The sequence below is a fragment of the Hydractinia symbiolongicarpus genome, chromosome 5 (genome assembly GCF_029227915.1).
Source record: "Hydractinia symbiolongicarpus strain clone_291-10 chromosome 5, HSymV2.1, whole genome shotgun sequence".
Classification (NCBI taxonomy): domain Eukaryota; kingdom Metazoa; phylum Cnidaria; class Hydrozoa; order Anthoathecata; family Hydractiniidae; genus Hydractinia; species Hydractinia symbiolongicarpus.
Genome location: NC_079879.1, coordinates 10,793,377 through 10,865,465, shown reverse-complemented (window position 1 = coordinate 10,865,465; position 72,089 = coordinate 10,793,377). Strand labels below are relative to the sequence as shown.

Genomic DNA, 72,089 nt, shown 5'->3' with positions numbered 1-72,089 from the left:
TCAGTTTTGATTTTCTCCGCAATTTCTTGTATTTATTACTCATGGTCTCAAGATTTGGAAAAAGAAAGTTCGAAAAATTTAAAGAATGCGCGAAAGTGTTAGTGGAGTGGCCTTTTGTGCAGTTGGAAAATACGTTAGCAGATGTCTACTCTAGGAATTTTACGATATATTTTATTGTACGAGATGGTTTTACGAAGTTTTAAAATCTTTTGTTTAAAATTAATTTCTTTTTTCAGTGTCCTTTATTATTCAAGTTATTATGCTGTGTAAAGTTTCTACATTAGACATTGTGATAAAATGAACCGGACATCATCTTTCAAGATTTGCTTTCCCGCGCATTCTCAAACAGAAAGAATAAGGAAATGCTCATAACGTTTTTGAAGTGGAATCAAACCTTCTGACAAAAAATTAATTGTTGTGAGAATTTTTTTAGCCCTGACAAATATCTTTATTTTGGTAAGGGTGTGACATCTTTTTGTTCGATTATGTCCATGCGCATCGTATCTTTAGAGAAAATAATTGTAAATATTGTTTTCTTTTGTTATGTTATTTATAAAAAGAAAGAAAACAGCAGATCATACAAGCTTTTTTACTTACATCAAGCCAACGCAACGGAAGCCAACGTAAAACGGCCACACCTTGGACTTCAGAAAAGCTCTGTTATTTTTCTCTTTCAAAGAGGGAGGGCTGAACCCCCAGCCCCCTAGTGGCGCCGCCCCTGAAACTAGCGAGCTGAGCGCAAGCAATACCCATTTGACATTTAAGTATGCGTAAAAAATAGCCAACCCCATGTTCCATCTTTGGTCGAAGATTTTAAAGTAAAAAAGATCTGTCAGTTTAATATTGTTCATTTTAGTCATCACCTCTAAAATGCATTTTAAACATCTTTGATTTCCTCAAGCAATTTCTAGAGAAGCGCGGGCAAGTTGATTGCGCGCTAAAAGCAAAAAGTGTTAATGAAAGAAAAGATATACCATAAAGGACACGGTTTTCTTTTTTCCTTAGTTTTTCCTGTTTCTTTTTTGCTGTGAGTAAAAAAGTTGGTAACTGGAAGACAAAAAAGTTTAGAAAAAATGTTTGTACCAAAAGTAATTAAGCTAACTTTCGAAATGTTTTTAGGGAAGCATTGAAATTGTATTGATGTAACTTGCCGGCTAAATTGAGTTAAAAGTTATCTTATGCATCAGTATATTCCATCAAAATTAGCCACACGTTTTCACAATTCGTTGTAAATAATGCTTAAAAGATTTTATCACTATGAAATATAGTCTCAGGGTAAACAAATAATAACTTGCTTTGAAATACAACTTTCAAGTCAAGTTTGCAAAAACATTAACAACAGATATCGCCCTCGCCTGTGTAACGAGGACTTGATCAAGTTCCTTTATTAGCTGCATTATGCTCTTGTTTAGCCGTCAAGTAAGCGCTAGCCGCTTTGCCACAGGCAACAAACTCTGCCGACGAAGACAATGTACTGCTATAAATAACAGTTCACAACGTTCTTCATAATTTAAAGTGGAAAAAGAAAAAGAAAAACATTAAAAATATGGTTTGTTTTGTTTTAATATTACCTTTAAATTTAACGCAGGCAGACAGGGTGGTTTGGGGTTGTTTAAAATAATAACTCGGCAAACGATGTTTATCCGTTAAGTTACGATCGTTCAAAACTTTTTCTATTCATTAAATTTAGAAGTCGGTACGTTCCGAATTAAAATCAAGAATGACATACCTTATCAGAGAAATTACCAAAGGAACAAAATTAACGACTACGAAATTAACACGAAAGAAATTAAAACAAGGAAAACATATATTATTTCTTTTGAAATATTTTTTATAGTGTTTACATATTTTAAACATTAGTTCAAACCATTATTATTCCAAAGTTAAGTTTGGTTCTCACAATAGGGATAACTCAGTTCCGTTTTCTTTTTACAAAATATGATAAAAACACTAAGAATTTTAGGGGCGCTGGCACTTTTTAAAAGATTTCCATCATATTTGGACTTTTTAAAATGTGCTGCCAGCCCCCTTAAAACATTCAGCGATTTTTATAATAATGATGATTCGTATGATGCCGTTCCAACCTTTGAGATGATTGGTCTGAGAGGTAAATCGGCAACGTCGTCTGTTTTAAGCTTGTGTACTTTGACAGTACCATACAGTTTGCCAGGGGCTGAGTCAGTGGGATATAGGCTCGTGGTGGAGAGCGGTCATGCACCAGTGAAAAAGGACGATTCTACGATTCCTTTTAAAACCAAACAACTCGGCAATTATTACAAACTAGTCGTTAACCCGTGGAAGAATCCATGGGGTCGCCTGTCCTTTATATATCGCATTTCATGTTTTCGTAACAGGAAGCGTCTTTAATGGCAGACAGACAGACGACGGCTATTATTAACTAGCCGTTAACCCGTGGAAAAATCCACGGGGTCGCCCGTCCCTTATATATCGCATTTCGTGTTTCGTGTTTCTGTAACAGGACGCGGTTTTCGCGGACAGACAGACAAAATACGGCTATTATTAAAGAGAAGAGAAGAAGGACAGCAGAAGCATTCCTTCACTTCTTACAGAATTTAAATGCTTGTAACCGGATTTTTAACATGTCCACAACAGATTGTGCGTTTTTAACAGCTTTTGTAATTAAGATGCATCGAACCCGTTGATGATAATTTCTGCTTCGTTGCTTAAATAGTGGTAAAGTTGAACGATTCAGGAAGCGTGGACTGGTTTTAAATCTAACAACTTTGAGGAAATCTTCACATCCGCAGGATCAATGCCTCGTTTCAACTGAATTGCCACTTGATTTGAAAACTTTTTATTGTACAAACTTTGTTTTAATAAGAAATAACAAAAATCCAAAATAAACAAAATTTTCGTCGAACAAAATTTTTCGCGGACTAAAATGACGAAAACTTCAGGTGTCCGAAAAATTTTGTCGGACAAAACTTTTGTCCGACAAAGTTTTCGTCCAATTAGGTGAAAACACAGAAAACAGCCCGTCCAGCTAAAAAAATCGCTCAGCAATTTTATTTTGCGGAATAAGTCTGGTGTAGCTACCTGCTTTTGGCATAAGAATTACTAATTAAGAATTTTGTTGTAGCTGGCTAAACTGTATCACACATGCTTTTAGGCTTAATACGCTTTTCAAAAAAACTACATTGCATCTTTGGTTTACAGAACACAGAATACACTCTGTAAAAAGGCTAGGTAACTGTTACCCGCCGTTGAACACCCGGATGAGTGATTAATAAGAGCCGTCAACTGCGCCACATATTCAGGTAAAGCGCTTTAGTAAAGTTATGTAGTATGTAGTAAATCAAATGAAGTGCACACAACTTTATGGTGTGTCCAGTGTAATATGTTTTTTATCAAATAACTTTCCACAACTTAAGCTGAAATAAAAACACAGATTACAATTTGTTGTTACCCCGTCATAGCAAAAACTTTCTGGCAAACCTTTTTTATTTTTCGGATAATGTTCCCGGTGAGTGTTAGCTGACCATTTAGTACGGGTAAATAATGTGACACATCCATACAGATGTAATACCAATTTACCATGTCACACATGAGTATAGGCGTAACACTATTTTTCAAAAGAACTTCATCGCAAATTCGGTTAAAAAAAGTCCAGGAAACCGCTGTTGTTATCATGTTCAGTTAAAAAAATACTCAGCAATTTTATGTTGCACCATAAGTTTTCATAACAGTAATAAAAGTGGTATCTGCCTAACTTCATTTAGCATAAGAATTAAGAATTGTGTTGCAGCCAAACTGCATTTGGCTACTTTCACTTTTTGGTCAGAAGTAGCTAAGGAGCTAGCTAGGTAAACACAACTTTAACATAAAAATAAATAATACTGGCTAGGAGATAAAGCTGTTATACTAAACTGAATAGTAATAACTAAGGCTAGCTAGCTAGCTGATTGTAGAATGCTCCTTAAAAATCTTCGTTCCTAGCCAAAAATCAAGAAATTTTTGGGTTTGAGATTTGTACTTAGCTACAAAACGTGAGAATATATTTATCTTAACATGTAAAAATATGTAAAAAAACAAAAATGAAAACCTTTTTGAAGACAAAAACAGATTAACCGTCAATGCCACAGCTTTTAAAATGGCCGTAGCTCAGATTGCTTTATCTTTCCTTCATTGGTAAAAATCTGATTCTGCGGGGTTTTCCCAAAATTTTCTGATAAAAGCCGCGCACAACCATTTTGAATATACAGAATACGGCTATTATTAAAGAGAAGATGGACAACAGAAGTGATAACCATTAAAAGAAATAAACTAACACTAAATACACAAGAGAAATCAGTGTCATTAAGGCTTTTTAACTAACTATACATAGATTTCCATAGATTGTAATGGCAATATAATGTGTGTTACGAGTAAGTTATGTGTGTTTGAGAATGTATTTACAGTCTCTGTGGATAAAGAAGTAAAAAAATTGTTGGAAAAAAACTTCATAAAAGACTGCATGTAATGATTGCATGATCCTTCTCTAAAGTGACCCTGTTCATTTAGGTGCAGTGATGGGTTGTATGAAGAAAAAAGTGCCAGCTTGTATAAGAATCGTGTTTTCAGTGTAAATTTAGCTGATTACTTATACAAGACTAGTTGATAAAGCCCATGTGAAAATCCACTAAGGCAGAAGAACAATGGAAAAATAGGTTGCTTTAGATTTTTTGCCGACGTCAGCAGTGCATATACAAAAAGAAAATTGGTTAAAATTAGTCATTCGTTGTCTGTAAGGTGTGGAGGTTGAAACGTTGACCAAAATAATGCATGGTATCGTATGTTTTTGACAAACGCTTAGGGAGATATAAGGGCTTAAAAATTTTTCTGACGTCAGCAAAGTCCCTACCAAAAGTTCCAAAAAATTTCTTAATTCGTACACCCGATGCATTCATCGTATAGATCTTGAAATGCAGATCAAGAAAATGTATAGGAACATGGACTTTTGACAAACGGTTGCAGAGATATTGGGGTTTGAAGGTTTTGTGATGACGTCCTCAACCTTTCCATTCCGAAACGGATTCGGGGACCCAGGCTTGGGAAACTTACCCAAATTGGTCCCGGGTGGTCCCTAGTTACTTACGTGGTGAAAAATCACTGACGTCACCACCTCGTTTTCAAGTTATTTGGCGGTTGCAGAGATATTGGGGTTTGAAGGTTTTGTGATGACGTCCTCAACCTTCCCATTCCGAAACGGATTCGGGGACCCAGGCTTGGGAAACTTACCCAAATTGGTCCCGGGTGGTCCCTAGTTACTTACGTGGTAAAAAATCACTGACGTCACCACCTCGTTTTCAAGTTATTTGGCCTCAAAGCTTTAAGTGCACTGTAATGGCTTCATTTATTTAATATAGAATATTAACGTTAAAGTAGTCTTATTGACGTCGCGCCGTAACGTCAGAAAATTTAACATATTAGACATGCATTTTTCAGTTACTTCAAAGAAAATTTCGGTAAGATCAAAGGAAAATGAACATATCCACTTTGCCTGTTATATATATATATATATATACATATATATATATATATATATATATAATGTATATAAGATAAATGTTTATCATTCATTTATTTTTTATGTTAAAAAATAATTATTTGAGGAAACTTATTTTTTTTAGGAAAATCTTTGTAAAACATTCACATAACTATTTAAGTAATTTTGTTTAGATAAATGCTGTAATGCCAAAAGGAAAATACTGGGTTAGGCAGCCAATGGTAAGTTTTTATTAAATTTGATTTGAGATTTGAAATTTGATTTGAGGTTTAATTTGAAAAAAAATATAAAAGTAATGTTGTGTAGTGGGTTGCACGTACTATTACTTTCAGTTAAAAAGTCCAAAAATCAACGTGATAGAATATAATTAATTGGATATAACAATTTAATTGCTATGTTGTGCTTTTTTTATGGTTTATAGAGAACAGACAAAAGATATTGCCGACAGAAACGATGGTGAAAGCATTAGAGAACAAAGAATCTTTACAACAAGTGAAGGTTAGTCCGAACATATTAACTGTTTTCATGTTAGAGAAATGCTCGAATGTTCGTTGTTATCAATCTCAAGAAACCCTTTCGTATTAACGAATAAGATTTGTTCCATTTTTATTTATCTTATCTTTAGTGAAGAAACTCAAAGTCGCGATAACCTAGATTCACAGCAAGCATGACGAATTCATGGTGGTTCAGTTAAATTTAAAATATAAAATTATTGATAGATAGACAATTGTCAACCAGGCCTTAACTTTTGCAATCTTAAAGTTAAAGTCCAATAGACAAGTAAAAATTAGGGCCTAAAAATATTTTTCCGTTCGACTTCCTTTTGAATATTTTTCATTTTGTGTCGTAGTGTAAAACGTTTGTAATATTTTTTTGCATATTGGGAAAAGCTGCCAAAAGTGAACAAATCCATAGTTCAGCTTGTTTTGATTAACCACAAAAAAAGCTTAGGGATGAATTTCCCGTATTTAAAAGCAATCCATACACATTGTTTCAGTAAATTCGGTCTTTGAAAAAAACACGTTTGGGGAGATAATTTACCCGCATTAAGAAGCAATCCATACAAGCAATCCATGATATTCAGTTCTTTTAGTAAATTCGGTCTTTAGAAAAAACATTTACGGAGATAATTTACCGGTATTAAGAAGCAATCCATACATATAAAATTCAGTTGTTTTAGTAAATTCGATTTTTGAAATATATATATATATATATATGAACACAAATTGTAGCTATAGGAATAACCAACAAGATAGATGACTACATCAAGAATTAAGTAAAAAGATTTTATTATTTAAAATTTTCGTCAGTTCATCGACTGACTTCTTCAGTATCGCTTACAATACAGTATTAACAATTAAAATATCTTATATAGTGATAAAAATAAATTATATACAATTAAATACACAAGGGTTTAAAACTGGTTTCCATCACCATCATCCTACTATCAACTTAACACACGGTTTCTACAACTTGCATTTTTCTGTTCTTTTAGTTCTATTCCAGTCATGAGAACCATTAAGTCCCTGATGTTGTGTGACGAGTGTCCCTATCCAGAATTTTTCTTTATCTAATAGCAAACTATCAATTTGCCTGTTTGTTAAATTCTCTCCATTGTTCACAACATCAACTATAATAAACCCAATATTTTGCACGGAGGCATTAGCGCATTCATCAATAAAATGTTTCACAACTTTGCAAGATGGTATCTTCTTTTTAATGTGGGATTTGTAATTCGAAAGTCGAGGCTTCCAAGCAATGTAAAAATATATAAAAAAACAAGGACAGACTTAGCAACGTCAACGTTACGCAACTTTCAAAATGGCCGTAATAACACTGCTCTCTGCTTTACACATCCCTTTGTCGTGGCTGCAAAATCTCGGATTGGTTTTTCAAAAAAAATCAGGCGTTGCAATTGAATGCTACACGCGGGAGAATAAAACAAAGTCGGTAAATATATATCGCATTTGGTATTTTGTGCAGATATAAGAATTTCGTGATTAATTAACAGGACGCGCTTTTCGCGGACAAACAGGCAAAATACCGCTATTAATAAAAAGACTAACGATATCATACGTCTATTGGTTTTTCGGTCAGTTGCTCATAAAGTTGATCTTGTTAACTCACCATATGATTTTTTAACAATAGCCAATAATAATTACATTATTTAGAACTATTTTCAGCTTTTGTACTCTGATCCTAACTTCAATGGAATATCAAATCTACGGAGACTCTTTAAATGAGATAAATTTTATACTTATGCTTTTTGGAACATCTTTGTTCCATGTAAATAGAAGTTTTGACTTTTAATTTGGAATTCTTCCATCTTTTTCCTAATGATACGTTATATTACTGACATGCCTTCTACAGAATTTCAGCCTAAGAGCCTTTGCCGATAAAAAGTTATGACCTGTCAAATTTTAACTACAAACAATGGAATAATTTCATCGTAAACGGCTCTAAACTTTAATGTGATATAGCTTCTCTACGGCAGCAGCTTCTTCAGTCGGACAAAAATCATTGGAACATTTAAATTTTTATGCATCTAAGAATTCATTTGGTTTAAGAACTAATCAAGCTATACTATTGAAATACTGCACCGAAAAAAAGAAATAAAAAACACACGTAATGTCTTTGGATTGATTGGCCTGCTTTAGCGCTTTTGATGCGTCATTTTCAGGGAGGACACTTGTTTCTACTGCTGCACGGATAAGTACATAACAGTAAAGCCCGGTAAATTTATAGTATAATGCCTTGCCTCAGATTTGCATTTTTTAGGACTTGTGATATGTAATTTCGCGGGGGTATTAGTCCAAAATATCTTTTCTATTGGCTATCGGTGGGCATAGAACACCACCGCCTGTTCAATATATTGTACAAAAACGCCTCTTTGTTTAGCCTGCAATAGGGCCGTTATTATGTCTTGTTGCAAAAGGATATTTGAGCGAAATATCGTTTCTGTTTGTGTATGGATGTGTATCCAACCTCAAACTTTGTCTACTTTATAAAAACAGCTTTCCGTAAATGGCAGTTATGCGAAATATTCTGGAATATTACGTTGGTTATGGCCATCGACAGAAAAAATATGTAGTTTTTATGAAGCGACAGACATTATTATGAAGGTATTATGCAGTATTATGCGATATTACGTTGGTATGGCCATCGACAGAAAATTTATGTACTTTTTATGAATTATGAAGGTATTATGCAGTATTATGCAGTATTATGCGATATTACGTTGGTATGGCCATCGACAGAAAATTTATGTGTTTTTTATGAATTATGAAGGTATTATGCAGTATTATGCGATATTACGGTGTTATGGCCATCGACAGAAAATTTAAGTACTTTTTTTGAATTATAAAGGTATTATGCAGTATTATGCAGTATTATGCGATATTACGTTGTTATGGCCATCGACAGAAAATTTATGTACTTTTTTTGAATTATAAAGGTATTATGCAGTATTATGCAGTATTATGCGATATTACGTTGGTATGGCCATCGACAGAAAATTTATGTGTTTTTTATGAATTATGAAGGTATTATGCAGTATTATGCGATATTACGTTGTTATGGCCATCGACAGAAAATTTAAGTACTTTTTTTGAATTATGAAGGTATTATGCAGTATTATGCGATATTACGTTGTTATGGCCATCGACAGAAAACTTATGTACTTTTTTTGAATTATAAAGGTATTATGCAGTATTATGCAGTATTATGCGATATTACGTTGGTTATGGATTATTGACAGAAAAAATATGTATTTTTTATGGAACGATAGAGAGTATTATGAAGGCATTATGCAGTATTATGCGATATTACGTTGGTATGGCCATCGACAGAAAATTTTTGTATTTTTTATGTAACGACAGAGAGTATTATGAAGGTATTATGCAGTATTATGCGATATTACGTTGTTATGGCCATCGACAGAAAATTTAAGTACTTTTTTTGAATTATAAAGGTATTATGCAGTATTATGCAGTATTATGCGATATTACGTTGTTATGGCCATCGACAGAAAATTTAAGTACTTTTTTTGAATTATAAAGGTATTATGCAGTATTATGCAGTATTATGCGATATTACGTTGTTATGGCCATCGACAGAAAATTTAAGTACTTTTTTTGAATTATAAAGGTATTATGCAGTATTATGCAGTATTATGCGATATTACGTTGGTATGGCCATCGACAGAAAATTTATGTGTTTTTTATGAATTATGAAGGTATTATGCAGTATTATGCGATATTACGTTGTTATGGCCATCGACAGAAAATTTAAGTACTTTTTTTGAATTATAAAGGTATTATGCAGTATTATGCAGTATTATGCGATATTACGTTGTTATGGCCATCGACAGAAAATTTAAGTACTTTTTTTGAATTATAAAGGTATTATGCAGTATTATGCAGTATTATGCGATATTACGTTGGTATGGCCATCGACAGAAAATTTATGTGTTTTTTATGAATTATGAAGGTATTATGCAGTATTATGCGATATTACGTTGTTATGGCCATCGACAGAAAATTTAAGTACTTTTTTTGAATTATGAAGGTATTATGCAGTATTATGCGATATTACGTTGTTATGGCCATCGACAGAAAACTTATGTACTTTTTTTGAATTATAAAGGTATTATGCAGTATTATGCAGTATTATGCGATATTACGTTGGTTATGGATTATTGACAGAAAAAATATGTATTTTTTATGGAACGATAGAGAGTATTATGAAGGCATTATGCAGTATTATGCGATATTACGTTGGTATGGCCATCGACAGAAAATTTTTGTATTTTTTATGTAACGACAGAGAGTATTATGAAGGTATTATGCAGTATTATGCGATATTACGTTGTTATGGCCATCGACAGAAAATTTAAGTACTTTTTTTGAATTATAAAGGTATTATGCAGTATTATGCAGTATTATGCGATATTACGTTGTTATGGCCATCGACAGAAAATTTAAGTACTTTTTTTGAATTATAAAGGTATTATGCAGTATTATGCAGTATTATGCGATATTACGTTGTTATGGCCATCGACAGAAAATTTAAGTACTTTTTTTGAATTATAAAGGTATTATGCAGTATTATGCAGTATTATGCGATATTACGTTGGTATGGCCATCGACAGAAAATTTATGTGTTTTTTATGAATTATGAAGGTATTATGCAGTATTATGCGATATTACGTTGTTATGGCCATCGACAGAAAATTTAAGTACTTTTTTTGAATTATAAAGGTATTATGCAGTATTATGCAGTATTATGCGATATTACGTTGTTATGGCCATCGACAGAAAATTTAAGTACTTTTTTTGAATTATAAAGGTATTATGCAGTATTATGCAGTATTATGCGATATTACGTTGGTATGGCCATCGACAGAAAATTTATGTGTTTTTTATGAATTATGAAGGTATTATGCAGTATTATGCGATATTACGTTGTTATGGCCATCGACAGAAAATTTATGTATTTTTTTTGAATTATAAAGGTATTATGCAGTATTATGCAGTATTATGCGATATTACGTTGGTATGGCCATCGACAGAAAATTTATGTGTTTTTTATGAATTATGAAGGTATTATGCAGTATTATGCGATATCACGTTGTTATGGCCATCGACAGAAAATTTAAGTCCTTTTTTTGAATTATGAAGGTATTATGCAGTATTATGCGATATTACGTTGTTATGGCCATCGACAGAAAATTTATGTACTTTTTTTGAATTATAAAGGTATTATGCAGTATTATGCAGTATTATGCGATATTACGTTGGTTATGGATTATTGACAGAAAAAATATGTATTTTTTATGTAACGACAGAGAGTATTATGAAGGTATTATGCAGTATTATGCGATATTACGTTGGTATGGCCATCGACAGAAAATTTATGTGTTTTTTATGAATTATGAAGGTATTATGCAGTATTATGCGATATTACGTTGTTATGGCCATCGACAGAAAATTTAAGTACTTTTTTTGAATTATAAAGGTATTATGCAGTATTATGCAGTATTATGCGATATTACGTTGTTATGGCCATCGACAGAAAATTTAAGTACTTTTTTTGAATTATAAAGGTATTATGCAGTATTATGCAGTATTATGCGATATTACGTTGTTATGGCCATCGACAGAAAATTTAAGTACTTTTTTTGAATTATAAAGGTATTATGCAGTATTATGCAGTATTATGCGATATTACGTTGGTATGGCCATCGACAGAAAATTTATGTGTTTTTTATGAATTATGAAGGTATTATGCAGTATTATGCGATATTACGTTGTTATGGCCATCGACAGAAAATTTAAGTACTTTTTATGTATTATGAAGGTATTATGCAGTATTATGCAGTATTATGCGATATTACGTTGGTATGGCCATCGACAGAAAAAATATGTATTTTTTATGTAACGACAGAGAGTATTATGAAGGTATTATGCAGTATTATGCGATATTACGTTGGTATGGCCATCGACAGAAAATTTATGTATTTTTTATGAATTATGAAGGTATTATGCAGTATTATGCAGTATTATGCGATATTACGTTGGTATGGCCATCGACAGAAAAAATATGTATTTTTTATGTAACGACAGAGAGTATTATGAAGGTATTATGCAGTATTATGCGATATTACGTTGGTATGGCCATCGACAGAAAATTTATGTATTTTTTTTGAATTATGAAGGTATTATGCAGTATTATGCAGTATTATGCGATATTACGTTGGTATGGCCATCGACAGAAAATTTATGTATTTTTTATGAATTATAAAGGTATTATGCAGTATTATGCAGTATTATGCGATATTACGTTGGTTATGGATTATTGACAGAAAAAATATGTATTTGTTATATAGAGAGGATGTCGGATAATGCGGTTTCATTTGTCGGGTCCATTTGGTTGGAGAAGTATGACTGAACGTCTGTCGGACTTTTAATATCGATAAAGTATGAAGGGTACTAGTTATGTTGTACGTCGTGTGTCGGGACCACTTAGCCCGGTGCTAAATGAAGTCGTTCCCAGTACAAGTTGTAGGGCGCGAAGAGCACAAAAACTATTTGAAACTCACATCAATGTTGCAGAGAAAATGTACTAAGCAGTCAGCTAGCTTTAGTTTTATTTATCTTATTTATTTGCAAACATTTTTACTAGTAACATAGCTATAAGAAGACCTTTTGGAAAACCTTGAATAGCCTGAAAATAAAGAAGGATGCCTGGGGAACCTGGAAAATCCTGAAATCTCTGACCAAACTTTAGAACACAAGAATCTGGGAAAACAGATTAAATGACAAGTAATGCATATTAGTTTTAGTACTGTGTAGGTGTAGAGTACTAAGCTCTAGCATGGTCATCTCTCGTAAAATCTGTTGACCCTAAATATTCTCCTGGTCAGTTTAGTTGAGGAAAAAGACAATTTTTCAAGGTCAAACTCCCACAGAACAGTCTGATCAATATCCAAAAAATAGATGTGTTAATTATATCCAAATTTGGGTATATGTCTAAATTTTGTAAACAAAGCTTATTTACCTTCTTTTTTCTGACATATTCCTCTAATATAATAAGTTAAACTTGATAAAAATTGTAACAAAGTATATCACCAAAAAGGATATTTCCCATTGCTTCTTTTCCAGTTTTTCGCGTGTTCTGGCTTATTTCAATCAAACAGAAATTAATTTTTAAGTGGGTTAAAACCGAGCTGAATATTTTACTTGTATTTCATACAAATTAGATTGGTTACGTGGTTTTAAAGGTATACTCTCTATACTTTTCTGAAAGCCCAAAGTGTCTTCTTTATCTTAGTGTTAGGATTCGTATTAGGTACGCTTTTTTGCTCCAAGGTACGCTTTCAAACAATCATTGCAGTCGAGTTTGTGTCATAATACTGGTTGAACCAATTACAGGTCAGTATTCAGATTAAGCAGTCATTATGAAATGGTGTACAAATGCCGTAATAATAATGTTTTTGTGGTGAAACCTTCATAAATACTGTACTGAATTTTTCAAGGAATTCTTTTTTTAGTCATATTTTTAATGTGTTTTAGATACTGCTTAATTTTTGCCATTTTGCGACATTTTAACACCATTTTGCTTGAAGATTTCTACTTTGAAGGTTTTACCGTGAAAAGTCCCCTTTGTACCCCATCGAAAAGCAGGAAGAAGAACATTCGGACTGCAAGAATAACAAATTAATATCAAACTGCCCTAAACGCCCACCCATCTTTCCGTATTCTGCCTACAATGGTAATGACGTTAACCATTTATAGACGCTGAGGAAAATACCTTAAAGGGAATTTATTTTCGCGTTAAATTATTTTTCGTGAATTTTGCGGATAAAAAAGTATTTAATTTTCACAGATTCGCTGCCGAAGGAAATTTTGTGGGACTTTATTTTTGCGGAAAAAAATAATTAAAAAATTAATTTAATTTACTTTAATTTATTTTTTCCCAACTTATGTTCTTCAAGTAGGTTAAATTATGGATCATCACTGCATATTGTCACAACAAGAACATAATGATTTTATTCAACATTATAACAACTTCAAAACGCAGGGTGGTCGGTTGTGTTACTGGACTAACGTTGTTACTGTATTCGACAAAATAACAGGATACCATTTTTTTCACAACATTACCTTTAGTAGGAGCAACAGTTATGATCGTCATGCTTTAAAAGTCCTTGCTGTTTCATTAAATGAATTCAATCAGGAATTATGGGATCTTGAGACTGACGAAAAATAGTTCGAGAAGTAGCTGGGAAAGGTATTGGCAGAGTGCCGGCTTACTTATAACAACTATTTTCTCATGGAATTGAAACAGGCAGCATACGAAATTTTGACGAGAGCATAACAACATTGTCCATTCAAGAATTTTTCATTGCACAGCTAATGGAAAGTAAGAGTCATTCATCTTTTGTTCAACTGTATTATAAAGTCCAAAAATATTTGCAAAATTAACCAGACGAAAAAAGCTAGTAAAATTGTAAATAAACCACATACACGCTTTTAAGGACAAGGGCCTCAGATTTTCAGAAATATAGGAACAAAATAAGAACAGGCAGCCTCTATATATAAAAGAGAGAATATACTTCTAGCAGCCTGTATATAAAGAACTTGTAAATAAATCATGTACATATGCTATTTATTTATCTTTTCGTGCCTACAAGACTTACATGTATAACTAATGTGCCTAATTTTCTGACACGGAATATTCTTAGTTTTGGAACAAGGTCCACAGACCCAAAGCTCACAACCACCACATTAAACCCATCTATCAGGGTCTTGATTTTCTTTCTCCTCTTCAGCCCATTCTTTGCTCATTGTGTGCATGCATTTGTATTTTTTTTTACTTAAAGTAGCAGTGGCAAACTTTGGTTTCTTACATGCAGTCTCTTTCTTTTTGGTGCCGGTTTCTGCACTTTTTTTTGATGGCCCTTGATATCGCTGTTTTTCTTTTTCTCGGCTTTTGGTCTTGGACAATGCTTTCCACCGGTAATGTTGATGGTACTGAGGAGCCTTGTTGCAGTTTGTAATGTTCCACTAGCAACTTTGGCAATATTGGTGAGCAACCAGGCAAAGTTATAGGCAACTGCAACATTTCTTTTAAAGGACTTTGGTCGATGACTGATGGCAATTTTGCTGGATTGAAAATAGTTCTCTCAAGTCATCATATATTCTGACTTGATGTCTTGTGGTATCGACTAGAGGTTTTTTCTCCAGCACAGCATTTTCAAATGATGGACTTCCAAACATCACATAGTTACCTTTAATGTCCCTAGTTATTACTATGGCTTACATTCCTGTATCCCTTATAAACCCAGCACATTTCTTCAAAGGAGTCTTTTGTCTCCTTTACCTTAAATTTGCCTCTTTTATTTTTTTGTAGTTGCCTTTTTTCTTCAATACAACTATTTTTCGCTGGGTCTTTATTAGTTTTGTAGTGGAATAGATGTTGCCACTTCGGAGGTTGAAAGTTTCGTGAAAACTATTACGGTCTAGTGTCTGACCAGTTATTGAGATAGGAGATTTGTAGCGCTTAGAGTCTGATTAGAAAATGTGTTGGGGATTGAACCGGATGGAAGATTTGTAACCTCTACAGGGTGATCAGTGGTGGAGAAGGGGATGATGATAGTACTAGTAAAGGTGCCGGTAGTAAGTAGCATTTCTGTGACCTGGAAATCTTCAACACCTTCCATTGGCTTGTTTAATAATTGAAGCTGTCTTCGTTCATTAACAGTGGTACTGTTCTGACCTAACTTCAGACGCCACCCAACTTTAGATGCAGGACTAGCCCATCTTTAGATAAACAGTCTTTCAAAAGACAGGCCGGTGCATTCACAATTTGGATTTTTCTGGTCAACAAGTCTTGTGCCTCTAAGGTTGTCAAACCTGTTAGAATTTTTTTTGAATTTGATCGATTTCTCTACCTCAGTTTTTTGCTTGAATCACCACACTTTTAAAATGCTAAAGCTTGGGCAGACATTCAATGTGATTGAAATGGTGTCTGCCTCATTTAAAAGGCTCAAGTGAGAGGGACTTCTTTATGGGCTTTGTAGCTGTCTATAAATATAACTTGTTTTACTTACCTTGGCTTAAGTCTATGTTTCCTTTTCAAATTAATGTTCAGGAACTCTTTGCAGTTGTCGCGGCGGTCTTGACATAGGGTTCTGAGTGGCGTAATCAACTAGTGTACTTCAAACTGACAATGTTTTCATAGTCCAAATTTGAAAAACTACTACCTGTCGAGACAAGGACATAATAATGATCTTGATTAGATATATTTTCTTGATGAGAATTAGATTAGATATATTTTCTTGATTAGATATGTCTTTTTTTTACGACTGAACTGAACATTAAAATTTTGATCCTATAATATTCCTGGTCATCAATTTCGCAACTTTCTCGATAACAGGTTCAGCACTTCAAACATTTACTCATGACGATTGATATTGGCATTTTTTACAATATTTCCTTTGTGGCTACATAGTTTCAAATTGCGGCACTGGGTTCAGCTACTAAGCATCATCACATGCTGTCCACCTTCGCTCTTATGAATGTTTTGGTTACCACTGGTGGCATAAGCTAGATAGATGATAGATGTGCATATTTTACATGGCTAGCCTCACTAATCTCGAGGGATATACCCTGTCTATTATTTCCAGTAAGGGCCATGGCTTAGACGGAGAGTCCTAGAGTATTTAATGCTCGTTTTGAGCTACGCAGACCCAATTAGGGCCTGTGCACTACTAGACAACTCCCGGCAACACCCAACGGCCCACACATGGAGCCATCTCCCCAATTTCCCTCACATGGCTTGGGTTAACCCGGGGCTATGGTAACATTTACTCGCCCATGTTGAATTGCTGTCAAGAGGAATTGAACCCCAGTCTCCCGCACAGAGTACGAGATCTATAACCACTAATCGACGACGCCACAAAGCTAGTGGTCAAGCAACTTCTTCATTCTAGTTGTGTAACACCTGATGTTCTTATAAATGCAGTTTGAGAGAATTTGTTAGCGTGCTGCATGTAGCAACATATGGTTGTATGTAGTGTTTGTTTTTTAAAGTAAAAACAACATTTTTTAATTTGCAGAACATATTTCGATTGTAATACATCAATCATTTTCAACTAAATAAAATATACAATTTTTCATGGATGATATATATACAAAAATCAGCAATCAAATAAAAGGCTTTATTAATAAGACAATAAAAGTAGTATAAAATGCTATACACGTGTATAATAAAAGTGTATGAAGGTGTTAAAATCTGTTTACAATAGAATTCCTATGTGATGAAATGTTACAATACTAAGAAAGCAATAAAATAAAGAGAATAGTAATAAAATAATCGTAACTAAATAGATAGAGTACAACTTAGGTGCCAGACCTGCTTATTAAGAAGGGGTTGTTGCCAACCTATATACAAACCTTCCTGCAAAAACAGTTGTAATGAATCTTTTTGTTTTCTATTTTAGGCTATGCACCAACCAAACATCAATTTTTGAACAATTTTTTGATCCCAAGGCTGCATTATGCTCGTTAATGCGAAATTTTGTGTATCGATAAATCTTTTTTATTGCATCAATGGTGGCAAAATTTCTTTCAATTTAACGATTAAATTGGCATTTCCATTAAAATGAATTAAAAATTCCATTAAAGTTTACAAGGAATTTGGAGGCCTTTCCTATTGCCAAGCTAACAATGTTAAAAAAATTTTGTACTTAGCAAAAAAAAACTTTTTAACGTTTATTAGAATTCTTGTTTGTTCTGAACTTCCGATAATTCGAACATTCATTAATTCGAACAAATAATTTAGTCCCTTGCGTGTTCGAATTTAGGAACGTCCACTGTATATTTAAAATAGCTTTTGTGGAAATGCTGAAAGTCCAATTTTATTTTTTTATTTTGGAAAAGTTTATTTTTGTGAATTATTTTAAAATTCTTTCACAGTAAGTAGTTCTGAATTTTCAAGTCGTGTAATAATCATCGCATTATGTTTGAAATGAAAAAAAAATGAATATATATATTTTGTTGATTGCACATGATTTTGATTACATATGCAAAAATTTTTACAGATAGTTGCATGCAAATCGCTATTTACATGATCTTAGTTTTTATATATTGCACAAAATAAATTATTTATTAAATTCCTTTACCTCATCTTTACAACCATGCTGCTTAAAATGGTCTATTTGTCTTGTAAAAGTTTGTTAATCATTATATACACACACGATAACACTTGCGTGTAAATAATAAATTGTTCTTGACTTGTACGACTTGTTCAGTGGCATTGTTTAAACTCTTAAAGTGCGTTTAATGTAACTTTGATAAAAAGGTGTGTGATCGTAATAAAATTAATAAAAAAAAATACTTTGTATTCTTATTCACTTCTCATTGCATGTGTGGGTGATTTCCTGCAGCAACTAATGATTTTATATAACTTCTTATATTCACAAAATTGCTATGATGTAAAAGGTAAAAGGCCTAAAAGTTTTTTGTAATTTTGACAATTTTTAGGAAATACAATGATTTATTTAAAAATAATATGAAAGAATTTTATCATGGATTGGATTAAAAACCTATCAAGACCAGTAAAATGTACTGTGGTAGCTGCTGGGCTTGGAACTATTTCAGTGTTGGCTTACAATGCTTACGATAAATATAAAAACAAAAACATACCATCAAACGTTATAAAACACAAGATGGGGGGAGCCTGTGAGAATGTTACTTGCAAAGTTCCTGAAATCATTATTGACACACCGAAATTGGAGGATAATATCAAGGACGTTGAGGAAGTTGATGGAATGAGTCCAAGAGTAGAGCAATGCATAGACAATGCGTCGTGTGAAAATGAGCAATATTTTCAAAATGAGGAGTTATTTGGAAATGATTCGACCTCTCAACATGGTCAAGAGAGCCAGCAATACTACAAAGTGGAACAATCTAGCAGTAGCGCAGGTATTGTTATCTCCAGGAAAGAACCTGTGGAAGATGATTCACTTTTTGATGATGTCAGCCTACAAAAGGTTTGTTCGCTTCATAAAAGTGTTTCATGCACAATTTATATCAAGTAACTTTAACTTTTGGTTAATGTGTATTTGCCCTGTTTTTTGCCTTTCAATTTTGTTAAGTGTGTAGGTATCTCCGAAGAGGACTTGTTTAGCATTTCTCAATCTCTTAACTTATGCATCTTTATATTTTCTTGTCTAATAATGTTACAACCTTGATAGAAACATCTAAAACTAGGTTTAAAATTGTCCATGTAATATAATTATGAGATTCAACTGACCAGGTTTTAAAATAGTTTAATGTAAAGTAGTTTTTTGCTGATGCAAATCATTTTTTGTATTTTTATGTTGACACTTTTGTCAGCAATGCCAACATCATTCTCATGAGTTTTGACGTGGAATCATTGGGTTGTTATACAAAGGAGCAGGCAAATGCATGAAGGTTTTTATAAAATTAATAAAATTGAAGTAAACTTGAATTGTACATTTTTAGCCTAGCCGAAAAGTTCTACTTCTTGGATTGGAAAAGTCTGGCAAGTCTGCATTGTTATCACAACTCTCGAGAGAAGGGAAAGATTGCACAATCTATGAACCAACAAAGGGATTTAATGTTGTATGCATTTCCTTCGATAATATTGATCTTAGTCTATGGGAAAGTAAGTAATGATTTGTAAATTCAGCAGTGAATCATGTCATGGATTATATAAAAAAATGATGGTAAAAGTTACCATACATTTTAAATGATTGTTTTGTCTTGTGTTAAAAATGGATTGTTTTGTGTTTTGTCAAAAATTGGATTGTTTTGTGTTTGTCAAAGTGTGTGTTTTTAGAGTGTGTTGAATTTGAATGTGACAGTTTCTGTGATATTGTTAATTCTTGTTATTGCTGATAGTAAAATTACTATTGTTTCACATGTTCTCCAACTTTCTCTTGTTAAGTTTTTTGTTATGTTGATGTTATGTTCATTATGCTTTATAGTATAATTTATCGAAAGGTGCAAGATTTCGCTAAAAAACAAGTTTTATACTCTATTGTATTACAAAAGGAAAAAGGAATAGGAAAGATGCCCCTTCAGCTGTGGCATTGTCAAATTCTCTTAAAAATCTGTTATTATTCTCAATGTAAACTCTTTTCTATTGTCAAGTTATTCATTATTGTAGTGGCTTCACTATCCTTTATAAAACTGTTGATATCTATTTTTTATTTAATGGGACAACATAATTGTGTAAACTCAGAATAAGTAGCGTAAATCAGACATAATAACTTCTTCTTGCAATGCTCGCCAGAAACATCCTGTATTGCTTTAATTGCCAATTCATTGGAGAATCCTTATCAGTTAGAAATACCAGCTTGATAATTATTTTTTTTTACATCAGCAAAAAAATCATTGCCTTATTACTTTGTTAGCATTCCGACATTCATGTCAACAATTGCTATTATACAAGAACATAAGTAGCCCTTTTCTTCTTTAGTTGGAGGAAGTATAGAATATCGTTCGTATTGGAAAAACTTTAGTGATGGAGTGGAACAAATATTTTTTGTTGTTGATTCAACTAATCGAGAAAGTTTTGAAGATGCAAAGGTATTTTTGAGTATCGTTTGTGATGAATTGGAGAATGTTTCAGTTGTTATTGTTGCTACAAAGTCTGATGACCCTAACTCTGCATCTATTGAAGAGTTAGAAGAAATGTTTGGATTTGGGGGTTGTAAAATTGTGAAAGTAGCTGTAGAGACTGGTGGTGCAAAGCAAAATTTTGGAGTTGACAAGGTACAGCAATGCTGTCTCGTCACATAGACATTAAAAGTGTTATTGATTATTAATGAAAAATTGTGATTTTGTTATGAGTTACTTACTTGTTATAAAATTTTGTGCTCCTTATATATACAACAATATTAAATTTTATCAATACTTGTGTATATATATAATGGATAATGTATAGTTAGTATATTTATACTTGAATCAAGATGTTCTTGTGCAAAATACCTGTCAAACGAAATAGGAATCCTCTTTTCTTTTCTACACTAAGTGAATTTTTACATTTCATGAACACAAAAAAATCAATAATACAATTCAGTACCTAAGAAATATAACAAATTAAAATACTGGAAATTCTATGTTGATGCTAAAAAAAGAATATTTCACTCTGACAGAACATTTTGCACAATAGTATCTAAACATAAAATATAAAAAGTGTTTTTATGTAATATAGAAGTTAATATTTACAATACTTAATTTTATTGAGAATGAATATAATAGAATATGATCTGCTAACAAATTTGCTTACTTAATTCATTTAAATTTCGTTTATGGATACAGATAGGGTTGTTGTGTGGGATTTACTTCAGTTTTTGTAATGTTGATTTGTGTGAAATATTTAGGTTTTTGCAGGATTTGATTAAAATATTTTCAGAAATTTACGAGATGCTGCACAAATAAAATTTCAGGGGAGAGTATTTTATTTGATTGTTTATTGGGAGTGTTTGACAGTGCAGACATCTCATATTCTGAGTTTAACTAGAATGGTTTGAATGTCCTTCAGAAATCCTAAGTAATCAAACATGTGAAAATAGAAATATTTTTTTCAATTAAGGTAATTTTTATATAAATTATGGATTATATTTCTCCTCTGGGATCATTTACTGCATTTGATTATTATCTGTAACAAAACACCAAAACTAAAACCAAATGCCAACACAAAAGCAACGAAAAGTGTACAGTTGTTGTTAATTAACCAGTTTCTGCTTTCTTGTTATAGTAAGTTATAGTAATAATTATTTTGTAATGGCAACTGGTGAATTTATGAAAAAGAATGTGCTTCTTTTAAGTTGCGGTTGTTACAGCCCAATAACACACATGCATCTTCGTTTATATGGTAAGCTCTTCTTTTGATTTGCTCAAAAAGTCCGTGGTTCACCATCCATAAGAAGGAAAGTAAGACAATATTTTCTTATTGTTCTTAAATATATATTGTACCATATCACATTTGGGAATTTCAATGAACACCTATTTCATTTGAATTTAGCCCAGGGAGTCGAAATTTTAATAATTAAAGTTTTTTGCGATATAGTCGCTTTATACAGGGTTCTCACGCTCTAAAAAATCTTTTAGGTTATTAGGAAATTAGGTTTGCTCAATCCAATTTGTCTATCTTGTTGAATTTATGTGATAATTTTTGCTACTTGTGAATGTAAGTTATACTTTTGCTAATTTCTCTAAATATTTGCATGTTTTTTCCTGGGTTTATCGTAAAAACAACTAAAATTCTCCTAAATAAGTGGGAACGCTGTAAGTCCCTCTTCTAAACTGATTAAGCGCCTCTTTAGATAAGTGACCTTTTGTCTAACATTTGTTGTTTTAGTCAGTCTATGTGTTATAAGGAAAGCTTACTACAATTAAGGAACAATGAATAAACTATAAAGCAGAATTTTAAAAGGTGTGCAAACATAGCGCTTATAATACTTTAGGTGTGTGTTTGTTTTTTTTGCTATTAAAAGCATGAGAAACAAGAAAATTAGCTAAAAACGTACTCCAGCAAAAGGTGTTCAATTAAACTTCTTGCTTTAGAATGAAACATTCACTTCATTATACTCCTCCTCAACTAAATAAGCAACTCTTGGGAAGTCCTCCCTCCTAGCAACCTTAATAATTACCATGACCATATTTAATGCAATAATATTCTATTTGGTTTTGTGCTGTTAATGTTGTGTTAACCCCGAAGAATAAACTAATGTAAATTTAAAACATAAAAATTAATACATACTAGAGTAAACACACCCAAAAAATAAAAAGTAAAAATTTCTCTAAATCTATTAAATCTAGTCAAAATATTTTGAAAAAATATTTTGACTATTTCAAAAATATATAAAATATATTTTTCCTAAGATTTTAAAAATAATATGATTCTTACATATCCGTAATAATGGGATTTGTTGAGTCTCAAGTCAAAAAAATTTTGTAATTCTTCTAATGTCACAATAAGGCACATGCCACAATAAGGTTTTTGATATCAGCATTTTTAGTTTAGAACTGGCTCGAGATGTTCTTCATAAAACTGGTAAATTTAATGTTGTTGGTGGCATAGTATCTCCAACACACGATGGTTACAAAAAGAAGGTTTGTTTGTTTGTTTGTATCTCTGTCTGTTTGTCTGTCTGAATTTTTTAATTTCTTTGAAAATCTAAAATCAAACCAAATGGTCAAAGCATTTTGGTTGTGATTTTTTTTTTATTAAACTTGCCATGGGTCCCTCGAATCAGACACAGTATCTAAAATACATTCAGTAAAATAGCAAACACTTTTTCAGATGGCTTTATGAAAGCCTGTCCGCTCAAACAGAGCTGCCACCCATGTTGTATTTTTTGCAAGCCATTATCAAGCCATTATTAGGAGAGCTTGCTAAATTTTATATTACCGAGTAGTTAAAAGAAGATTGGATGGATTTTCAATGTGTCATTCGAGAGATGTGTTTATTTTTCAAACTCGATATAAATTGTTAAGTTTTGTATGGTTTTTAACAGCCTTTCAAATTTAACAACAGAAAGGCTTTAAAAGATCACCTTATTGGACTAGTTTTTATGTGTTTTTTTATTGTTTTCTAAACTTTAACCCCAAATCTGCTTAATTCTCCTAAAATGTGATAAAAATTTGAGCACGTGGCCACACTGTGTTATTAGCATGTGTGGTGGCAACTTCACAGTTGCCACCACACATGCTAAACTTCCAGTACTTACTACCTTATTCCTGCTGTTGAGCACGCACCAATCAAAAGGCCTTTAATTTCTAATTTTAAATTTTAGCCTAAACACCACAAACACCACAACAAAAATAACAAAAATTCTGGCTAACTTGCACCATCGGTATAATATAACATTCGGATTGACTAAAATGAAATGTGGACTTCTGAGTTGCAAAAAACCTTTTTCACTTTTGCTTGGTTTGAAAAGAATAAGACTTAAAGATTATGCTACGATTACAAAAGGTGACTTGTAACTTGTGTAAAATTTCTCTTTTTCCAGGGATTGGTTGCTGCCGACCATCGGATTGAAATGTGTAGACGTGCCACCAAATCGTCTGATTGGCTCAGGTAAAGTTGTGTATGTCTTGTTGGTGAGGCTGCTATGTCGAAATAACTACTTAAATTTTGGTAATAATTTCCCTTTTTTTTAACAGTGATGTCTAAAACCTAAAGGTCTGTAAACATAAAAATGATTTGAGATATTCGAACTAAAATTCTTTGTTTTTTCAGAAGAATGATCCCTAATCATGTAAAATATTGTTAGCTTGTTCCAATTTTTTGGTTTATGAAAGGTTAGGTTTATGTCCTTGTAAAGGAAAAGTGTAGAACTTTCTAATTCTTTAGAGTAAGCACTTGGGAAACTGAGCAAGATGATTGGACAGAAACTCGAAAAGCTTTACAACATTTCCAAGAACTAGCAAATAATCAATCTGGTGAATGCAGTGACTTGCCACCGAACGGTAAATGTTTATTTTTGCCTATGTATTGTTACTATTGCTCATATACGTTTTTAACTCATTTACAGTTTTTTACTGAACATTATCAGCCTGTAAGGTCACTCAGCTGTATGCATTAGTTACTCTACCAGAGATTTGGTCTGGAAAAGTGAAGAAAAGTAAGCATTCTATTTTAAAAAATGTCAAGAAGAAATCTTTTTTTTTACTTTAATAGGCTGTCTGACAGAACTTGAAAACCTTGAAATTTGACAGTTTCTAAAACATTTTATCAAAATCCTCTTAGTAATTCTTTGCGTTGCACCCCTTGTGAGGAGAAGAACTTGGATTTTTAACACTGCCATTTTAACTCCTTTTTTACGGGATTTTGCAGGAATTCTGTTGTGTCTGTGTCTGCTGAAGAACCTTTAATATGTGGCAAAAGTTATAGCAAAAAACCTTTAAAAACAGTCAAAAAAAAAGAAGAAGAAAAAGGCTTTAAGACCCGAGGTTGTGAAAAAAAATTGAAAGACGCCTTGATTGAGGGTCTTCTTAACATTATCAACATATGGTTCATGTTTTAAAAGTGCATTCGTATTGACGAGATGTTACAGTTTTTTTAGTTTGTTGTCATCTGTTTTTTTTTAACTGACACTACTGCAATCACAAGAAATATTTTTTTTTACTAATGCTGTACTATGATAATAATTAAATCGGGTAATGTTATGACATCACCGTCTAATTACTATCGTCGTCAATGATATTAAAACGAAGTATCATCCTTAAAAATTATATTTATATTAATTATTATTGGAATCATTTTGTGTTTTTCGAGTTTTAATGCATGTTTTTTTTTACTAAAGTTTGTTGTAGTAACTAAGTTATGAAATGAGTTAATATTGAAAACAACAGTTTATTAAGTGGACGCTACATTTCTGTTTTCGTGTTTCAATTTTTTAAAATAAATGTATTCAAAAATTATATTGTACGCGCAGGTGCGAGACGACCAATTTCAGTTTTCTATTTACACAAAATTCTGGATCACGGAAAATTGTTGCTATGCATAGGTCACGTTAAAAAAACATGAGCGGTTATTCCCTCCTATAGTGTTTCTATCGTTTGTGTGACATCATATGGTTACCTTATAAACTGTTTAAAAAAGGGCGGGGCTGCCTATTTGTCTGCTTTGGCAATAAAACGATTTGGATGGTACTTTTTGATTTAGTGTATGCCTCATTTACGATTGTGCTCATAATTCATGATATTTTGTTCTTGGGAAGTAAACAAGTTTGAATTGTTGAAAAAGAAGCTGCGTAGCGAAGATCGCTTTCTATAAATTTTTGATGACTTGGTTAAACAAGACATGAACACTGCATAAATGTGGTTAACGAGTCATGTTTCATAAGTTTTGTTATGACATATATAATTTATTAATATGGATTAAAATAATGTGTATGGATAAGCGATGAAATATCAATGTAATTTATACAGATTATTATATGACTTGGTTCACCTTTTTTTTCCTATTATTACCGTTGTTAAATGTATAACATGCACATTATTACCCTTTTTTCTTGTGGTAAACATGCTTCGGCTAAAATAGCAAAGCCCATCACAGATAAGTTAAAGAGAATCGAAATTAGTTCCCCGTATCTTGTGTTGTTTACATGAAACGCTATACGCACAGCCTGCAATTTAAGGGTCCTTTACGAACTGACAATTCGTTTTTAAAACGAAAAGTATTACTTTTTACTACTCCCCGGTACTCCTGCCTTCTGGCCTGAATTTTTCGGTGCTGTTTTAACAGTGCTGTAACTTTTATTTATGTGTTCAGTCGTAGTCAAATTATTGTGTGGAGCCGATCTGATTGAATCATTTAATGTGCCTGGTTTGTGGAAAGATGATGACGTGAGTTTGCTATATAGCTCGTACCTTTTCAGCAAACCAAGCCAAATGTTTATTAGAGCTTAAATATTCTATCTTTGTTTTTATAACGTATTTTTTTTTTAATCCGGATAGACGTCTCAGATTTAGAATAGGAAAATATTCAATATTTTCCTGTGACCACTTGCTAAAATGAAGATAACAACCAACTAGATTTTGATGATCAGATACGATTAGATCGTATTTAAGTCGGAATTCACTTTAAGAGATATAACTGTCTAATTCTTCTTCTTTTAGGTCGAAGCCATTGCTAGCAGCTATGGTTTAGTTGTTATTACTCGAGCCGGTTCATTCCCTATTAAATTTGTTGATGAACATAAAATCCTGCAAAAATATAAAGTATGTCTGCGTACATGTTTTTCTTTTGTTGCTGTTATTGTTGTTGATGTTGTTTTGTTGTTGTATTTGTAAGAACCCGGTTTTATGTACCAATACATTAAAAACTTTTAGGGTTCCCGCCCCTCCGCGACCATCCTACAAAAAAACCTAAAAATCACAAAAGTTGATTTTCCTCATTTATCTGAAAAAATATTTGCAACCTTGTTCCTTCACAGTACAAAACTGATGAGATTTTCAAAATATTGTCAAATGTCTTTATTTGAATTGAATTTCATTGAATTAAAATATTTTGTAGTTACATGTCTTTGTATGTCAAAAAACTAAAAAAGTAATATCTCCTTGAGTGGTTAACAGTTGTTATTTAGCTGTGTTCTTACATTGCAAAAAGTTACTTTTTTAGCACCCGTAACAATATGACTTAAAATTGACAAAAACAATCTCAAAACTTCTCATTATTCCCTCATTTTTTCAATGGTTAAAGTAGTTGTTTTCGGTGTCTATTCCTTGTTTCTTTCATTTATGAGCGCCGAAAACTTTTTTCACTGAAGGATTTTTTTTCTGCTATTAGGATAATATTCATATCATTGATGAATGGATTCCCAATGAAATCAGTTCAACCAAAATAAGGTGAGATATTGATGACACTACCGGATGCTGCGTATTAATATTTGACTGTTTTTGTTATCTGTTTTCACATAAGTATAGTATTTTTTGTGTATCCGTTAATAGTACAGAACCTATTGTTTCTTATAAACAGATTCATTATCTATCCAAATTGATCGTTTCTGATTTAAAATTTATTAATTTATTCATGTGTAAATGAGGCAAGGGCGTCTTCTCACGCAAACCGGAAACTGTATTGATGGTATCTTTTTGCAGGCTGCTTGCGTCTTAGGAAAAACCTGAAGAACTCAGGAGATTTTGTGAAGTCGGGAAAAACCTAGAAAACTTATTGAAAGACCCAGCATATTCTTACCACCTGGAAATTGGAATACCTAGGTGGGAAAACTGCGCTGGGTCGCAAACGGATTTTCATCTGTCAAGATACTGATCGCGCTTTTTTAATGGTTACTTCTTTTTGTGCTTTGCTAATCATTCACTCACTTAAAAAAACATAAATAAATCCTCTAAGATGTGGCCAAGCTGGCTTTGTGCTCATTGGTTGATTTTAAATCGAAGTTTTCTCGGAGATTCGGGATTTTCTCTGATACATTATTTTAGTTGTAGGAGATAATATTGTATTATTGAGAAACAAAAATTGAAACACTGAACTGTAGGACGTTATTATATTTTCTGATTTCAAGGAATGAAAATGTTCTTCTTTTATCTTAAGCAAAATGTTTAATTGTTTTTATGTGTGTTTAGACTGGCTTTAAGTCGAAATGAAAGCATCAAATATCTTGTCGCTGATTCTGTTATCGAATACATTAAAGAACATAAACTGTACAGATAAAGCAAAATTCGTGACCGTTTTACACGAGACAATGAACACATGATGTATGAACTCAGACACACCTGTATGTAAATATGTGTTCTAAATATATAATACCATGAATATAGCATATTTTAACAAGTTGTACATTCTGACTGTTTGCACGGATTGATAATTTTTTTGTTGTCCTAAAATGACAGTCTGGACAAAACGTCCTAGAGTTTTCCAAAAAAGAAAGAAGAGAAAGTGTGAGATTATACTTTGGCTTTTATGAGAAATGTTAAGAATTTTAAATGTCAAGCCTGGAATGATTGATAACTAACCTTGAAGTTGTTGTTTTTTTGTCTAAGGCGAAAATACAGTGAATAGTGAATACTGAAGGAGTCTCCCATATAACAATGACTGAAAAACAATTTTTTTTCGCTGCACTTTTTTGTAAAATAATGCATTTTATAAGAAACGGACTGGTTAACTAGTTAACGGACTAGAAACTTATACTAGTGGTAAAATGTAATTTTCTTAAGAAACATTTTCAAATATGCCTCTCGTCAATCAATAGCTTTCATGTATTTTTGCCAGTTATAACAAGAAATTGGACGCATATCGAGTAGGTTCTGACAAGTCAGAAAACTAATGACGATAGATTGATTTTAACTCCAACAGTCTTTATTTTATTTTATTACCCTGGTGGAAAGAAAAACAGTTTGTACAAAAAGAACGCTATCGTATTAATTAAGAGAACAAAAATGTCATCGAATTATATTTTCGCTAAATTTAATTCTTACGAAATATCAGGACTGGTTGAATTCCCGTTTCATCTATACGGCTTTCACGCGATGCATTCTGGTATATGTATTGACCCACACGCAAAAACGTAAACATTGTTGGCGCAGTGGGGGAAAACCAAAGAATGTACAAACAATGTTGAAAGCTACAGCTTTAAACAGCTTTTTGAAAGCTTAAAAAACTTTGCTATTTCAAGTGAAAGCTCTCTATTTAAAGATATATTTTGAAAAATACCTTACTTCTCACGGAAATTAATTACCTGAAAATAAACAATCTTTTCCAAGACTCTTGCACGCCTACGATGCGGTTATATGGTTTTTAAGAATGCAAAACTTTGAGATCTTGGCTCTATTTACAAATAAAGAAAACAAATAAGTAGTAGACAAATAATCAAATTCTTCAGTAGAATCAGTTTATTTTCGACAACTTTTGTTACTGCTTAGAAATTTCATGACTTAGCCAAAAATAATTAATTGTCAAAGTCTCGATTCTTTTTCATTTCTTTAAAAATTAGAAATTTCCTCCTTCATTTTGACTCAACCTGTGCAAACACTATTGTAGATGTTTTAAAATGAATTAATTAACTTAAATGTGTCCTAAGATCGCGACTGGTAGTTTGTTCAAGGCCTTTTAATTTCCGGAGATAACCTTATACAGGGTGTCTAATTAATTTATTGCATTAAATTCAGTGAAATACCTCATGGAAACCTGTGAGGAACATATGGAAAATATATCACTAAAACAGCAGATTTACAAGACTACAAAAATGTCTTTTTTAACCAACCTTCAAAAGTACAAAATAGACAATTCCAATTGCTTTGGATAACTGGTCAATACAAGATATTCAGGGTTTTTATAAAAATTTAACCTGAATTTCATGGTTCTGAAGGCAACTTGTTTAATTTTAGGGATTTTCAGGGTTTTCAAGGTCTGGTAAACACCCTGCTAATAGCCTAGTATCTATACATCTAAAGGTTCTCTGCATACATATATATAATCAGTAAAGTGTAAAGTGTCAACCTATCACTTAGGACAAGATCCTAAAGTTCTAGTGATAAAACATTTTAAAATTTGCTGTATACATTGTTTTTGTAAGAATTCTGTTTATGATAATTGGCAAGGCTTGATTCCTAAAATCTTAAACATTTTCTAAAAATGATGCGCAAGACTCGATCATCAGACAATATTTTTTTTTGTTTTTTTAGTAAAATTCGAAGTCAGACATATTTAACTTCACATTCTCTTGAAGAAATTAGTGGCATAGAAGTAGTAATAATATAATGAAACGAATTGTACATCATACTCAATCTTTTACAATTCTCATTCTTTTGTTCGAGTATCATGATTCGTGGTATTGTTAAAGAAATCAACGAAGTTTCATTTAAACACATGTTAAATAAACGAGAATATGGACGACTGGTTACAGCATAGTAGTATTTTCTACCCTGTCAATTTTACACACAAAAATGTGGCTCTTTATAATCAAACTTCGGCATTACTCTTGAACATTCTCAAAATTGAGCTTCAATGATTGTTTTAAAAATAATTCTTACAACAAAAGGTGTGTATGGTAAAAGATTTATTTAAATTTCAAAACAGGGGATATATAGTTCGAGCTGGCTGCATTTAGCGTGGAAATTTTGTGTAAAAGTTATTTAATGAAAACAATGTTATGAGGCTGAAATACATTTACTTTTTAATGCTCAATCAGAACTGGCCATTAATAATTACGAAGTTATTCACAAAAACGGAACAACAGCAGAACCACGAATAAAACGTGGGAAAATATAGAGAAGGGAATTTTTTTACCATTATCAAGCTCAAAAATTGTGAAAGTAATGTGATCTTTTCATGAGAGAGCATGTATTGATGCTTTTACCAGCAAATTTGCAGAATAATTTGTGCTTGTGCCATGGTCTGCTTAGCAATGCGGCACACCCTGTGTAGCTCAGCTCGTAATTTCGGTACAACTTTCAACGCCTGAATGAGACACAAAAAAAAACACTGGTATTTTTTTAATACGCAATATATTTTTTTCAGGGCTACACTACAATACTACTACGTTAGGTTATAGGAAACGCAACAGGGTTAGAACTCTTTTAAAACATTTTCAACGTGATTATTTTATTCTCTTCTATATATACCACTCCAACTCAAATAAAAAGCGGGTGATACACAAAATAATGTAGTACTATCAGAGTGTAACAATTTCTTAATATATAAACAATTTGTGCGGTAGAAAAACAGTCCCTGCAAGCGTTCCAGTGGGAATTTAATTCATTTTACAGGATTTTGACACTTTGCTGATCAGGATTTAAACCATTTAGATTCACCGTTAATGAAGTAAGAGCGAGTAAGAAACATAGTACTGATTCGTGATTGTCCAACGAACAACTAGCAGGCAGGGGGATTTAGGGCGGGAAACAGTTGAAACGCTTACAGAGAATATTCATAATATTTAAACATACAAAAACATAATTCTGAAAAGCAACTTCATCTCAAAAAATCATATAATTTACCCTTTCGTCAAAAAAATCATTATTGTTATATAAATGATAAAATACAATATGCAATTACAACTTTTTTTTATAATAATTGTTGTAACATTTTCTTTCAAAAAAAATTTGAACTTTAAAGATATAAAGGGAAAAAATTAAAATAATAAGTGATAAAATATTTTTTTATAACTAAGAAAATGTAAAATACCAAAAATAAGGGTGTCTCACGACAACGGTAAGGAAACGTAAAAACTACTTCCAAAAACTATTAATTTCATATTAAAAACATAGATAATAACCATTTAAAATGTATAAAGGATTAACTTATTGAATATGCTTAACTGGTAAAAGTCATTAAAAAAAAACATCTCCAGCTGTGACGTGTATCAGTCGACGTCCTCTCGAATTCAGTCACTCATCATGACGTTTTCAAACAGTCGAATAATTTACGATTTGTTTTCGTTAATAAAAAGTAATCGATTTTGTCTTGTATGTAAATTTGTGAGTAAATAATTCTACCATATCACATTATGGTAGCTTAATAATTAGTTATTAAAAAAGAAAAAAAATATGAACTCAAAAACTTAGATCTTTCTGAAAAACTCTCATGCAAAATAATTCGAATAATAATAAAACATTTATAGTTGCACAAGAAAACAACTTTTCGTCTAATACACTAGAATGCAACCAATTTAAGTACAAAATGTTCAGAAACATTTTTTCGTCAAATAAACAGGCAAAAAGCAATGACTGGCGTCTTATTGAGAAAAACACTGAGACACTATTAAGTCAGTTCTGTTCACGCTAGTTCAGTACATATGTGAAAATTTTGATTCTAACAACTTTTGTGGTAATTTTTAGGTTTTAGGTATTGAGTTGAGAAGGGTGAAAAAGTGGAAATATGTAACAATCAAAGTTTCTTAAAAAATTCTAAAAAATTATCATTTTCAAGATACAACAATAATAAATAAACATTTCATAACAATATAACGTGGATAAAACTTGCCACAAATTCCAAAGTGTAGCGGCGCTTGGTACTATGCACAGTAATTTTGCATTCTTTAAAAATTATAAGGAAAAAATAAATATTTAGTCTTATACTTTTAAGACAAATAAAAAAACTCTACATACCAAACAAGACTTATCGATCCTTTTTAGCCTAAAGCTGCCCTTTTGTAGTCCAGGGTATGCCTCAGGCTAAAGAAGGCAGCCTTTGTGAATAGTTTTACACAACTTTGTAAAAAAAACTTTCTAACACTTCGATCTGACTATCCTAAGTTTCTCTAAAGCTAACAAAACATTTAACCAAAAAAATCGAAATAATTTTCTCTTTAAAGAAGCTAATTAGACTATACGTTATTTAAAGACTTGATGAGAAGAGTCACCCAATCAAATGCTATCACCATTATTTTCATCAGAAAAATATAAACTTGAAACATTTCATTGGATTGATAAAATATAAACTTGAATTCATTAAAGTAGACAAAAACAGCTAGCAGAAAAGCTAGCCAGCAAATGTAAGAAAAAGAAATATTTACACATCCATGTTGACATTAAAACCTGTCATAAATTAAAACTAGAACACCCCAGAATAAAAAAATAATTTATTGAAGAAGTGGAATTGAAGGTAAGGATGGCATGGGCTGCGTCTTCAATGGCCTAAAATAAAAAAAAGGAGCAATAAACTCTTTGAAATCAATTAACTATGCCATCAAAATAATATATATATACTGTAGCAACAAAGGGCTGTGAATGCTTTAATGACATACCATCTCAGCCCTAAGGTTCCTTGTCTTGGTCGGTCCCCTCCTTCTTTGACCAAAGGCTTGTGAAATTCACGACCTGGACGCGAGTGAATAATAGCCCAGCATTGCTCGCAATAATATTGAAGGCATGTAATGTTTGAGCAAAAAAATGGTGCAAATTTCCCGTTGCACCTCACACCATGACATTCATCACACATTTGATCATCAAGGACATAAGGTTTTACTTCAACCTAATTAACAAAAAAATTGGTTAAGTGAAAACAACACATAACACAAAAAAAATGAAAATAGGAGAGTGAAAGTAGCTTACTCTCTTATCAATTTCCCCATGTTGTAGTTGGATAAATCTTGCACTTATAGCAGCAATATAGCTTTGTTGGTTAGAGAAGGCAACTCTTCCAGCACCTGTTAATTCAAAGTAAATAACATGAAAGGTAAGCATTTTAACACTAGACATTCAAACTTCTTTCTTTGAGTTAAACTTTCTTACCTTTAGGATATTTAAGTTCTGGGTCAACATCAATTCCTGCATAACAAACTCCGCCATAAAGACGATCCATTATCATTGCTAACTCCACAGCTCTCAATGGTCTTGGAACTCCACCAACAAATATTGTTTTTCTTGGATCAAGAGGTTGAGAACCATCCATAACAAAGTCAGCATCAGCCAGATTCCATGGACGGATTTGCACCTGAACAGAAATAATTTTCATTTAATCATGTCAAAAAAGAAGAAGATGAGACTGATTTGTTTAAGAATAACTGCATACCGGCTTATCCTTTATAGTTGGACTTGACACACATAAATACAACTTTCCATCTTGCATTATGCAGCAATCAATTAAACGTTGCACAGATATTTCATCTTTGTACAATAAAAAGGCATAACCTACAAATAAATAAAAAGTGGTTCATGGCTGTGCTTATAAAAAAAACTTAGCAGGGCTGTTTGGAATGGACAAAAATGGGTTTGAAATTTAATTTGTTGAGCTTCATTTCCTTAACGACAGCTGTACTTGATTTCATTTTCATTTTTATCAAAATACTTTGAATAAAACATTAGCTTTTTAAGGCAAAATTAAAGCAGATATTAAATATGAGTCATGTACCTTTTGGTGGGAAATATGATTTGCTTTCAGCTTTGTGTGGCCAATCCACAGTAAGAGGACCAAATCTGCAAAAACTTGCATGAATTTCATCTAAATGTAAAAAAAAGCATTAAACTGAGTTGTTGTATGCAAAGAAGAAAAAATAATCATGCATTATTAATTTGATGATCAATCGTACATGCGGAAGACAAATATGTTCTGTAAAAAACCTTTTTTGAAACAAAACAAAAGAATATATATAATTTCACAATAAAAAAATATATATTTAGAAAAATAATTTCTTTCAGCTAAAGCTGTATGATTTATCTGTAAATTCTTTAAAAGCAGATATATTTGGGGCAGATGTTTTGAGAAAGGTTTTCATTGTAGAAAATATATAATCTTAATGAGTCATCTCACCCTTTTCACTGATCAGACAAAATGATCAAAACAACAACTGGCAAGGCATGCAACGAAAGCTTACCTTCATCGATATCAGGCGGTAGTCCGCCTACGAACACTTTTCTGGAAAATCTTTCAATGCCAAAATCGAGGTCTGATCTTGGCGAGCCATTTAATGAGGAACCAAGCGATGGGACAATCTGATCTAAAAATGGAACGGAGCAAACACGGTTTAAAAAATTTAAGAAAAGTCTTTGTTCACATTTTAACTAACGCTGTTGGCTAAAATACACAAATTTTTAATATTTTTTTTTTACCTTCTCGTCCACGTGGGAAATTCTTTTTGTTGCTATGTGAATACCCTCGAAAGGCTAAATAAAATAAAATCTAAGTTCAATATCCTTTTTTTTTGTTCCGATATTTTTATCGTTGAAAATAATGCTTCAAGTAACTATGATTTATTTATAGCATCTGTTCTGTTCTCAGGAAAGTGTAAAAATCCTTTTAGATGTAGCGATAAAACCTAACACATTTTACAAGCAAAATATGGCAGGCAACTAAATATTAACTACACTTTTATTCTTACACGAACGGTTATTTCGTCTGTCAATATCGCGTATTAATAATTCGGTGTGGAACGACGCACTTTCGAAATGAAATATTTAACAATTCGTAACTATGGCCAAGCATACAAACAACTTACCATCGTAACTAGGCAGATTATCGTTTTCAAGAGTCGACTTAAAAACATCTCCCAAAAAGCGGCTTTCCAACGATGAATATTTCATACTTTCCTCGTTATTTCTTCTTTCCTTGAAATTAAAAAAGAATTTCATATTGATTTTTTTTCCTTCAGAGTCACTTGAGTTTCGTTAATTTCTGAATTTACATATAGAGTTCTAGGCACCTGGCTTCTTTTTATACAACACTCGCTGAAGTCGCCACATGGTGGAACATGCAACAGGGTTATCTTGAAACAATGAGCGCATTTTTAAAAAACAAACAAATGACACGAGCAAAGTATTATGTCATATTTAATTATTTCCCAAGCGGCATGTTTAAATGTCTGACAGACAAAGAATTAATCACACATACGAAGTAACACACGAAGTTTTTCTTTTCAACTAGAAATATTTAATTTCTGGTAGCACACTGTAAAGTAAATTATCAGTAACATGTGCTCTTTCAATATTCCACGCTTGTTACAATCTTTTTTTATCTCACGCTTATAAAAATAGAGAAAAACACCTGCTCAACAATGTTTTTTTAGCCAAAGATCGACAAGAGCAAAAACAAAGTAAAAAAATTGTCTCGAATAGTAATTTTCTCTGGTTTTAAATTTAAAAATAAAAAATAGGTAAAAAAAAGTCTCTGGCGAGTTTTGTATACATTTTTTTCTTTAGAGTTAATGAGTCTACTATAGCAACCTTCAAAAATCAACGAAGCGAAAAACGTAAATAAAATTTTGTTGAGTAAAAATTACTTCCTCTAGTGAACAATCCTTTTATAGGAGCACGAAATAATAATTATAAACAATGGCCGGAAAGTAATTGAAACAAAATAAACACTTTACCTGGTTACTGAAAAAACCATTACTTCCAGCGTTGTTGCTGTTATGATCACTCGCTGCGGTCAAATTTGAAAAGCTGTTCGTCAAGTGAGAAATGTCGTTGACAATAGTATTATCAATACCCGAATTGATGTTAGAAACAGAATTCTGACTTGTATTAATCCCATTGAAGGATAGTGGAGAGTTAAAAATTTTATTTTTCATGTTATTAGCTTGGACGGAAGCTAAGACTGCTTGTTGTTGTTGTTGATAAAAAGCCTGATTTCCAGGGTTGTAGGGTAAAATACCATTGGGTTTTTGCTGTGCAGCAATTTTTTGTTGTTGTTGATGTAGATTGATTTGCTGTGTGTTGCTTACTTGAACCATTGATAAAGGGATGTTCCCCATGCCATTCCTCATATGATTACCATTCCAGTTTGAGTTCATTGTATTTGCTCCAATAGGAGCAGGATGACTCATTGGCCAAGAAGAGACTTGAGTTGTTTGTTGTTGGTTTTTCCAACCTCCTGCAACACCAAGCGAACTTGCGATGGCTTTATTCGAAGCTAAAAAATTAGATAGAGCAGGAGTTGGCTTTCTTACTTGATCATGATGAAGCGGAGATGGTGCTTGAACTACTCTTCTGGAATTTGTAGTTTGAAAAGCATTTATAGTGTTAACTGGAGCCATTTGGGTCATAAAATACGGTTCTTCTTTATCAGAATTATTTCCCCATAAATGTAAGCTTGTTGCAATAGCTTGCTCTTGTATCATTGAAGACTCGCTGGTTGGAGAGAATGACGAACTAAATCCTTCGTCACTGTCTTTACTTTCGTTTAATTCTTGAGATTTCGGGTCTTTAAAAAGCTCGGCATTAAAAGACTCAAAAGTGTTGTTATTTGCTGTGTTTGCTGGACCGAAATCGGCCATTTCTTTTCAAACTAGTAGCGCAGGTTCAGCGTGAAAATGTTTAGTATCTTGAATTTTACATAAACAGGTTAAATAATACTGTGAGAGAGTTACAGCGAACGACGCCACGTATAAACTTTGAATAACTTTTTTTTGCCTGCTTTTATGTTTCTTCACTTCGCCAGCCTGAAGAACAATAAAAACGAGCAGAAGAAGAGGAAAACAAAATTCTTTAATCCGGGGGTAAGTTATTTTTAAAAAATTACTTATAATAGGCATTAATTTTAATTTTACAGTTTATAATAAAATCTTTAGTGGCAAGTAAATAAAATTATTGTTAAACAGGAAAAAACATGTCAATTGTATAGATTTTGGTAATAAAAAACACGTTTTTTTTATTTAATACCCCCTAAACCAATTCGAACAATAACTTATTCTATAGAACCAGCCGCACACAAAATTCGATTTCTAATCAGGGGGTAGCAGTTAAGTGTTTATAAGTCTTATTATAAAATTTCTTTTGTTGTGTAAATATTAAACAGGTGAATTTTAAAAAGAAATAAATCAATACGCTTTAAGATTATTTTTTTTAATCTTAACAATTTAACTACGCTGCGATAAAAAAAATAAACCTGGAAGAGGTACAGAAATTTTAATATGGCAAGCCCCCGTATATCTTATACAATTCATATGTAGCAGCTTTCAAGTTAGTCACGTGGTTTGGCATGCAACAAAAGAATTAATTTCAGTTTTGGCCTGCTTGAAAAAGTCCAAATGAAAATTTTGAAAATGTGAACTACTTAGAAAAAAAAGCAACAATATAATAATATATAAAAAAAGTGTGAAAATTTAAGTTGTACCACCGTTTGAATGGACTTGGTGTTTTGATCGGCGAGTAATTGTAAACAAACCCGTGTTGTGAACAAAGGGAAGCATGCAGTACGAAAATTATACCCGTGAAAGATGAAAATTTTCATGGCTACTACGTTATGACGTTTAACTAACAATTATTGTCTCACATATTATTGCTATACTGTTACAATTACCATGATGTATAACAAAAACTACACGTAAAGATACACGTTTTTTTATATAGGAGCACCTAAATTTTAGTTGAAGCTGCGTGTGCTGACTTTTAACATTTTTCCGGATAATAAAACATATGGTCACGGATGATAATGAATGTTTATTTAGAATTTAAAGAAATAATAAAAAAAACTTCAGACAAAAATTATTCTAAGTTCTTATATATAAACTAAGTTTTTATAAAAAAACGTATCCTAAATATCATTATTATTTCTTCATATTCGTCCCCTAGATTTTAAAAAAATCTTAAAAGGCTCTGGAAATGTAGTTGGACCAGCTAATGTTTTTTACGTTGATAAAGGCAGAAATATTTAAAGTTATGCACACCATACAAGCACCCAGGTTAAAATTTAATCAGACGAGCCTGGGCAAAACATACATCCCTAAGATGAGTTCGGTGACCTACATGTAATCCACAAAAGACGGGGTGAAAACTTTGTTCTGCTCATCTTCACTACGAATTAAAATAGGGGTATATTTTAACAAGGTAGACCCAAGCATCCTTTACCAGATCAAAAAGTGTAGCACCGTTGAAAAGCAAATAGGCCTGGAAAAGAGGTTGTATTCTAACAGTTTGATTTCAACCTCGATCCCAGGATCTATTGTCTGTTTTTGTATATCGGACGGCAATTGAACATGACTTTTCTATAAAAGGGATAAAACATGATTTTGACACAACGAGACTACTACAACATACGTGAGTAAAGATGAAATAAACGTCTTATTTTATAAAAGATACACGTAAAAAAGGGACACAAGGCTCAGAAACGAAAAAAGATAAAAAAACATGGGCAGGCTGAAAACGGGACATCAAGAAGAAACGTTTTTTGCATTATTAAATAAACGAAATCTTAGGAACAGGAAACAGTACATATCATAGTCTGCAGTGTACTCTTGCAATTTCGTGTTTTCACAAAACAACGACTCAACACATTGCTTATCGCAATGTACGGAGTGGCAGCGAATGTCTATGTTGAACCTTACGAACAAGAATATTACTTAAAAATCATTTGAGCCTGAATTGGGACAAAACTCAAGAAAAATTGAGCCTGCCTAATTTCACATGTGTCTTAGATGGAAAAGACGTGAATGCTTTTTTTGACTTTTATTCATTAGCGATGATCTCTGTTAAGTCAAGTTTTAAGTAATCGTCTAAATTCGATATTCGTCCAATTTATTGTTACACGACATAATAATACCCGAATAACATTCTTTCCTAACGTGATTGGTGGGAGGTGTCAGACAACCTTTTCTTACTTAAAATTTTAGTTTCTTTTAAAGTGTTTTTTTTATCAAATAAAAAATGTGTAAACCCTCGCGCAGCTTTCGCCATTAACTCTTTTATATGAAACACGTTGCAGGTTTTGCTAAAAATTATATCAAAAACGAACTCAGCCTGAATTCGTTAAATTAATGTGAATCTAGAGTTTCCTCAGGGAAAATTATTAAGGAGAACCGCTTTTTTCTCCTTTCCATATGTTTTCCACTAACCTCGAGATTATCTGTTTCCCCCGACGAATAAATATTCATACCTACACTGAAATCTGACCCGAATTTTCGTGTTAAAATATCTCTTTCTGTGACTTTTGGAAAGAACACAAACAAGAAGATTTAAGGATAAAAAGGTAAAGAACAAGATTTCCAACCACAGTTGAAAGTTAGTAGCTATAAGAAGAAGCAAAAATAAGGTGTTGCTAAATATATTCTTTTATTCAAAAATCATCCTTTTTTTTTGAGCCTCATGATTCGTAAAAAATTAACACTAATACTTCAGTCAAAACAGTTATAAAATGTGATGACATTTAAACGCAGTTGAATAAATGAGAAAAATCCTTATATCCAAAAAACACAATGTCGGCAAATTTGTCAGTACTCACTAGCTTTGAAAACCATCTCATAGCAGCACTTGAAATCAAAATTTAGGCTGGGAGATTGGTTAATTGCCAAGCATAAATTCAGATACAGCAATAAACACAAAAAAATTTAAGCAAAGATTAAAAAAAGGGAGCTCTTGAATATTGCTTCATCTTTTTTACCCATTTTTTTTTTTTTTTTTTTTAGGTGGTAACTTTTTGCCATGTTTGGTTCCTAAGCTTACAGACGCAAGGGTAAAGCAAAAAAAAACTAATAAACTAAAAAACACGTGCAAATTTTTATTGGAGATATTCATATTTCAGGGTTTTCAAAGTTATTATCTGGAGGATGAGTATTCAAGGGCTCGCCTAGTTTCACTCAAAATTTTCAAAGGTTTCAATGGCACATACCCTGAACGAAGCCTTATAGTAACGATTTAATTTAAGCTAGGAAAGAAAGAAAACCCTCCCTTTCTTACCACTATTACTGGCTCGACTTTTGAAAGCAAGTGTTTTTGTTAGAAAATTAAAAAAATTCGGCCTTTTCTGTCACCCTACAATCACTCTATTTAATGGCGTTACTATTTCCCGCCAAAAAAATATTTAAAATCAGCATCTTGAGTGGCTTTTTTAAACTGTTTTTCGCCCCCAGACCTTTACCCTTTCTTACTACTACTGAAAAGTTTCGACAGCACAAGAATCATTGTGTTCACGAGAATTTGCCTCTAAAAAATTTTTGAGGACAATGCAGGGTGACCACTAATAAAATGAGAAGAAAAGTAAGGATATTAAGGAGAATTAAGGAGACAAATTGACATTTTTTAAGGATATTTAATTCTCCATCTTTAATGTTACATAGTACGTTCTATGACAAGACAATTATATATATTATACCCTGAAAGATATATAGGATTTCAGGTAACAAAGAAATATGTCTTATTTCACTGGTGATGAACAATCCATGAACACATTTCCAAAAAACTTACGATCAGAAGAATTAAGAAATAAGGAGAAATTAAGGAGAATAGCTAAAATTTCAATTTTTTTAAGTATATGTAAGTACTTTTAAGGAGATTTTCTTTCTTTGAGGTAATTTAAGGAGGAGTGGTCACCCTGCAATGCTGTCTACAAGATGTCGATTTTTGAACTCTTATCGCATGGCATATTCACGTCGAGATCACTCACCCTCTCAAAAACCAAAAAAGCTTAATTGTTTAAAATGCTATATTTACAAAATCCAAATAAATTATATATACAATTTTACAAAAAAAAAGTTAACAAAAAGAATAAAGATGCAACTTCATTTTCAGGCCTTCTTGATTACAAATTAAATACGCCCTAAAAAGGAGGTTGATAAAGATAAACCAAAAAATATGACAATAATGATTCAGTTTTACACAAATGTTTACGAAATTTCTTTCTTTATGAGAATAATTGTGTAAATCTTTATTTCTGAACCATAGAGGAGTCAAATGATCTCAAATATCCTCTATCCCAAAATCCCCACCTCCAAAACACCCTTTGGACCCGTTTTGTAACTTTGAAGTTAAACTTTTCCCATCTACAACATATTTCCGGTCCCTGGCGGGTTTCAGATAAAGAGAGTTCAATGTATTCAATTTAAATAATTTGTAAGTTTAAACTTTCACGACACCGCCATCTTTGTTCGGAAATTTAAGTCTTGTTCAAAGAGAATAAGCAATTATAAAAACTGAATAGAGCTTGCAAAAAACCTACTGCTTCATTAACAAACGTGCGACCTCCTGTTCTTTGTGGCTTTCTTATTGACAGTTTAAATAAGAAGGCCAAGCCACTTAAACGGTTTTTACGGAACAAGGTTTTTACGGTTAAGTTTTTACGTGGTTAAAATTATTTAAGTTTTGCAGTAATTTGGTTATCAGTATACATTGACCTTATAACATTTAAAACCAAACTTCGGTACTTCAGTTCCAACTCCTTCATGAATTCCACGTGTTGGTGCACACAAAAATCTTTGATGGGCGTTGTCTTTAAATGAACCAACAACTCATCTCTTTGAGTGTAATACAATATATCCTTCTCCATGTGTTTCAAGATGGCTACCGTGAAATATAACTGGTAATCAATATCAAGTAATATGCATGCGCAGATGTAAAAAACAATTTCGCTCCAGTCGAGGTAATTCAGAAAACATTGTCTGAGCCAATGCTGACAAATTTGTGAGAGCGGACAACCGAATAGTCTGAAAGCGGCGAACACACGTGGTAGCTCTTTTTCCACGATCAACTCAATGTAGTGGCAACTAGTTGAAAAGATCGGATGAATATAGGTACCCTAAAAAATAAGATATACATTTTTCTTGAAATTTCTTCATATGTCATACCTTAAAATTGCTTTCCAGTAAGTCCTGTAGATTTATAACCTTACTTTCTTAATTTTGTAGTAGTTAGAACTACCTAAATAGCCATAACTTCAGCCTCTTTTTTCTTAAAATCTAATTTCTTATAAAAAAGCATGCTTACAAAAAAGTGAGTCACTTTAAATACAAACACGTGCTCAATGTTCCTGTTTTAAGTGTTAATATATTTACTTGAACACAGCCTAAAGCCTTCAACTAGCTATAATTTTATTCTCGAATTTTATTTACTTCTTTTTGCATAAAATAAAAAAAAAGAAAAATCAGGAAAGACCAGATTTTGGGATTCTTTAATATATTTGAAAAAAAAAATATTTTAGCCATATTGCAATATACTTATCAAATTTAACTCGCAACTTAAAAGTTCAATATACTTGTTTGTGAAGAAAATATTCGACGAAACAGCTGCACAAAATTTACAAAAGAAAAACGCGTTTCATTCATTCTCACTATCGGGAGGTTGTTTTTACTTATCAAAATTACACGTGCCTTATAAATTGATGAAAGTTTTACGAAAAAAAGATGACTGAAATTAATTGTTTTTATTGTTGGAAAATACGAATTCTTTTTTAGAAGAATCATACATTTTTGCTTGAACCTCGTGATTTTTAAAAAATCGATATTTCGATCCTTAAATAATTCTCATATTTGAATCTCAAATAAAACTGAAAAATGTGTCCATTTCTGTAACACTCGAATCTTAAAAACCTGATCGATTTCAATAATTACTATAAAATAATACTTATTAGGAATGTATAACAAAAATACATATTAAAAGAATATGGTGGCTCAAATTTTGTCAAAAAGACACGATTTTTATTGCGATTTTCGCTAAACTTTGCAAAATTAAGTCGCAAAATTTAATAGACTATTTAAATTCGCGAAATTTTTACCCACGAAATTAGCTACTTCTCATTGTCCCTTTTCGCGAAATTAAATAAGCCCAAATGTACCATAGGACCACAACGCAAAGGAAAGTTTTTAATTTACGAAATTTTGCACTCGCGAATTTTATGTTAAATAAACGTGTATTATAAAAACGATACCCGAATCTGGAAAGATATATAAAAAAAGACTGTTAATTTACTTACGGAAACGTCAGTTTTATATGGCCGTAGAAACATGTAGTGATAAGTGAGTTTACTCAGAAAGTGTGAAGCAGATATTTTCGTGTTGCTGAACAGGAGAAACACAATAGCAGCAAACCAATCAAAACCATTAAAGTCTGACGATGTCTTGTCGAACCTCAAATCTTCAATTAAGTTTCTTAAAGCTTCGACAGATTCTGTTTTTGAATGAAGCAATCTAAACGAAAGAACATTGACCCTTTTGAGATGTCTTTTTGTTTCATTTTTCCCGTTAAAAGGTCGACGTTACAAAGCTGCCACAGAGAGCATCTTTGTCATTTTCTTGGAAAATTTATTTTATGAATTCCAGGAGTTTTTCAGCATTAATAAATTGAAGATACCTTTTTTTTATCATGCCTTCGAACAAAAAACCAATATAAGAACTCCCCATGATTTTGCAGACGGACTTAAAATTGAGAATAAGGTAATATTTCTGAATACATAAAAATATTGAAAGTAAGGACATTTTAAGTATTTTTCACAAATGGTAACAAATTCACGACTGTGTCAAGCATGTAAACGTTCACTTAAAAAGCTGAATAAACAAAAAAAAAAGCGCAGTAGTAAGCTGGCACAAATTCTAGAAAATTGCATTGGAAACCCTTGTTCAAATAAATCTTCTACATAATATGTTTAAAAAAAATTGACAAACATTGACATTACCTTAAATGCAGGCCATAACGTACGATCATATCAATTGCAACCTCGCTACCTTCATCCAGCTTCCGTTTCATCGCATTAGTTGGTGTTTGTTTGTTTACCTTAAGCTTGTTTACTTGTCTATCCACAACAAGGTTTAAGAGCTCAGGTAAATATTCATTTGTCATCTACAGTACAAGGTAAAAAGTGAAAAGTTACGTAAGAAACATGTCAATTTACCAGTTCGCTTAATAATAAGTAAATTTTAGTCACCACCAACTTTCCGGGGGAGGGAGGATTCCTGGAAAATTAACGATCACAACTAACAAAAATAAACTAGTCGGTGGGCGGTGGAAAAATCAACGGGTCGACCATCCTTTTTATACCGCATTGCGTGCGTCTTACTACTTGCGGTACCATTTCGGGTGACAGACGACAGACGTATACGGGTATTATAATATAGACTAGTCGTTAGCCCGTGGAAAAATCCACGGGGTCGCCCGTCCTTTATATATCACATTTCGTGTTTCCGTTACGGGACGCGGTAACCCTTTTGAACACACAGACAAACTACGACTATTATAATAGAGATAATTTGCATTGTTTCTACATAATCCAAACTTTCAAATTTTCCAATCCTCGAAGACACTAAGAGTTGCCACCTAAAAAGATTTAGGGCCGCATTCTTTTTAATCAAAGGGGTACTAAAGCCATATTTTTTATAAAAAGGGATCGTTTATATTAGACTGGCGCTCAATTAGGAGGGACGCTAAATCATTTATGGCAGTACCGCCTTGCTTGAAGAATAATAATTTATGATGCCGAAAAATGCATGAAATACTTGGGAGGAGAAATGACTTTAGCAAATTATTGGTTAAGATGATTTATTTCTTCTTAGCTTAAAAGTAAAATAAGAATATATTTTTGTTTAAAAAAAAATTATTGCAATCGAGATGATTATCAACATTGAAATCCAATAACAGCATAACAAATGGTACCTTTAATTCGTTGCTTTTAACCTTTAAAATAAAGAATTCTTTGATAGGATCTAAACCTTCAGTGCCACCATCTTGATTTTTGACGTCATCAAGTAACTGTTTGAATTTTATATTAACTTGTTTTTGATCGACAGATGATTTTAATTGTTTTGACATGTACATGTTTGGTACTGGATAGGACGAAAATAAGGTCCATGAGTATGGGGACATTTTGTCCTAAAAACGAGAATATAGTGATGTGTGCAGTCTTTGGACACACAAGTTATATTAAAAAAGAAGATAAATCTATTTATTCTGAAACCATCTGTTAATTGATATAACATGGTTACATCAATTAATAAATGGTTTTTGGTCATTATAAAAAGTTCGGTAAATTCACCAGAAAAAAGTTTAGATAAAGCTAGAAAATTTTGATGTTATTCCAAATATTTTGACTAAAAAAACAATAATGTTTAAAAGCTTACAGGTCGCATATATAAAACAGGGTAAAGAAGGAGGTCTTTAGTGAGGTTTTTTTGGTGAGATTATCTATAATCTGTAGCTATATACCAGTTAGTAGATCTTTATTTTCACAACAAAAAACAAACATTGCCAAAGCAATTAGACAGGAAGGAGAGAGTTAGAAAATGTTTCTGTGACTTTTTAAACATTTACATAATTCTTTTAATTTTCTTTGACTTTTTACTCGGATATGATATGAAATTCTATAGCTTTTCTAGTTTCTTCAGTATTTTCAGGTTAGTGGTCACCCTATTATTTAACTTTACAATGCGTAGCTGTGGCTTCTGGCTACATAAAGGCTTTCCAGGTTGCATTAAATTTTTTTTTTTTGGTTGCCTGAAAAATTGTCCTTCTCATAATCATCGTGTACTTAATGCTACATAACCCAATCACATTATTTTTAAAATCTATATAATTGACTGACAGTTTAGAGCTTGTTATTTTGCAATTTGGAAATACCCCACTACTACTAAATTTTATTAATTCTTTATCAGAATGACTAACATATTTATAACAAATTAAGCCTTTCTATCTTTCAGTTGTAAAAAACAATTGAATAATTTCATAAGACATGCAGGGTCTTTAGTAGATAAAAATTTGGTTAAGTTTTTGTCTTTGTAAAATGCTTATTTTGTCAAAAAATATTAAAGAGATCATGATCAAACTCGAACTTAGCTTCGGACCTTTAAAATATTTGTCCTCAACATCTGAAACACTACATACTTCCTATAAGATTAGTCAAATTTCTCTTTCTGTAAGATTTAAAAATTTTTATTCTAACCTATTTTCGATTCTAATCACCGGTCGCTACCTAGTCTAGCCTAAAAATAAATCAGCCCACTCCTTCCCCCCAAAAAAAATTATATATTTATATCATATATTTTTACAAATACCTGTGTAACATTCTCAGGTGGTACCAGTCTTTCGTTGGCTCCACCCAGCAGGTTCACCTGAACAAGTATTTGATTCCTTTTCAAAGAACACTGATCAATGATGAAGACTTTTTTATTCCCTTCAATGCTCATCTGCATTGACAGTAAGGCTTCTTGGAAGTGATAGTTTGTTTCCAACATGATCATTGAATCAAGAGAAGCTGTGAGACAGTGGAGAACATTTAAAGCAAAAAAATGACTTTGATCAGGGTGATACAACAACGTCTTCTTCTCAGTGGTGTGTATTAAAACAAGATACTCAATAAATTCTGAGAAGTTCACAATACCATCTGGTTGTAATTTACTTCGTTTCTCGCCATCACTGGATGCATAAGATGGTTTACTACATAAAAGTTGAACAGCTTCAAAGGATGACAACAACTCAATCATTCGTGAAAACAACTTCTTTGACACAAGATTAGTTAGATCTTCAGGAGTATCAGATAATACAGTTTTGGTGTAATCGTTAGAATAACCTTCTAAGTGATGCCAAGCTTCTTGTAGAAGGTCAGTAGTGTAGCCTAGGAATACAATAAAGCCAATGTTTTATTTAAATTATATAGAACAATAACATATAGTGAAATATAAACCTTTTGTCTTTTAAAATCATTGTAATTTAATTTAGCAAAAGACTATGATTAATTCTAGAAACACATTTTGTGTATGTTTTTGGCCCCGGTTCTTACATGAACATTAGAAAAAAAGAAAAATTAAAAAAAACAAGGGGGCTCACCAGTTTTTTCGAGTGCCAATAAACCAGGAATGGTGGCAGCAATTTGGTTAAGCAAGACAGCATACTTTAATTTTTCAACCTTTTCAACATATTCTTTCAGATGGTATTTATTATACATATACAGAACACAGTCATTCAATCCGCCTGCCTTGGTGACAAGCTCAACTCCTTTTGGTGTCATCGTAAGACTTAATAGATTATCTAACAACGCTTGTTCTAACTTTATGGCATATTTATAAGCAGCATACTCCGCATTTGAGAAGGATCTATCAATACCTGTTACAGATTTGTCATTTTGTTCGTCCTCAATGTATGATTCATGAAATTTATTTAACAGAACCTGTGCTTTGCCTTGCTTTTCAAAAAAACATACAAACATCTTCTCAATCAGGTCGTACTGCTGTAAAATAAGTAATCCATCATGCTTAGTGCAAATTTCACAGCATAGAGAAAAAAAAGAACGTACAGTGTTTTCAGACACTGTATCAATCATCTCCAATGTGAGCACTTTGCTTAAGGCTTTTCCAACAACATGTATTATTGCATTTATATTACTAAATATCTCTGTTGTATTAGAGTACATAAGGTGTAGTCTGCCAGTTTCAGTTGAAGCCATAATGGTTAAAATCTCCGCAATGATATTAATAAGAGAATTGTTGGTGTTTGTGGGATTATCAATCAATTGTTGAAATGGTGAAACCAATGAGTTATAAATATCATCATCACTTAATAATTGACATGTTGATTTCCCACTGTTAGCAAGCGAACGAAAAATGTCAACAATGAGAAACACAGGGTGAAATAATGATCTGGTTTCATTTAAAGAATTTAAAGGATAGGTTTTCAACGTTTTAAGAAATGCGAGAAGTATCTGTTTATTATTTGTATTAGCATCGTTTGTTGGAAAGGCTGAAAATAATTGTTGTCCGTCTTTATAGAGAATTAACCTACCCAAAATACTAAGTGAATTTAAAAAATACAAGAAAGTAATATCATCACGTGTGTAACTAACATAATCTTCTTCTTCAAACAACTTTTCACTGTCGTTTGCACTATATAAAAGTTTAGAAAAGTCCAAGCAACATTGAACTGGTTTAACTAAAAACTCTTTCTTTGCTGATAAACATTTAAAAATTTTAGATCGACCATAAAAACCATGCATCCAATATTTAAACCATATGGCTTGTGGGTCTAGCAATGATAAAAAATGAAGAGGACTCATAAGATTTTTCCCAACAGTGCTTGATATTGGTGTAGGAGAAATCTCTAACAGCTGAAACAGTGATTCTGTCATCTCTTCTACGTATTTATCAGAATAACGCAACCAGTAATTGGGCAGTTCCTTTTGTATTTGATTCAGCAGTCTAAATTTTCTAAGCAATAATATGTTTCGTCGATCTCCCAGATCTAACCCTGTGTGTATAGATATCATATGAGATGTGTCATCATTGAAATATTCAAATAAATTTTCAATTAAAATCAAAAAATATTCATGAACAACATGACTACTTCCACTAACAAACAAACGTGAAATAAACGTTAAAGCTTGCAAATTGATCTCCTCTTCGTTATCATCTAATGCAAGCATTAATCCTTTACGTGTTGCCTTCCACGCATCACTTGCAACTAAATCAGTCTGTGGTACTTGCTGTAATACACTAAGTGCACTTATGCGTGTTGCCAAAGAATTGGAAGGGTCTATGTCTTTCGCAAGACTTTTGTATTTATTAGGTGCCATAAACATATAATCAACTCCATCTGATAAAGAACACATTGACTCATCATTATAATAAAAATTGTTCTTTGTATCTGACCTTGGCATTTCAGAAAAGTCAAATGTATCAGAACTCAAATGCATAGCTATATCTTCTGCAGCCATTTTGATTGATTCTGTAATTTGATTTGAGACTGACAGAAATTGCTTGGATTGGACAATATTTTCACTGATGTCGGACACAAGAATATTATCACTGTTATGATGTTGCTTATCAACTAGTTTTTGGATTAGAGGGCCAACTTCTTTCTCTAAGCTGTCTTTTATTTGGTTTATAAAACTGTAGCGATGAAAATTAACATCTGAAGCTTCCAAATTAGAAAGAAGTTCTAATATTTGAGTTGATGATAGATCACGGATTTGTGGTTCTAGTGTATCTAAAAACTCTTGCAAATTGAGAATCCATGAATCATAAATATCGTCTTGGTCTGATTCAGGACTAGCCATTATAATATCTAAGGGAAAATAAAATAAAATAAAATACTGAATATATAAATAATAAATAAATATGTGCTGTGTTAAAAGAGTGGTGTAAAGAAAGTTAAGATTGAGAGAGTCGCTATACCAGTAGATGCTCAATCATCGTGTTTGGGGTTCATGATTTAAGACGTCCCCCACTTTTCTACCGCAAAATGAATGCGCAACAAAAATAACCTCGGAGCCCGAATCGCAGACGTAGCATTCTTTGCATGTGCGTTTTACATTGCACACGTTACTTGATTTACATGTGCGAATCATCGCACACCTACTCAAATATTCCTGAAGAAGACTGCTAGAAGTGCAGTCTCAAAAATACATTGTCATGTATGCCTTCACAAAGCATATAGTTATTAGACCTTTTATGTATTTTCATAAAAATTACGACACGTTTTATTTTTAACATGTTTCGACTTTACCAAAGTCATCTTCAGAATATTATACAAAAGTTGATACATACACTCTTTATACAAAAATTTTTTCGAAAGTTATTTAAATATTTCCCAAAAGTACAATTTTATATGAATTATACACAAGCTAATCCATATTGACAAATAATATTAGATAAACTAACAAAAGTTAGTTAAATAAAATTTATATACACAATTTGTTTAAGACAATTAAATATTTCCCAAAAGTACAATTTTTAATTTTATTAAATGAATTTACACATGCTAAATCAATATCTAAGTAACAAAAACGATATTGAACAAGCGGCTAATACAAAACATAAAATTAAACGGATAAATTGATGATGCAATGCTTAACTTGTTTATTGAGGTCTGGTTTCAACCAAGAAATATGCATACCCTCTTTGAGTTTCCTCTGCCAATCAGTGTCTGCATAATCCAAAATAGAAAAACAATTTTCGTTACATAGTAATTTACAGTTAAGATTTGACTGCATATGCTTAAATATTTGTGAGTTTTTATCAGTTTTCAAATGTTCTTTAACTCTACTAGAAATGTGCCTGGTGGTTTCACCCACATAGCTAGCATTACAAATAGCACAAACAAATTTATACACAAGTCCAGATTTAAAAGATTCAGGAACTCTGTCCTTGCAAGAAAAATAATCTTTAATTTTACACGACTTAAAAACGAGGCACACATTGATTTCTTTACACATCTTATTGACAAGTTGTCAGCTGTCAGTACAGAGACAACTAATGTATTAGAAAAGAGGTATTTTAAATTGCCTTTATTGGCAAGTACTCTAATACTGCCAAAGAAAAAGTCAATCAACTTGTGTATATAAATTTTATTTAACTAACTTTTGTTAGTTTATCTAATATTATTTTGTCAATATGGATTAGCTTGTGTATAATTCATATAAAATTGTACTTTTGGGAAATATTTAAATAACTTTCGAAAAAATTTTTGTATAAAGAGTGTATGTATCAACTTTTGTATAATATTCTGAAGATGACTTTGGTAAAGTCGAAACATGTTAAAAATAAAACGTGTCGTAATTTTTATGAAAATACTCTGCAATCTTGTGTTGCTACGAAGTTTTGGAAATATAACCTTTTATGTAACGTTTACATTAAATATTAAAGCAATCTGCAATTTTTTCCTTTTGGAGGTGGAGGGGAAAAAAGGACTTATTTGTATATGTCAATATAAGGTCACTGTTATAAAAAAGTCTAAACATTACGATATTTTGCTATAAAATTGGGAAAAAATTTTTCTTGTGGATCCTTAACATCGCTGTGTTTTGTTTAGCCTTGAAAAGCTTAAAACTTAAAAAAATTTTCATGTAAATCTGTAACATTTTTGTTCACGTTGTTTTTTTGTTTTAGTAAAAATCTGTCTTATACAGTTCAAACATCATTGTATTTCATAATCACCATGACCATCATTCTCTGCTTAATGTCTGTTTTCCATTTGCACAAGGTATATTGACCTTCTTCCAATCTAATCTAGACTGTGTTTAGCTTAAGAGTATTGCAGCTTTTCTGGAGAAGTTTTTACTTTTATTGACTCAACATCATATTTTAAGGCTGTCTGGTCTTGTTTTGTAAAATTATATGAGGTTCCAAAACATGCCAAATCCGAAGCAACTTTGAATTTCATGAATCGTAACATAATGTGAGGTTTAGGTGTGATAGATAAATAGATGTGCATATTTTACATGGCTAGGCTCACAAATATTGAGGGATATACCTGTCTATTTTTTCCAGGAGGGGCCATGGTTTAGATGGAGAGTCCTAGAGTATTTAATGCTCATTTTGAGCTACGCAGACCCAATTAGGCCCTGTGCTCTACTAGACAACTTCAGGCAACATCTAATGGCCCACAAAGTGAGCCATGTGCCCAATTTCCCTCACATGGCTTGGGTTAACCCGGGGCTATGGTAACATTCACTCACCAATGTTGAATCACCGTCAAGAGGAATTGAACCGTGTCTAATCTACTTATCAGGATAACAACACCAATTTTATCAATACAATTAGCTTCTTAGCTCATGTGAACTCTTTTTTGTCTTTCAAACTGGTGTTAAACATCTACTTAACCATTCTTATATAATTTCTTTCTATCAATATTTTCCTGCTTTAATGCCCATGTCTCACTATCATTCACAACATGACACTTTTTATAAAACCTAGCTTTTACCTCAATCAACAAGACTCTGCTAGCCAACAAAGGAGGTAACCCTCTAAACTTTTTTCAAGCAAAACATATACCCTACAAGAATACTTATTGCAACACCCTGTTTACTATCCAACATATCACAAGTCTCTCTAACAAGTTGCTGTTATATAACTTAAAGCTGGAGAAAAAATCTTTGTTGTCTATGTTCTCACCTTTGCAACGCTAACATATACAAACTGAATGTCAGTTCTGGACCTTCCTGCAATACCACTGTTCTTCTTATTACCTAATGCTAAGTCTAACAAAAAAAACTAACCAACCTCTTTCCTGTAAACTTCACAGGGTAACCTTCGAGCTGCTAGGTCATACTTGGCTTTAATGCCACACTCAAGCCTACCTTTTCTAATATTTCATTACAAAATAATTTAAAAATATTCAACACTGCTTTAATAACCCTTTGTAGGATCTACAAATCTTAAAAATAAGTGATAACTTGATTTTCTACCAGCTAATTTAAACCCTGTAAGGACTAAATTTCTCGCTCACATTTTTGCAGCAAGCAAAAAGATGCAGATGCCGGTGAAGTCTTTTTCTGTCAATTTTTTTAAATAAAGGTATATAAACTGAAAGTGTAATTTTTATCATAAGAAAATCCAATTGCTAAATTTTCAAAATTCACAAAATCTTTACAAAATCATGTTACACTTAAAGGTCACCTCCAGTGGTAAACAAGTTAAGTTTATATAAAAGAACTTATAGTACAGTACTGGAATCAGGATACCTAACATCGTTGACTGTGCACCATGCGCAATATGCATGATCCACGATGCTGTCCATAATGACAAAATGTTTAAGTGCTGTGAACATCGCGATCTATCGCAATCTACTGCAATCCTTAAATCGCCCTAACGAAATTACTCTTGTGACTTTATGGCTCTTTACTAGATTAAATAACAATTACATAATCAGTTGTCAAAATATGTCCAGAAATAAATATTAAATAATTCAAAATAAAAAATAATGTTTGTTAAAATCAAGTTATGTCTGACTCTTACCCAAGTTACATCTGACATTCTGACAGGTGTAAATAAAAAAAACAACGGAGATCTTAGAAAGCAAAAACATTGTCATAGATCCTTTAAAAATCAAAAAAAGGGATTGGAAAGACAAAGACACACATATTTGATAGCCTTAATGTAAGTTGTTGCAGACAAAAAGGTCAAGATTAAGAGAGTTGCTAGTTTAGAAAGCTTTTCGTTTTCTTATGTTTGAGGTTCATTCACAAGATTAAAGGTTTTTCCCCCTTACCTTCATGACGAAAACATTAATCATTTTCGCTAAGAAATATGCATACTCACTGTTTTAAAAAATCTTTAATGTGTTTTGCACTCCAGAAGAGAAAAAGCATTACTGACTACTACTGAACTTCAATTTGCACACTAATCACTCGTCATTTGGGTGACAAGTATATAATTTAGTGAACTAAACTCATCATTTTTTCCTTTTTGTTAGTCTTGATGAGAAAAGGGATAGAGAGAAAGTAAACAAAAATGCAAAGCGACAGGTAGCTAGAGCTAGCTAGCTAGCACCTATCTCCTTTTATCTGTGGCAAGCAGTTTTTATCCCGTTAACCAACCTGATTTTACTTGATGGCATTCCTATACCCACCCACAAACTCTAATATAAATCAGACGATAAAGAATTTTATTGGTATGCAATAAATCGAAAAAATAATAATCAAACCTTGAGTTTGTCAATCACTTTTGAATAGAATGCTTGCAGACGCCATATTGTTTTGTTTTCAGGTTGCTTGGGGTCGACTTAAAAAATTGTACGGCAGAGGAAAGTATGGTGGAGAGCTTAGGACAGTGCGGCCATGTACAAAAAAAACCTTTCATGTTCGCGCAAGAGAAGGATTGGGGTTGGCGGGAAAGTGTTTATTGTGATTGTTTTGTGGGCTGTACATTTGTTTTGTCTTCCTGGAAAACATTAAAAACAAACTCAGGTGATTCTTTAGTTATTCGGTAATAAATATTCAATTTTCAGCTTTTAGACCAGTAGCAGTTTTAAAAATGTGTGAGCTTGTTTTCTCACTTGTAGTCATCCTTCTAAACAAGAAGCGCCCGGTGTTTTCTTTATCGGCCTGTGTGTGAGCTAGCTCTCTGGAAAAAAATCCTTTACTAGATTTGTTTTTTTCACTACTTTCATCTCTCTTTGAGTATTTGTGCCAGTCAGTTAAAGTTGCTATTTTTGACTTGATTTCTTCAATCATTGCAGTTTGTTGTTTATATATTTTGCCTCTACAACAGTAGTAGCTATAGCTATACCTGCACAGACGAAAAACCAAACATTACGCTTAAACTCTTCTATTCTGTTTTGTTCCTAGCTAAATTTCAAATTAAAGTGACAAAATGTACCAGGTCATTCTAGAATAATAGACCATTTCGGAGATTATGCGCCATTATGGATTTTCAAAGCCCGGTGGTGCAAGTTGAACTTGAACCCTATATGCCATAGTAGAAAACTCTCTTAAACACACACAAAAAGAAACGAGTTTTGTATACACTCTTGCATATTTAGGTCTTTGTAATTTTTTATCTAAGTAACAGGGGATAACCCAGACAACATTTATTTAAGCGTATTGTTTGATCTATTAATGAATTATAAATAGCAATTAAATACATGTGTAGGACGTAGGGATACTGAGTGTGTTTTATTATTATTTTTGACTCCTATTTAATACATTAAAAATTTAACGCTAAAGTGGATATTGAAACTTTAACATATTTTTACGATCGAATTATGCCTCTTACAATGTATGAAGATTTTTTAGAACTTAGTGTGAGGCAGCTGACTCACTTCTCATGGACTGAGTAATAGTTGAGTTAATCACCAGAGCCTTTTCTGCAATGGAACCTATTATGCCAATAATTCAAACAAGCTTCACAGTGTAATTTATTTATTTATCATAAATATTTACACTTTAGTAATAAATTACTGCTATAATTGCATGTCCTGATAAAGAAACCAATGAAGACATACATATATATAACAAAACATCATGTAAAATATACATTGTGACTGAAACAAATATAACATAGAAAAACAAAAAATCGAATACCACTTTAGTCTAGTAAACTAAACTCATCATTTTCCCTTTTTGATATTTTTCAATAAGGGAAGCGTGCAAAAAAATTATAGGGCAAGAGCAAAAGCAGGGAAGAAAGTCAGGTATTCTTTCTAATGCCACTCTTGAAAGACTCAAAGATAGGAGTGTTTAAGTAGACGGATCAAGGGACAAACGTACAGATTAGTGTATAATTATCACCAAAAGACTCTATTCCTAAAATCTGCGACTGAACCTGTTACTGTATCTCTATGGGCAGTGTATTAAAAATTTTTACACCCATTAGGCCACCATCAAAAATATGTTGTGTTCGCGTCCTGAAGACCCCGCAAAAATGAGTCGGGCTGACGGTTGGGCGTATTTTTCCCCAGGATTTTCAGATCGGAGAAAGCAAATTTGTTCCCAGGGCAAAGGCACCACTCGACATTGGTTGTAGACCATTTTTCGCCGCCCTCTAAACTGTCAGTAGCCACAAGAGTGCCCTAAAGGAATTAATTTTTACCGAAATTAATTTTCGGGAGTTTTTGTCAAATTTGCATAAATTAGTTGTGGTGGAAAAAAATTTCTTTATTAAAAAAATATCTTGCGAAATTTTTTCCTGGTATTTTTCCGACTTACCGACTCGGGTTTTTATTGCCAAAAGTGAGTCGGTCGGAGGACGCGAACATAACATATTTTTGATGACGGCCTTATAGAGAAGAAGCCAGATTATTTTGCGAGCTTAAGTTTCACTTTAGGAATATATAACATTGTAGAGTTTTGACAAGTATTTTGACAATGGATTATAACTCTAGATCTTCACAAATATTACAACCTAAACATTTCTTTACAATGCACAAAGCAGCTACACAATTTTAAATGTCTAAATATAACATGAAATTACCTTTAACCAAGCATTAATTACTAATTACAGCCTTATAGCTAGCTACAGTACAGTGTCCTAAAAGCATTTTTGGGAGACCTCTATCTATCTAGCTAGTTTAAAGGTTTTAAGGATTCCTTTATTGTACAAAAAGAAATTAAAAGGACAAATAAGTCCCTAATAAAAGTATTTTTCAAAATATATATTATAAATTTAGTATCACAAAGATAAAAACAGATAACAAAAAGCAAAACTGTTCTGCCGCAAGCACGTTCGTAAGGCAAAAGACTGAATAAAACGTGAAGTCCAAAGTTCAACTTGCACCACCGAGTTCCGCAAATTCATAATGCCGCATAATCTCAGAAGTGGTCTATTCTAGGGCCTTTTTAGTAAATTAAGGTAATATAATGATTGAATAAACAAGTGAAACAATTATTTGTGGAGCTAATATGCACAACTACCTTATTTGTACTAATTTTATCATATTAGATTTCGCACAATAGTGATATGAACATATTTCACTATGTTATAATAATCTTTACAAGCTATAAAAGTTTTATCTTATGAGTTTATCTAAACGTTGCCTAAGATAAACTCATAAGATATGTTATTATGTTTGAAATTATATACGAATCGAGTAGAAGAATAGATTAACTTGTAGGTTTTTCTTAATTTCGCTTAAGAATGATTAAATGAAATGATAACACTAGTTTGAAAAAATATCTATATTATAATACCTGTATACGTCTGTCTGTTTGTCTGTCACTCAAAATGGTACCGAGAAGCACGCATTGCGGTATAAAAAGGACGGGCGAACCCCATTTTTTCGACGGGCTAACGACTAGTATATATATATTAGGCAAAAGCTTTTCGATAAAAAACCATCAATGCTATAGATGTTACCTCTACATAACATCTATAGCATATAATATATATTTAAAACTGTTGTTATTATTTCATTTCATAATGGCTAATTTTAACAATATGATTAAATTCTTTTAGGTGTTTTTGTCTTGCAATCGTTTCGGAATGGACGGCTTTATGACATCATGTCATCAAAAAACTTTTAAACCCTTATATCTCATTACTGTTCATCAAAAGCACATGATTATATACATTTTCTTAATCAGCGTTTAAGCTCTACACAATAGAGGCAACGTGAAAACAAGATCCTATTTTTTTTTGGATGAATTGCTGACATCCACAAAATTCAAATAATGCTTTTTTCATTTTTATCCTGCCCCAGTAGATTTTTTCCCGGACTTTATCGACTAGTCACAGGAATAATTCAAGCAAGTTCAGTTGTTATTGACTAAAAAGCAGAGACTTTTCAAAGCGCTCATATAAATAGCGTTTTCGATGAGTTAACACCCTCATTATTTTATTACCTATACATTCATATTAGTTTTATTATTAGCTATACATTTATATACAAAAGTAAATAAGAAAGTATAAACATTCTCTCAAACCTACTTTAATGACACAAATAAATTTGACTTAATTATTTGAGCTATCAGAAGATATAGCATTTGATTCGTTTTGATTTTAGAATATATATGCTCTGTTACTGCTCCCCTGTTTTGTGGTGACTGGTACATCTGGAAAAAAGCTAAATTTCTACAAGTTATGTTTCTACCTGACAGAACATAATCTTAGTCTATTCCTAGCCTAATTAGCGAATCCAAAGACTTTATAGACATATAATTTAATAAAATTTAATATAACACAACTTTAAAAAATTGTTGTATTATAACCAAGGCAACACAACATATCCTTGTAATGTTTACAAAGTTCTGTGTATGCGAGCACATCCTGACATGCAAGAATAGAAGGACCGCATCAGGCAAACTAGATATTCACCTAAATTTATAGATATGCATGTTTTTAGGGCACCCAAGTACTATAAAATGATGTTGCACTTATGTATATAGCTAAAAAAGTTGGTTCACAAAGTTTTTTATTTTTTTTACAAAACTCATTTCTTATGCTGCATAAATTATGATGACATTTAAATAATAGCTAATTTTGACATTTTCTGTCATCAGTAATTTATGACCTGTTAAGTAATGTGCATTCAAACTTTATCAATGCATAGATATTTAACGGTGAATTGATTAACGCAATTTTTTTCCCAATTGCTCCCAGGCCTCTGAATCTGCATGTCTGACATAAATTAGTCACTTTTTGCCATCTTAGTTTTGGAATTTATTCAATTTTTGCAGACTAATTGACAGATCTATCAAAAAATTAAAATTATAAAAAATTATATAAAAAATTATTGGAGAACTCACAATGTCTCCTACATAAAAAAGGGCCTTGCAAAACGGTATAAATTGAGAAACCAAATTTTATTCAACTCTTTTTTTTTTTTAGAAAATTCACAAAATTTATTATTCGAACATTGAGATGAGTAAAACTTGGTTTTGTATGCCCTACAATTAGATTTCAAAAAGTATGAATTTATCTCATTAAAAGATTGAGTGGACTATTTTTGCAGGTAAAAGTACACCTGCATTAAAAGAGGATGTCTACGCTTTTGGTGTCTGATATACACTCCATTGCCATGAAATTTTGAAAATACCTTCTAATACTCCTAAGCTTGCTAGAACTTATACTTTTTTGGATCAACTCGTTATTTTTTCTGATTTTTACTTATCAATAAATCCTAAAAAGTAACATTCTGGGATTTTTGAAAAAATCGTAATGGTGCCATTTTGGGCAATAACAAAAAAAACAATTAGGCCTAAATATAGAGTTTTTCAAGTTTTTTTCAAAAAATTATTATTATTATTATTTTTACTACGAGTGGTCCAAAATTTTAGTACAGGTTACTATCAACAAATTTCATTTTTTTCGTATACAGAAAAAATCTGATTGCTGGGCAATTGACCTAGAATGGCCCGAAATTATAGCTAAAATGGGTTTTTTTAGCATCCTTTTCTCTGGATTTGTTCATTAGATTCTTTTTATTTTTTGTACAAAGTTGCACATCAATAAATGCTAGAAAATGAGATTTTGGTTTTTCAATAATAACAGCGGCAACAGGTCTTAACTACTCAAAATTAACAATAAATAAGATTTTCATGTTTGTCTTAAGATTCCATTGTTTATGCTCACGTTTGATATTTGCGTTTGACCATTCAGATGTAAATTATTTCTTATTAATCTGGGTGTATTTTAATGAAAATAATAACACTTATAATGTACTTAGGTCATGTCAGAAGCTAATGGTACAAAAAGGCAGCTTGAAGATGGAAAAGAAAACGAGAATAAAAAAAGGAAAACCGAAGAAAAAGAAGCTGGTGTGTTGCTGTTCTCCGGCCTCACTAATTACGAGGAAAGAAATGATAACAAGCTGACTAAAAGCCCTAGTATTAAATGGTCGCCTCATCGCTTTGAAACGTTGGAGGGCGTAAGAATCCGTGACGTTTCTTCTGGTCCTGTGTCTTACTTCTTTTTAGCGATTTCTGACAGCGGTCAAGTATATGGTTGGGGTTTAAACCAAAAAGGACAGCTTGGAATGGACGATTACAAAATGAGGCGGAATCCAACGCTGATCGAATCGTTGACTGGGCATAATGTGATTGCTGTTGCTACTGGCAAACAACATAGTCTGTTTTTAACTGACGAAGGGCAGGTATTTGCCTGTGGGGATAATAAGTCAGGACAATGTGGCATTGGAAATAAGAAAGAAACTGTCAGTTCACCAACTCGGATTGATTATTCTGGAACAAAAATCACCAAGATTGCATGCGGGGCGGATTTTAGTCTCATACTTAACGAAGATGGTGAAGTGTACTCCTTTGGTCACCCTGAATACGGACAGTTAGGATTGGGAAGCGAAAACAAGGAAATAGCGGCTCGAAAAGAAGTTTATCATTGTGAATACTCACCAATGTTGATTTCTTCGTACATCGAATTTGATGCTGATACTAATGAATTAATTGGGCACGGTCAGCCTAAGATTACCGCGATAGCTTGTGGAGTAAATCATAGTTGCGCTATAGATGATCAACAAAGGTTGTTCACGTGGGGATTCGGTGGATATGGACGGTTAGGACACAATAGCACAAGAAATGAACTAGTTCCGAGACTAATGAAATGTTGGTATCGTATAACTGGACGAGCTGATGGTGGTGTGACGAATGTGTATTGTGGTGGTCAGTTCACCATGGTACAAACTGTTGCACAGAAATGCACCTTGATGTTTGGGCAATTCCGAATAATATCTGAAGCAAATATGTATCCTAAATTTTTGAGTGATTTACAAGGCTGGAACGTGCGACATGTTGTGTGTAATCAGCAAGGGTATATTACATGTGCCGATGACGCAGTTATTGCGTCTCAACCTAGCCCCGCGTACGGTACACTGGCACTAGGGGAGACGAAGAAGTCTTCAGCAGCTCCGAGTATTGTAACTACATTAAAAGATGTTTACTGCCATCGTGTTGGTATAGGATACATGCATTCGTTATATATTGCAAGAGATGAAAGCAAGAAAGATAAGACTGCAATTGAGAAATTTCCCACAATGAAGCTGGATGACGATGAAAAACCTCCTGTAGTAGAGGAAAAAAAGAAGACAAAGAAGAAGCAGGGGAAAAAGAAGAAGCAGGGGAAAAAGAAGTGAAATATTCGTTTGGGCCAAGATAAAACTTTTTCAGTTTTATTGCTTGAAATTTTTCCAATTCCTTGCAAAATTCCTTATTTATTTTTTTCGCTATGAGAAAGGATTATAACGCAAGGCTTGTATATTTATCCAGGATTGTCAGTGGATACAAAAAATTGTTCAGATACGTTTTCAATAATACCAATATACTTAGGAATATGCTTTAATATACTTGATAAGTATTTTGGATTATGTGCAGCTTCTGAACATAATTTGATTTCCTACAATTGCAATCTATCTATACTATTCATTTATATGTGTTGCTTTTGTCAATTGGTGCTTTTAAATCTTGAATTCAGGATTACAACTAATATTAGGAAATACCAAAGACTCTCATCTCAGGTATACTGCTGCTGTCATCCTGTTATGGTATGTTTTGTAGTGCAAATAGGGTTGTACATAGTGTATATATGTTTGCTTATTAGACATAAAACTTTGACCGGATATTGTTTATTCATGTTACCTTCGATGACGCGTTCTTTTGATGACCCGGCCTGCCCTGTATTTAAACTATTTTCGGTACTTTTTCAAGCGAAAACACATTTTTGAAAAATGATTTTTCTACGGATTATATAAATGAATCAAAATGCTTATAACAAGACATGCGAGTTCTATTTGAGCATGACTAACTACAGTGGACTCCCCATAACTCGAACTCTCACAGGAAATTAGAAATAGTTCGAGTTATGGAGCGGTTCGAGTGATTGAGAGTTTGGAAATTTTGCTTATCCTTTATACATAAGCCCTTTTACTCATGAGAATGAGAACTTCAAAACAAGAATATTTGTAAACACACCAATTGACATTTGAACGGCGCGTTCGAATGATCTAAGGGGCCGAACACACGTAAAAAATATTCGAATCAGAAAAAACTCTGAAATTCTTCAATTTTCAGATTGTTAGAGTTACGAAGAGCGAAAATAGCCTTATTCGCTATGGACAACCTCGTCCTCAGGTTTTCTTGCTTTTTGACATCGAAGCTGGCAGTAGTCAAGTATGCGCTGGAGGCTTTAACATCAGGTATCACACCCTGAGGACGAGGATGTGCTATCAAGACACGAATCGTGCAAAATTAAGTAAATTTAATGTGCTGACGACAGCATAAATTACTTCGCACTCTGCTGCTTGGATACATTCCGACCCCATCACTAATTCCAGCTAACGCAACCGCAGAATAAGAATTTGTTTCTTAAATTTTTTTTTTGCGGGAAATCTCCGTTACAAACACGCCTGTTTTTATCAGTAACATGAGGCTAAAATTTCATAACATAGCAAAAAGCCAGTCTTATACAATCAATGTTTTTTTTCAATTTTATTTTTTTTAAATACCTAAAAGTTATAAAAAATCCAATCACACTCATTTCCAGCAAATCTTTCTTTATAAAAAGGATGCTAGACTCTTATGTAAAGGCGGAAGTTCACTTTGTTCGCAAAGCACGACGTACTTAGCGCTGTGCGGTCGTTCAAGCGACACAATGTCCACTGAAAACAGAAATGCGCGAACAGATTCAAAATGGCGGCGATGATTTTGACTTAAAAACGTTTAGCGCGTGCAAAAGCGCTCCTAAATATCGCGCAATAATGAGCGCTTTAATGCGTGCGCCTTGAACCGACGTGCTAAAAGATTAAAGTGGACTTTCGGCTTATTCGTGATAGAAAGAAATCCTGGGATCAAAGTTGTTAATAATGGGTAACTTCACCTGCGATATAGAAACAACAGCTAAGCAACGGCGTTGACTCCATTTAACAATAGCTCAACTGTACCCGACAGTGTCGTAGCGTAATATCTTTGTAATATAAAGTGATACACTGTAATACTTAGTAATATGCGGTAACACTTTGTAGTATTCGGAATGCACTAAAGTACTTTGTAGTATACTGTAATACCTTGTAATATTAAGGAATACACTGTAATACTTTGTAGTACTCGGTAATACACTCCCGTTTTTTATTATTATTTAGAATATCGGACAGGCATTTCAGATTAAAAAACAGGACAATTGTTAAAAACAATACAAAAGTAAGAATAACAACCAGCTTGGTTAGGATTTTGGTACTCTTATGAAAAAAACGTGTAATTGGATGTCTGTTTATGAGCGTTTAGCAGAATAACCAAGGATTTAAATTCGCTTCCTTTTTAAAGGGGGAAGAAGTCCCAAGGGCATCATTAACATTGCCGTACGTCCTCACCAAATACGCACTCTCTATATAACAATCTCTAAAACAAAGGAAAATGCGTTGTATCAAGAGATGTAATTTTTTTAGAAAGATCGAAAGGAGGTAGAGAGATAGCATCAGATCGATAATCGCCCACATGCGATATGTCCTTGGTGGGAAGTCCTTGGGATGCTAATATGGAGGTCCTCTAAATCTAAAGCGTTGTTTTCGACCAGCTTACGTATTTGAAAAAAAGAGAAAGAAATAAACGAAACAACACGAAACATTATCTGAAAATCATCTCACGGCATTTGCGTCACTGAATTTTTTTTTAAATTTAGTAGAGTGAAAATTAGGACTGTATCTTTATACAAAATCAGTCATTACACGTACGTGTAAATTCAACCAGACCACTTAAAAAAACTTGCCTTTTAACGAGAGGACATAAAAGGCGAAGAAAATTTTTAGAACAAAAGATAGATTTTTGCATCACCGACAAACCCTAGCCACACACATTGTTACAATAACAAGAGAATTTTTAAAATGGCTGCAAAATATGCATGTAATTTTATAGTTGCCCTAGAAATTAATAACCTCGTCACCAGGGGTTCTTGCTTTTTTGACATCGTGGCCGGTGGCGAAGTTAGCCGTCAAGTGAGAGCTGGCGGATTTGACATCTGGCAACAAACCCTGGAGACGAGGAAGATCAATTCACCATCTAGATGCAAAACTGTTACAAGGGATGGATTTTCCTATTTAAGCAGCAACCAAACAAAAATAGGCCACATTATTCTCAGTTTCAAGAAATAGATAAAAAAAACATTCAACATACCATTTAACATTATGTTGCGACATGATAAATTACAAATTGCATCATTATCAAATTGCTCTCGTCATTAACATTCTAAATTCGTAGTAGCGAGGTCCGCACCCATTGGCTGTAGGTATAGCAACAGTCACAAAGCAATTCCATCTTGTGTGTTCCTATATTGTGTTGTTATGAGTCAAACTTTGCAAGTTTCTTTTTTGTGACGTCACAAAGACGGTTATCAGATAAATAAACAAAATTGATGATGAAAAACAAGTGGGCAGAAAAGGAAATGCATTTAATAGGACTTCAAATGCCCTTTTATCTTTAATAATAATATTTTTAATGATGGATATTTAGGATATGCACCCAATTTCTCGACAGATTTTGGTCCGCGAATATAACTTTCTTCTATGACTTGCTTTTTTTTATTTTTAAGAAAATAACACTATGTCTCTTATACTCTCGAAAATATAAAAGCAATTAGCACTCTCATTTTGAGTAACTTATTACATAGCTTACCGTTTTTTTTAAATTTTAGCAGTGGCTGGATGTGCTTATTTTTAACACTTTGTCAACCTCAAATGACATTTTTGTGTCTTTTCAAAACAGCTGCGGAATAAGTATTTAATTTATTTCTAATTTTGGAAAGAATTTAGGCTGAGTGTTATTAATATGTTAATTTTCGACAAAATCTTAGCCTCATCGTTTTTGTAAACTTAGTTCTTATCTGCAAAGAAAAACTCAAACAAAACAACAACAACAACATGAAAGAACAAATATGGGTATGCCCCAGGCTGCACCAAAATTGTGGCACTAAAATAGTTATCTTACAAAGAAGTATATATACTTTAAATCGCGAAAATTCATTTCGAAAAAAAAATCCTCGTAATTCCTAGCTACCTTAATGTTTACTTTCCCTTGCACGTTTGGTAAAATTAAAAAAAAAAATTAGGGGGCCATCAGGCAAGTCTGAACTCAGCACCTGTACCTTCAACACTGCATCAGTTATTTGTCACATATGCAAACAAGTAATATAACGCAGGCTATATTAAAAGGTTTACTGTATATACAACTCGGATTAATTTGAATATTTTAAAACTACCTCAGCATAGGGTAAGACTCAATAATTTCGCATTTCGTAATTTTTGAAATGCTGAAACACCATGGTAGGGTGCTGAAGAAAAAAAGAGTCCTTCGAAGAAGTCTAGCGTTTCTCACCTGTTCTTTTTTTTAAAAAAAATGGGCTTCAAAAAAGTGCTTTAACGCTTTTACTGATAACATTTAAACGGATGATATATATAAAAAAATATTAGTTTAAAAATACATAATATCTTTTTATTGTTCGTGTGTTTTTATTGTACATTTTTGTATGTTCTTGTAAATAATAATCATTTTATTGTCTTTTCACCAAAAATTCTATGAAAATTTTTTTTAATCATATATTTCGTAATATGTTTTTCACACTCTTTTTTGTTTTAAATTATACAATAAATTAAATAAAATTGGAAAATCAATAAAGCTGCTAGCCAAGCTCTTTTCAATTATTTTCTGTAAAGTAATAGGATCTCTGCAGAAAAATAATTTGTATAAAAGTTTGTGGAAACACAAAATATTTACTTGGTGGATTAGAGAAACATCTTTCGATTTATGTAATCAGAGAAAATGCTGATTTCAAACATTTCAAATGGCACTAAATCCAACACCATTTGCATAATTGATCCAATTTTAACTGATGCAAAAATCAATCTTACTGGTTCCTATATCACATCTCTTGTTGTTTCGCTTTTCATTATTTTTGCGAATGGAATTTTTCTACTGCTGTATGCAACAAATTCTAGGCTAAGACGTGGAATGAAATTATTATATGTGGTCTTATCATTATCCGATTTTTTATTTGGTTTGTTTCTGTTGTCAGTGTTAAGCATAATATTGAGTACACCTTTTTCTGAACAATGTCGCGTACGAAATGTGTTGATCACTGGTGGCTTCGCGTTTTGTAATATGACATTAACATCAATAGCATCCATATTAATGGAAATATATTTGGCATTGATGAGACCCTTTTCGCATGTATCTCGAAGAGAAAATAATACCATCAGTAAAATACTTGTTGTAGTATGGATTCCTTGTATTGGTCTTCCTGTAGTATCTCGCCTTTACCACTCTCAACTTTGGGATATCTATTTCATAATAAGTGGGTCATTTATGGTTATTTTGCAGTGCTTTGTTATACTGGTGCAATCGACAATCTTCGTTTATGTAAAACGTGTCAGCACCGTACGTGGGAGAGACAAACGTGCCGCAGTGACCAGTGTGATATTCACTACTACCTATTTTATAAGTTTCATGCCACTTGCAGTAGTTGGAATATATTCAAAATTCTCCATAAATGAACTGTCGATAGAAAGTTATGTTATACCATGGATTTACATCATGGCTGCGTTTAATTGCATAACAGATCCTATTATATCCTTAATAAGAACACCTAACTGGAGAAAAATGATATTCGCACAGGTTATCGAGTCAAGTACAAGTGTTTAATTTAGGCTGGGACTTAATAATACCAATTGATTTCCAGTAATGGAAGTTATAGCGAATGAAGAATTAATATAAAGTAAGGCAATTAAGTTGATGTTAAAGAAATGGGATTTTGAATTGCATGAGAATAGGAAGTTATAGCAAGAATAATATAAGCAGAATATGTTGGTTTGAAAAATGTTTAAAATTAAAGGTAGTTGGTTAAATTAAATGTTTATTTATCGTTTCTTATCTATCAAGTGAAATATCAACTGAGGTATGTTGGACTAAGAAAAATTTCCGTGACCGGATTTAGATCCCAATGTACACATGCTTTATGGCTTTATAAGGTTTTTACTATGATCTCTTTGTGGTGTTTTACAAATTAAAGTATGTGAACAACAGCTTTATGTACCCTAAATGAAAGTGTTGCTTTAACAGAGGACTAACAAAAAGGTATTAGAAGTCAAATCTACTTGCCATTGTTAAATGCTAAATTTGGAAGTTTTATACCGATGACTTAATAAATGCATTTATTTGGAAAAATTATGTTTTTTATTTAACGATTTCGAAAAATAAAATTTAAATTCAAAAAAAAATTTCTGTTGTCGTAATAAGCTTCAATAGATCTCGCTTTGAGCAAAGATCAATTAATTAAAAAACGAAAAATCCTTAAAAGTCTTTTGTTATAACCACGGGCCAATCTGTTTGGTTCCAGAATACAATATACTCTAGAACATTGACTTGAATCCCATGTACGCAAACTTATTGGAGGAAAGAAAAAACCCTCCAAGCTTGACAAATCTGGCTAATGTGTTTATTTGAGAGTTTAAATAATTTTCAGAAAATATTTTGTAAAGGATAAAATCATTAAATTTTTTTTGTAGCTGTTACTATCGACGGTTGTTCGATCTAGATAATATTGATTTATTGTTAAATTTGCAGAAACAGCAAAAATTCAAGAATTAAACTCGATAATAAAACTATAAAATTAAAATTAAAAATTACGCTCGAAATTACAATACAATGCGAAGACGCCATTTAAAAAAGCGCTTACTTGAATTTTTCAGTTTTGACAAACGTGTTTTTAATGAACAATGAGCACACGCGTACGTACATTCTTTAAAATGCGCTATTTCCGAAGCTTAATTTGTTTTTAAAATGTTTTTAGTGGACATGATCACATACCCATATACACATACCATATATTTCGTCGGTTAAACATTTCGTCACCTGTCAAATATTTTGTCACTTATTACACTTATTGTCACTTACTATATTTTGTCACTTATTACCACCGACATATTTTTAACCAATAAGTTACACACAAAGGGACACTTTTCCGCAGTTTAACATCCGTTACCCATACACCAGTCACATTGTGCTAAATTGTACAATTTAATTGGTAGAGAAACATTTCAGTGACAAAGAAATTCCTAGAAAAACTCTTATTTGCGCATGCTGTAACATCACTGAAAGGCTCTATTTGCGAAAGAAGCGTCCTTAAGAATTAAAATGGCACCAAATATATCTTAGTATGACGTGTACAATCTTAAAACAAGCAATATTTAATTCTAATATTGCCCTGAATCGTACAATACGAAGACAGGAAACCGATCGTATACCGTTTAAGGTTTTACACTTCAGATTTAGGCTATTGCTATATTAACCATTGCGTCACATTGCGTTGAATCATACAACGTAAAAACAAGCATTGTTTTGTAGACAGGAAGGAACGTTTACTTGACCGTCACATTGCCTTTAATCTAAATATGTGAGGAAATACATCGTTGTTTCAGTTATAAAAACCTTGATGGGAATACGTTTCAGACTTAAATGACTGGAACCTATCCATTTTGTTCTTAATCATACAATGTGAAGACCAGCTTTCTTAAGCTTGGTTAACTTAGATAGGTTCCTAGCCGGCACAAGGACGCCTAAAAAACGTTTAAAAGACACATTGACAGACATCTAAAAGACATCTATATATAGTCTATCATTTCCGCTTTTAAGACGTCTTTTAGACGTGGATTAAAAGACGTTTTTTAGACATCGTTAAACGTCTTTTAACGCACGTCTTTTAAGTATTTTAACACGTCTTTAGTGAACGTTTTTAAACATCATAGAATGCGTCTGTTAGACGTCGTATTATTAGTTATTAGTCGTCGTATTATTAGTATCAAAGGTTAGAATCAAACGGCCTTAGATTGTAAACTGTTGCACAATGTGAGAGTTAGTACGGAATCATGCTAACAGAAAATATTGGCGGCCTTTTTCTCCTTCCACTGGATTAAATTGATGACTAAGGTAAATATAGTGTCGTTCGAGTTTTGGTTTGTTTACAACACTGCCGAGAAATAAGAAAGGTGAATCCTCACGAAGCAACAATTGTTGGGCCTTTTGCAGTTGAGTTATGGTTTCTATATGAAAAAGCTGCCAGCAACACGCGCTTGCAGATCAATATTAGACGTACACACTAAGTTTCCAACCTTGGGTCACAGACGAGAAATTGAGTATTATGATACAGAGCAGTCGTTAGTCTGTGGAAAATCTATAAGTTCACTTTGGACGTTCTTGATGGAGATGGTAACATTTTGCTTACGCCAATGTAACCACAAGCTCTGCAAAATTCTCTAAAAAAAATCCCTGCTTTATTGCTGAAGTTGTGATCTTAAAAGTAATTACGATGTTCAAATGATCTCATGCGTGAAATTTTCTTAAGAATTAAGACACCTAAATCTTCACTATAAATTTCACTAAAACGAAATAAATTAGGCTTGAATGACTAATTTTCATATTTTTAGAATTTAGGTCATCTATCTTTTAATGTCATTTCTTTTAAATGTCGCATTTAGGATTCCATTAGTGGTATGTTTTATGCTGGTTATCTAATGGAATATCAAAGCCTACTGCTTGTGCTAAGGAGATAATATCAGATCGATAGTTAATAAAGCAATCTCCTGGGTAAGATAGATGTCGTGAGTTTCCACTCGATCTATCTTTGCATTGAGAAGCAACTGTTTAGGTTTTACTTGTACACGTAATAATGCTTAGAGACAAAATATGCTAAATCAAGATTGCGCAGTGACCTTAATACACTTAGAGAGCAATGACAAAACTTTCGTCTAGTATTTGAACACGCGTATTTTCTATGAAAAACATAATAAAAAAACATAATAAGCATAAATAAATAGATATTTCAAATTTTTAAAAAAATTTTTATTTTTAAATGCGTAAGCAGATGTGTAAAATCATGGACGTAGAATTAGAAACTTTGCTTCCACCTTCATGGTGAAACATAGCGTGAAAGTTTATTATATATATAAGCTAGATTTTTATCTACACATCTCATGACAAAAAATAATAAAGTATAATGAGCAGATTGGTTCTTTTTCATAAAAATATAATATACAAAGCAAAATATTCTAACACCATTCGCATATAACTATATAAAAATAAAGAAAAGAGAGTAATATACGATTAAAAGATAAAAAGATATAATGTTACACCAATGTCACTGCATATGGTGACTGTGACTGTGAGTCTCCATATCTGATGAAGTCTCAAAGTTTATTGCGTGCTTTTTATTTCAATTTTTATAGCGACATAGGAATGGTCTAGGATTTACCATACTTTGCTGGTATAAATTTTTACTTTTTTTTTGAAATTACGTTATTATTGTATGGTGAAGAACCATGTACAAATATTAGATCCAAACTCTGTAAATGCATTTAGACCACTGAGCCATACTTGATTAAGCCTATTTCGCCTTCAAGTTTATTGCGTGCTTTTTGTTTTATTCACTCTTTGCCAGTGTCAAACCTTGCGCTTAGCGTAATAGATACTTTTTGTGCTTATTTATTGTGAATATTTAGATACACAACAGAATACTGTAACAATAGATTATTCTCATATTACTGAATAAAACTTAGAATTAACTAGATATGAAACAGACTAAGCTAGCAGGAAAGGCTGTACCTTGAAAAAAAAGATGTCCCTTTACATCGACGCACAACAAAATTGAACATAACAAAGGATTTTGATTGAATTTACATGTACGCCTCTCCCTCTAGACATCTTATAAACACCCACTTCCTCTCCCTTATGGAACGTGTTGTGCCGTATTTTCTAATAAATAGCTCATTTTGTAATCGCTTTTTGTAATACAAGTGACTCACATTGTAATATCTACCGCGATTTGTAATAAAAACGGGTCATTTTGTAACAAAGGTATATTTTCTAATTGTTGTCATCAAATTTTTATGTGATTCTGTCACGGCGTATATGTCTTGCCGGGCTAAAGGCTTTATCATCTGAAAGCTAAGTAAGGGCTAATAAATATACAGACGTTGAAATAATAAATAAAAATGGTCAAAACGAAAAAATTTACGTTACGAAAATCTAAACTTACATGAAAAAAATGTCAACAATTGGTAGCTGATATAATAGGTTACAAAATGTGACACCAGATGACGGATCTCATGTTTCCTTGTAAATTTGAAATCAAAAAAGGGGACACAAACGAACGAAAATAGTGGTAATGACAGCACTTTTTTCTTCCGTAACTCAAAGTCTATCGCAAGCAAATTTTCCATTTTTTGTCAAATCTCTTGTATAAGCTGACAAATTATTATTGTATTTGCGTTTTTCATGTATATTAGACATTAAAGGGGCTACAAAACGAGCTTTTATTGGACCGTTTCGTAGCGTTTGAAATCAACGACATTGAAAATCATGTTGCGCTTTCTGAATGTTCATCTCTCCCTCTCGTGCATAAGCCTCTCTAGAGCTTGTTTAAGCCTAGGATCTACATTGAGAAGTTTAACGTGTTTATTTGAGATAGAGAGATTTTGCAGACTAGTCGGTGGTCCTGGGATAAATCCAAGGATTCGCCTGTTTTTCATTTAGCTTATTTCGTGTGTCTCGTTATTGCGGTTATCAATTGGCATAACAGACAGACGTATACGGGTATAACATGTAGATAAAATTATTTCACTCCAAATGGCATACAATGAAGAATTAAAACAACAAATATAACCACGCGACTGTTTTCAAGCATTTTTCACAACTGTACGATATGTTGTTATCTAAGCTGAAAAAAATGTATGTTTGATGAAGCATGAAAATTACGTGGGCATTTACAAACCCAGAATGTTTTGTTGTGCTGAGTTTGTCCTGGTAAAAATGCACGACTTTAAAACTATAAAACGAAACAAATAACTTTTAAATTTTCCCTGCTATATATTTTTCGCAAACACGTATTATTCCTATATAAATTTAAGCTATGATGAAGAAGGATTGCAAACTCAGTGACTAACCAATGTGGACAAAAATGTACAACAAAAAAATGAGTCACTGTTGTACAAAATTTTCGTAATTATTAACACCATTAAAAGTTATATGACCTTAAGTTCCTGTCAGTTATGTTAATTAGTTTTGTCTATGTTTATTGACCAGAGACGTGACCGTAATTAACTTAGGGGTGGTTTACACGAATGTAATTTATAGCGTTATCTTATTAAGTTCTTTCGATCTAAATGACCTCTAAAATGTTTTTTTGACAGATTTCTTACTATTTTCCTCTCCGTGAGCAAACTTTCAGTAAAGTAGTCGGATAAAATGTTAAAGTTGTGTA

General features: G+C 32.5%; 5 protein-coding genes across 5 annotated transcripts; 3 read left to right on the top strand and 2 right to left on the bottom strand.

Moving 5' to 3' along the window:
• Positions 1-18,438: 18,438 nt before the first annotated feature.
• LOC130644736 (uncharacterized) lies at positions 18,439-21,319 on the top strand. The gene is made up of 3 exons (XM_057450456.1): positions 18,439-19,058; positions 19,534-19,696; positions 20,513-21,319. Exons 1-3 carry the CDS (start codon positions 18,594-18,596, stop codon positions 20,833-20,835), a joined length of 951 nt encoding a protein of 316 aa, XP_057306439.1. The 5' UTR covers positions 18,439-18,593; the 3' UTR covers positions 20,836-21,319.
• A 226-nt stretch (positions 21,320-21,545) lies between these two features.
• LOC130644737 (nicotinamide/nicotinic acid mononucleotide adenylyltransferase 1-like) lies at positions 21,546-28,368 on the top strand. The gene is made up of 9 exons (XM_057450457.1): positions 21,546-21,555; positions 21,796-21,913; positions 23,066-23,154; positions 24,057-24,124; positions 24,401-24,516; positions 26,324-26,397; positions 26,671-26,772; positions 27,341-27,399; positions 28,138-28,368. The coding sequence occupies exons 2-9, from the start codon at positions 21,823-21,825 to the stop codon at positions 28,223-28,225; spliced, it is 687 nt and encodes a 228-aa protein (XP_057306440.1). The 5' UTR covers positions 21,546-21,555; positions 21,796-21,822; the 3' UTR covers positions 28,226-28,368.
• A 2,729-nt stretch (positions 28,369-31,097) lies between these two features.
• Positions 31,098-37,384, bottom strand: LOC130644734 (cytoplasmic polyadenylation element-binding protein 2-like). The gene is made up of 10 exons (XM_057450455.1): positions 36,318-37,384; positions 35,448-35,556; positions 35,062-35,115; positions 34,827-34,949; positions 34,364-34,453; positions 34,025-34,143; positions 33,745-33,946; positions 33,565-33,659; positions 33,258-33,484; positions 31,098-33,147 (listed from the first exon to the last, which is right to left on the bottom strand). Exons 1-10 carry the CDS (start codon positions 37,221-37,223, stop codon positions 33,093-33,095), a joined length of 1,980 nt encoding a protein of 659 aa, XP_057306438.1. The 5' UTR covers positions 37,224-37,384; the 3' UTR covers positions 31,098-33,092.
• Positions 37,385-40,949: 3,565 nt separating this feature from the next.
• LOC130644732 (protein broad-minded-like) lies at positions 40,950-54,197 on the bottom strand. Its single transcript, XM_057450453.1, has 7 exons — positions 54,055-54,197; positions 47,467-49,695; positions 46,695-47,254; positions 45,301-45,516; positions 44,327-44,490; positions 43,628-43,841; positions 40,950-42,454 (listed from the first exon to the last, which is right to left on the bottom strand). The coding sequence occupies exons 2-7, from the start codon at positions 49,685-49,687 to the stop codon at positions 42,011-42,013; spliced, it is 3,819 nt and encodes a 1,272-aa protein (XP_057306436.1). The 5' UTR covers positions 49,688-49,695; positions 54,055-54,197; the 3' UTR covers positions 40,950-42,010.
• On the top strand, positions 54,162-61,413 carry LOC130644733 (protein RCC2-like). The gene is made up of 2 exons (XM_057450454.1): positions 54,162-54,316; positions 59,512-61,413. The coding sequence occupies exon 2, from the start codon at positions 59,515-59,517 to the stop codon at positions 60,928-60,930; it is 1,416 nt and encodes a 471-aa protein (XP_057306437.1). The 5' UTR covers positions 54,162-54,316; positions 59,512-59,514; the 3' UTR covers positions 60,931-61,413.
• The last annotated feature ends 10,676 nt before the right edge of the window (positions 61,414-72,089 follow it).

Bases quoted from the DNA above. Each gene is read 5' to 3' on its own strand.
- LOC130644732 (XM_057450453.1), bottom strand. From the start codon at position 49,687: ATGGCTAGTCCTGAATCAGACCAAGACGATATTTATGATTCATGGATT. The intron at 47,255-47,466 runs GTGAGCCCCCTT...TTGTATTCCTAG, and splicing joins ATTGGCACTCGAAAAAACTG to GCTACACTACTGACCTTCTA. The intron at 42,455-43,627 runs GTAAGTAAATTA...CTTATTTTTTAG, and splicing joins CATATAAAACTGACGTTTCC to GGTACCTATATTCATCCGAT.
- LOC130644736 (XM_057450456.1), top strand. From the start codon at position 18,594: ATGGATTGGATTAAAAACCTATCAAGACCAGTAAAATGTACTGTGGTA. The intron at 19,059-19,533 runs GTTTGTTCGCTT...GTACATTTTTAG, and splicing joins ATGATGTCAGCCTACAAAAG to CCTAGCCGAAAAGTTCTACT. The intron at 19,697-20,512 runs GTAAGTAATGAT...TTTCTTCTTTAG, and splicing joins TGATCTTAGTCTATGGGAAA to TTGGAGGAAGTATAGAATAT.
- LOC130644734 (XM_057450455.1), bottom strand. From the start codon at position 37,223: ATGGCCGATTTCGGTCCAGCAAACACAGCAAATAACAACACTTTTGAG. The intron at 35,116-35,447 runs GTAAGTTGTTTG...TATTTTATTTAG, and splicing joins TAATCTGCCTAGTTACGATG to CCTTTCGAGGGTATTCACAT. The intron at 33,947-34,024 runs GTATGCAGTTAT...ATTTCTGTTCAG, and splicing joins CAACTATAAAGGATAAGCCG to GTGCAAATCCGTCCATGGAA.
- LOC130644737 (XM_057450457.1), top strand. From the start codon at position 21,823: ATGGCAACTGGTGAATTTATGAAAAAGAATGTGCTTCTTTTAAGTTGC. The intron at 24,125-24,400 runs GTAAAGTTGTGT...CTAATTCTTTAG, and splicing joins AAATCGTCTGATTGGCTCAG to AGTAAGCACTTGGGAAACTG. The intron at 26,398-26,670 runs GTGAGTTTGCTA...TTCTTCTTTTAG, and splicing joins GTTTGTGGAAAGATGATGAC to GTCGAAGCCATTGCTAGCAG.
- LOC130644733 (XM_057450454.1), top strand. From the start codon at position 59,515: ATGTCAGAAGCTAATGGTACAAAAAGGCAGCTTGAAGATGGAAAAGAA.